The sequence below is a fragment of the Peromyscus eremicus genome, chromosome 3, assembly GCF_949786415.1.
Source record: "Peromyscus eremicus chromosome 3, PerEre_H2_v1, whole genome shotgun sequence".
Classification (NCBI taxonomy): domain Eukaryota; kingdom Metazoa; phylum Chordata; class Mammalia; order Rodentia; family Cricetidae; genus Peromyscus; species Peromyscus eremicus.
Window position 1 is genome coordinate 72,844,574 of NC_081418.1, and position 72,089 is coordinate 72,916,662.

At 42.0% G+C, this 72,089-nt stretch overlaps 1 protein-coding gene across 1 annotated transcript; it reads right to left on the reverse strand.

The window, feature by feature from the left end:
* Positions 1-923: 923 nt before the first annotated feature.
* Nt5c3a (5'-nucleotidase, cytosolic IIIA) lies at positions 924-40,615 on the reverse strand. The gene is made up of 9 exons (XM_059257889.1): positions 40,397-40,615; positions 12,370-12,468; positions 10,507-10,576; positions 8,579-8,625; positions 7,100-7,185; positions 5,619-5,708; positions 3,324-3,486; positions 2,222-2,422; positions 924-1,595 (listed from the first exon to the last, which is right to left on the reverse strand). The coding sequence occupies exons 1-9, from the start codon at positions 40,532-40,534 to the stop codon at positions 1,494-1,496; spliced, it is 996 nt and encodes a 331-aa protein (XP_059113872.1). The 5' UTR covers positions 40,535-40,615; the 3' UTR covers positions 924-1,493.
* Positions 40,616-72,089: the final 31,474 nt, after the last annotated feature.

Sequence of the window (72,089 nt, forward strand, 5' to 3'; positions counted from 1 at the left end):
TGAGGGTCAAATGTTATAGTCAGGATCCAATGTATCACAGTGGGAACTAAACCCTCTGGGATGGAGCCTGGAGAAGGCCCTCACTTTGCATTACCTAGTCCCCAAGGGACCCGAGGGATGTCTGATGAGATGTACTGGGCATCTGAATACTTGGTCCCCAGATGGTACTGCTGTTTGGGGAGGCTTAGGAGGTGTGGCCTTGGAGGTAGTATGGCACTTGGGGAGACTTTCAGCATTGCTGGTCTGTTCCCTCTGCTTTCCGCCTGCCTCTGCTTCACCATCTGAGGCCTCTCTCCCAGAACTGTAAAGGCCAAACCCGCCCTCTCTTCTCTAAGTGGACTTGGCTGCGGTGTTTCATCACAGCGATAGAAAAGTAACTAATATATTCGGGTACACTTGGTTTCTGAAACTCTGACAAGGAACTCTTCTCTTGTGTTCAATAAGAGAAAAGAATTTTCGCTGGGCAGTGGTGGTGCACGCCTTTAATCCCAGCACTCGGGAGGCAGAGGCAGGTGGATCTCTGTGAGTTGAGGCCAGACTGGAAAGCTATACAGAGAAAGGAAAGCTATACAGAGAAACTCTGTCTTGAAAAACAAAACAAAACAAAACAAAAAGAATTTTTATGGTCCTCAGTATTTTTGAAGGACAAATTAAATTTTTCCAGCAATATTTTTTTATGCTTAGGCTTGCTTACATATTTTGAAGTAGGAGTAATGTAAATATCCACAATGACAGAGATTAGGAATGAAGAAAGGAACTGAGAAGAAAAAAACACGACAGTGCTCAACAGACACAAATATTTGCCGAATAGATGTTTTTGTTTTTGTTCCTCTGTCTCACGGAGCCGAGGCTGGTCTATTTTCCATGTGCTAGGGTTACAGGCATAGGCCACCATGACGCGCTGAATATGGTCAACATCAGAATTTAAAAAAGCTTTCCATCTCAGGTTTATTTTCAGTGTTTCACACAGAATATCTGTAATGTCAGTGATGCAGACACCAACAGGTTTCACATACTAAGTGCCGGACTTCCCTGGCAAATATTTTTCCAGACAAAAGAACCAAAGAAAACACAATTTCAGGAGATGGTCTCATCACACTCCACCCGAAGTACAAAGCCGGCAGTGGTTAAAATGAGAGACACCATCAACCGAGACAGTGGCCTCTGAGCCTCCACACTCACCTGGTAAAGTGCCCAGAAACTGCAGAACACCAAACTACAAAATCCACTTTGGAAAAGGAAGTTAATTTTCTAATTTTTGCCTTAAGATCATTTTTAATTGCCTTAAAAAATCTGGTGAGTATCATGATGGAGGCGGGAAGAAGGGGCTGCAGTTTATAGGTTCAACCCGTCTGCAGAGAAGAAGGCTCCCATCGGGAGGGAAGGGAGAAGGCCAAGAGCAGGGATGTGTTATAAATAAGAGTCTTTCCTCAAGCTGGCCAGTGCTGGTTTCAGCTGCACCCATGGGAGACGTCCTCTCACAAATGGTTTGTTTATAGTGTCTTTTGTAAAATCGAGTTGACGACCTCCAGTGATTCTTCTTTTACTAAAACAATATCGTAAGAGTCCATGTATTTTTCTAAAAGCTCATCTACCTAATCAACAGAAGAACAGAAATAAAATTAACATGCAGAGAAAGGCAAATAATTTCAGTTTTAACCCCATAGTGTTACATCTGTAGAATACAAATCTAATTTCAAGAAAGTTTTGAAATACAAACATTCTCAAATTCTGTATAAAGGAAATCATTTTGTTTCTGATGAAGATTTGAATTTTTTGAGGCAGGGTTTTGCTGTATAGGCTCACCCTGGCCTTTAGCTTTGAGTCGTCCTGCCTCAGCCCCCTGATCGCTGGGACGACAGGCCTGCACCACCGTGGCTAGCTTACTCTCAGACTTGACTCTGGGCAGCAAGTTTTCAACAGGTACTTTTCTCCCTAAATAGTTCCTTTCCACTCCAGTGGTTCCGACTTTGGGAACTTTGTACTCGCACATTTGGCAACGCACAGAGACATTTTTGATACTCATGTCTAGGGAGTGCTGCCCACTGCCACTCTGAGAATGTGACCTTCACGTATCACACAAGGCTGTGCTTCATATCTCCTCTACTCACTGCCCAAGGAGGGCAGTAAAATAACTTCCTCACGTGCCTTTGGCAACTAACGGCAATGTTTCATCTTAAGTTTTTAAAAAGAAAATTCAACTGCAGCACTGCACACTCACCCTGTCATTCAGATATCCAATTTTCAGAATGTGTTCAACGTTAGCTACGCCATCTGCCATCCTCAAGTCCCCCTGGGAGTCCCCCAGCAGAATGATGTTGCTGTTGTCTTTCAGCTGGCTGAAATAGTCTGTATTCTTCAAGGCACCGTCGTGTTTGTTGAACACATGAATCAGTTCTCCTTTGAATCCTTTCAGCACTCCCTACGAAAATATTTAAAATAGCTGAAGAAAAACTTCATTATACTTATTTATGGTATGTGTATGTATGGAGGTACACATGGCAGTGAGTACTTGGAGGGTAAGGGACGACTTGTTGGAGCTGGCCCCTCCTACCCTGTGCAGCTGGGGATTGAAATCGGTTGTCAGGCTTGGTGGGAAGCACCTTTTGAGTACTGAGCCATCTCTCTGGCTTGAAATAATGGGTTTTACATATTCTACTTGTTAGAACTTTTACATTTTATGATTCTAAATAGATGCATCTTTAAATTGGTCTTTGACTTGATTTCAAAACACAGAAATCCGTCACATGACAGGTAGGACAGGCTCCAAACAACAGCACATTTTCTACATTCTCTACTTTAAATGGCAACTCAGCTAATCACAAATTCAGCTTTTACTTTGCATTTTGTTCCTAGCCAAAGGATTCTATTTTATGTTTTTTTACTGTTTTGGGTTTTTATTTTATTTTGCTTGAGGCTATGTAGCCCAGGCTTTGCGCTCATGACCCGACCCTCAGCCTTCTGAATGCTGGGATTGCATCATTCTCCAACATGCCCACAACATTTTATAGTAAACTCATTCAGAAAATGCCAGTATGATTCACTTTTTCCCACTTAAGATGTAGTCTTCAGGGTTGCACAGTTAAACTACTGTCATGCAAGTTTTGTGAATTTTAATATTAACTTATGAATGAGACTTTAAGGAGGGCATAAAACACACACACACACACTGAGGGAGCAAACGGATGAATCCCATTAATAGCCTGTCAGCATCATCTAATTCAACGACCGTCTACCTGATATTAATAAAGAACATGTGAATTTACATGACTAAAACACTTCAGATTGGAGAGCAGCCTTAAGGAAGGAGTTCATATTCTTACATTTTCATCAAAATCCATGAAGTTGGATACTACTTTGACATTTGAATGATAAACTCCAGCTTGACGTATAACTTCTTCAAGCACGTCACCGATACCAGCCGAAAATATGAACACAGGGATGCCGTGCTGTTGAAGTTTACCAAAGAAATTCTCATATCCTTCCCTGTGAGAGGAGGCAGAGTGTTAATGAGCAAGATCTCTCTCTCTCTCCCTCTTCCTTTCTCTCTCTCTCAGAAGGTATAAAGCAAAACATTTCTACCTATTTCTACAAATCATATTCTCATCTGAAAACAATGACCAAGTCAACAGTTAACTCTTTACCTGCTATTAGTTCTAACCGTACAAGTTAGATGGTTTTAGACTCACAGTAAGCATGGATAAAAGCCTACAATTTACACCATTTAAAGGCAAGGGGTCAAATCATACCCTGAAAAGGTCCCTAGGGTGAGCTCGAAGGCCACCTGCCTGAGGCCCTGCTGCTCTTCCTACCTCCACAAGAGCAGAGCAGCAAGCCTAGCTGTGCTCTTTCTCCTGTCATGGCTCCTTTCCAAGACTGTTTAGCCCCACCATCCCTCCTTCTCTGGATGACCCGCTTCCCTTCACCAAATAGTTCATCCACTCATGTCACACATACAGTTAAATTCAGATGAAAGCAAGTCTACAGTGTTCTTCCCCTTCCCTCCTTTTATACCTCTTCTTCCCCATACCTCTATGTTCATATCAAATGTAGGTTTCAATGTAAATACATATTTATACTTAAGGCCACACCCTGAATATGAGAGAAAAGGTGTGGTATTTGTCTGTCTGAGCCTGGCTTACTTCTCTTAACATGGTTACTTCAATTCTATCCATTTTCCCCAAAAATGAAATAATCTCATTCTTGTTTGTAAAACCTTAAAATCTACTCTTTCCTTTTCACTCTCTACCAGCTACAGGTTCAATTAAAATCTTGGTACTTATGAGTGAACCATTCAATTGTTCTTACATTTCAATCTTTTCTTCTTGAAACATAATCACTTTATCATCCCAGAGGAAAAGGGATTGGGGGTAGTTTAGTGAGAGAGTGATTGCCCAATGTGGGAGGCCCCAGGTTCAATCCCAGCACAGAGGGAAGGAAAACAACATCACCGTATTTGCCAAACAAGTAGAAAAAACTTAAGGTTGGTTAAAAAGTACTGAAAGTAAGTGTGATGATTTTCACAGTTATACCCTACACATTACAAATACTGTGTGTGTTGTGCAGTACTTGCTGAGCAGACCAAGTTGGCCTTCAGCTGGTTGTGATCCCTTCACCTCTGCCTCTTAAATATTATAATCGCAGATTTTGACACCATGCCAAGCCTCGCAAGTACTTTACCTATAAACTAAAAAAGTTTCCTTCCCTGTAAAGTTTTCAAAGCATGAGAACTCCGAAGGTAGATTCATGTAATCTTAGAAACAATTCTTAGTTGAAACCTTTCTAGCTTATAAATATTTCCTTTAAATTTCAGATCTTTCCTAAAGAACTTGAAAACGATAATAGTTACATAAGTCTCTACATTATTCTTAATTTTTTTTTTTTAATTTTGGAGAAAGGGAATACGGAAATACAAATCATTACTTAAATCTTCCAATGCTCTTTCCAGTTCCAAATCTAAATGAAAAACTTTTTTTTTTTTTTTTTTTTAAAAGATAGGGTTTCATGTATCCCAAGCTGGCCTCAGACTTGCTATTTCATTCAGGATCTTCCTGCCTCTGTTTCCTAAGTGCTGGGACTATAGGCATGAGCCGCCATGCCCAGGTTTTAAAAAAAATGATTTCAAATCTTATTTTATGTGTATAGGTGTTTTGCCTGCATGTATCTCTGTATATCAAGTGCATTCCTGGTGTCCATGGAGGGCAGAAAAGGGTGTTGGGTCCCCTGGAACTGGGGTTATAGATGGCTGTGAGCTGCCATGTGGGTGCTGGAATCGAACCCGGGTCCTCTGGAAGAGCAGCCAGTGCTCTAATCAGCTGAGCCATCTCTCCAGCCCCTTACTATGCCAGTTTTATTCAGTGCTTGGACCAAACAAAGAGCTGTGGGCACGCAAGACAAGCACTCTGCTAACTGAGCTACACCCCAATCCTAACAGCCCTAACCTACAATGTTTTTCTTATCTCACCACTATTCATTTGCTTACACTGATAAAAGAAATAATGTGTTTTAATTATTTTATGGAATAAAGCGATTGCTTATCTTAATTAAAAACACATAATTGAATATATGCAATAGTAGTTAATTCTGGAGACAATAAAAACAAAACCCAGGAGACTTACTTGAGCATGACATCAGAGTCTGCCACAATCTCTTTAAGTTTGGCTTTTGGTATGCCTTGTTCAACAAGCAAACCATGTGATTTAGTATACCTGGAGTTAATGACCAAAGGAGGGAGAGAGACCAGTTAAAATATTGAAACAATTATCTTTACTGCAAAGCATTCCTGAGTGTGAGATCACGGCTGCTGGTCCTCACTGTGTGGACTTAACTCTGAGACTAAGGAGCTTAAAATGGGTGATGGTGTTTTCCCCGGATGTCACAGATCTCACAAACCCAGGCTCCTCTTAACTATGTCAGTAAGGCAAACCTGGAGACAGCTGCAAGCTTTCCTCAGTCCACAGGTAAGGGTCAATCTAACCTGGGCTGGCAAGCCCCTTTCTCCTTTCATCTGCTTGCAGTTTACATTTCCCTGAAATCTCTAAGTACTGGAACGCTGCCTAGTGTAAGAGAGAATTCCTTGGTAGGAAAGTGTTCCACATAGGCTGACCTGCTTCACTCATACACAGATCGCCACAGCAGCACAGGATAATGTGCCGTTAGAACTCAATTCCTTACGATGGAACTCCCTTCTCCCATGAAGAACGGGAACCTTCACCTAATAACTGAGCATCCCCGGAATATTAAAGTAACTCCTTCCTTTCGCCAGCTTCCCCCTCTTTCCTCTTGTGAGACAGCTTAATTCTGGAAAGCCCTCACGGGCCTATATTCCCTATGCAACCTGGAAACAATCCCTCTGCCTCAGCTTTAAGTTCTGGGATTACAGGTGCGCACACCATGTTGTCTCAGGAACCGGAGCTTATTCCATCCCCAGATAAACCTAACTGCAAACAGTCCTTTCTCCACATAGAAATCAATCTCTTTAATTTTTCCAAAACCAGCTCCAGTTTTGACCCTGCAGGTAGGCAGAGAAAGTCTCTCCCCAGCATTTACTACCACACACAGGTGAACTGTCCATGCTCCCCGTCAGCTACTGGGAATATTCCTGGCCTCTTAAAATTTCAAAGCAGATGTTGCCGCTCAAATCAAAGCACTTTCCACTTCTGGGAATGCTTCTCAGAGGAACGGGTGGACTCCTCTGCACCTCTATATTTGCCGAGGTTTATCTTGTCCGGGAGCTCCACACAAAGCTCTCTCTGAGGTCTACTCGGATGCTGCAGCGTGATGAACACAGTCAACACCAGAGGCCAGGGCTCCAGGTTGGGGCGGCGTGAACCCTACTTCTCTTTCTTTGTTCTCAGATCATGTCTTATCTAAGAAGCTTTAAAGTAAAGACGTGGCTTTAAGACTTATGTGCCAGGCCTTTTATTTACTCTCACTGCATGCCGTCTTGAGACCAATCGCAAGCTGTTAATTCACCGTGGTGACTCTAGGTTTTCTGTATTCATTGTCTGTGTATCTAGCTGTACACATTAAAGAGGAGGCTGCATTCCCAGCACTGCAGTGCGGGCCCCACCCCCACCCCCACCCCAGAGGCACTCACCACTCTACCATGTAAGGGAACTTCTCTTCCACAGTGAGCTCAGGATCAACTTCAATAGCGTAATACCGCTCCTTCAGCTGCAGTAACTAGGAGGAAACAGTAACTTAGTTGTGAGGATTAGAGTTCTGTCACTTACCTGACTATTACAGAAAACAATGTAAACAATAAAAGACAATGGGGGCCTTTAAGCTACTTTTCAGTAAAGACTAAAATGAGATGGTTTGCTCTTCGGTTACATATAATTAGATACAGCCGCAGGAACCACTTCACTTCCAAGTCAGCAATTCTGAATGGCATTAGAAAAAAGTGGGAGGTTTATTTTCAGGCTCGGCTCTGCTGGTGCTGTGGACTGAATGTAAGGCATCCAACATGCTCGGCGGGTGATCTCACCGACCTGCCACTGAGCCATGGCCCAGGCCTAGCTTTACTTTCTATTTTGGGCCAGGTTCTGTGCTAAGTTACCCAGGCGGCTTTGAACCTTCAAATCCTTCTGCCTCAGCCTAAGTAGCAGAATTACAGGCCTGAGCCACCAGACCTGACAACAAGTTTAGTCCTGAAATCAAAGTAATTAACTTTGATAGGCACCCTGAGTTGCTCTGTTAAGATGGAGGCAGGCACCCCAGGAACACCCTGATCAGTTTAAGGGGGCAAATTAGCAAGAGACTAAAGCACCTTTGCCTTCCCAGCTAATGTAAGGACCCTGAGTGTTCTAATAACAACTTCTAACGCGGGTTGTGCTGGTGATGGTTGCGCACCCTGTAATCCTAGCACTTGGGAGGTCAAGCCAGTGAGTTCAAAGCTAAATGAGACATCCTGTCTTGAAGAAAAAAAAAAAGCCAGGATAGAATTCATACAATAAATTTCATATTTATTGAATGCTTACTATGTGCCAGATACGACTATAAGCACTTAGCATTCATTTCAGTTCTTTCGGGGGATGAGGGTGGGTGGAGGATCTGGGGTTAGAGAACAGAACAGCCACTAGATAGACATAGAGGCCAGAAAATGGTGGCACACACACCTTTAATCCTATCACTTGGGAGGCAGAGATCCATCCAGATCTCTGTGAGTTCAAAGCCACACTAGAAATAGCCAGGCATGGTGACTCACGCCTTTAATCCCAGGAAGTGATGGCAGGAAGCAGAAAGGTATATAAGGCATGAAAACCAGCAACTAGCCTGGTTAAGCTTTTAGGCTTTTGAGCAGCAGTTCAGCTGAGATGTATGAGGCTTCCAGTCTGAGGAAACAGGATCAGCTGAGGAACTGGCGAGGTGAGGAAGCTGTGGCTTGCTCTGTTTCTCTGATCTTCCAGCTTCACCCCAATACCCGACTCCAGGTTTGTTTTTATTAAGAAGACTCTTTAAGATTTATGCTACATGCCATCATGCCTAGCTTTTGACATTTATTCCTGTCTGAGTAAAACTAATCAGCTGAGACAATGAAGGATTAACTATGCATTTGAAATGACTCGATACTTACCTTTCTACGACATTCGTCTGTAACAAGCTTACAGTTGTCAATGATATCTGGAGAGGGGGGAGAAAGAAAGGGGGAGAGAGAGAGAATGACATAGGCATTAAAGAAAATATTCTGGTTGATACTAACACTAATAAAGATACCTTGCTTCTTTTATTTTTAAAACCCAAGTCGATTACTGTGGTTACTGCAATTTTTGGCCTCGATGTGTAATTCAAATGGCATTGCTACAGGAGGTAATAGTTTCAAAATTTGAGATTTAGTAATTCTTCACATATAGCACTGAGCTAGACAGTTCAAGATCTTCAAACAATCTATTATAAGTTTCCATTTTCATCTTCCTTTTTAATACACAGAAGCAACAAATACATCTTGGCGTATATCATTTTCCTTTTCTTTCTATTTTGAGACAGGGTGTACTGGTTAGATTTTAACATGACACAAACTAAAGTCATCTGGGAAGAGGGAACATCAATTGAGGAATTGCATCCAACGGACTGGCCTTTTGCTTGACTAATAATTGATGTGAAAAGACCCAGTTCACTGTGGGTGATTCTACCCGTGACAAGGGGGTCTTGGGTAGTATAAGAAAAGCAAGTTGAGCAAGCCAGCAAGCCTCCATGGTTTCTACTTCAGTTCCTGGTGTGATTTCCCTCAGTGATGGGCTGTAACCTGAAAGCCAAATATACCTGTTCTTTCCCAAGTTGGTTCTGGTCTGTTTTATTGAAACAGTAGGAACCAAACTAGGACATAAGGTCTCATGGAGCCCAGGCTGGTTTTGAATTTAGGATCCTTTTGCATCCACTGCCCCATTGCTGGGATTATAGGCATAAACCAGCTATTCCCAGTTTATGCCATCTTAAAGAGACCGAACCTCTAGGCCTCATGCACGTAAGGCCACCACTCTACTGAGCTACACCCCCAGCCACGAAAGATACCATTTTTAAAAGGATAATACTTCATGTAAAATATTTCCTCTCAAAGTTTTATTTACTATTAATAAATTAGGTAAGATAAGATCAAGTCAAATCTACCGTTTTGAGTTCTTTTCATTTAATGTTATGCTCTGTATTTTTCATATAATTAAAGCTCCATAAATACCACTCACAACGGTTGTACAATTTTTCCAGTGTTAAATTATTTTCAGTTGCCTTCCAAGCTGTTGTCATTATAAATCATTTCATTTTGTGTTGTCAGAAATCAATGTCAAAGCTTTATACATGCCTGGCCAGTGACCTACTACCGAGCTACATCCTTAACCCAGAGTGTGCCTGCTGGTTTTCTGTCAACTCCAACACAAGCTAGGGTCACCTGGGAAGAAGGAACCACAGTTGAGAAAATGCCTCCATCAGACTGGCCTGTGGGCAAGCCTGTAGCATTTCTTGATTGAAGGTTGATGTGGAAAGGGCCAGCTCACCATGGGTGGTTCCACCCCTGGCTGTGTAGGCTGAGCAAGCATCAGGAGAGCAAGCTGGTAAACAACACTCCTCCAGAGTCTCTGCCTGAGCCCGTCTTAGTGTCCCTCTACACTGGACTGCAACTGCAAGCAAAATAACCCTTTTCCTCCCCAAGTTGCTTTTGGTCACAGTGTTTACAATATCAATAGAAATCTAACTAATAAACAACATTTGATAAATGTTACTTTTTAGGTTATCCCAAAATTTAAACCTTTTCAGTTATTTCTTGGGTAATAAATAGACTATATAGTGAGAAATATTTTGAAGTCTTCATCCATTCACTTTACTTCCAAAAGCATATATAAAAATAGCCATTCACCTAATGAATGAGAACCATTCCCCAAAACCTAACATGAAAAAGCAAGTTTCTTCACTTTTAACATCCAAAAGAGAAAAGGAAAAACAAAAAACCCCAGTCATCTCATTGATAAGTATTTACCATTACATTCATTTACTCAAGAGTACCACACTTACTATGACATGTTGGGCATCTTTTTCCATTGTAGGAAAACCTACTTAGTGTCATATCAAAGTCTGTTATTATCTGTGAGAAAAAGAAGGCAAAATGTAAGTAAGTTCACCACAATCCTAAACTCACTATGCCAAGCAAATACACATCCTGGAGCCTTTCCACTGAGGTCCCTGGGAAGTTCTTCATCTAACCCTGCAACACACTGAGTTAAATGATTATATTTTTCAATTAAAAATTATGTGTGTGTGTGCACACCATGCTCTGGTGTGTGTGTGTGTGTGTGTGTGTGTGTGTGTGTACATCATGCTCTGGGGTGTGTGTATGTGTAGTGTGTGTGTGCACATCATGCTCTGGGGTGTGTGTGTATGTGTAGTGTGTGTGTGTGCACACCATGATCTGGGGTGTGTGTGTGAGTGTATGTGTGTGCACACCATGCTCTAGGGTGTATGTGTGTGTATAGAGGACATCTTCCAAGAGTCGGTTCTCGAGTTCCCCCTTGCTGAGGTGGGGTCTCCTTTGTTTCTGCTGCCCTGCTCTGGATATCACTCAAAGAGATAATAAATTAGCTGTTGGGCAGTTCAAATAGCAAAGGAATTCTTATAATGAAGTTGGACTAAATAACTTCTTCATTTATTTATTTATTTATTTATTTATTTATTTATTTATTTATTTATTTATTTATATTTTGTGTATACCAGTGTTTTGCCTGCATGTATGATGGTGTCCAATCCCCTGCAACTGGAGTTACTGACAGTTGTGAGCTGCCATATGGGTGCTGGGAATTGAACCTGGGTCCTTTGGAAGAGCAGTCAGTGCTCTTAGCCACTGAGCTATCTCTCTCTCCAGCCCCCTCTTTCACATTTAGTCTGTAATTCTCTGCTTTCTGGGATGATACATGCTCATGATCTTGGGAGTTGGAAGCAAACAAAAATGCAGCAAACAATATCAAACCATAAAACTCCCAGACCAACACTGAGAGAGAAACATGTTAAATTCAACTATGCCCTCATAAAGTTACATTTTAATTTGACAATGACTCAGTTAATTAAAATATAGAATAACTTGAAACTAATACTCTTTTACATATGATTCCTGAAATGGTTTAACATCTGTGTATAGTATTAGTTACCTTAGAACTTAATACTAAAAAAAGGCCCAAGTGAGAGGTCTGGCCAAACTCAATGGGAGAATTAGTGCTTAGCTCCACAGGTCTTGGGTTTAATCTCAACCACGTTTGATCATGGCTCATGTGCTGTCTCTGTCTCAAGGCATTCTTTTTTTTTTGTTTTCAAATAGAATATTCCATGTATTTAGACCAACTATAGATAACAGTTTTTAGATTTTACACTCCCAAAGTATAGGCAAAAACAACAACAACAACAACAACAACAATCCCATTACTAAGGTTTTGTCAAAACAGGAGATAAATAAATTTGCTTTTCCCCCTGCAGTTGCTAGGGACCGGACCTATGGCTTTATCCAGGCCCTGCTACACTCCATCACTAACCCCAGACAGATGAGTCTGCTTCAATTTCTCAATGTGGCTTAAAATTTTTATACAATATATTTTGATCTTAATCTTCCACTTCCTCAACTCTTCCTAGATCTTTCCCACCTCCATGCTTTTGTGCTCTCTTTCTCAACAAACAAAAATAAAAATAAAAATAAAAACGAAGAAACTAAAATATCCAACCCAACCTGAATATGGAGTGTGTTCTATGTTGCCAACTACTTCTGGGTGGGGGCTGCCCTGGAGTGTGGCGGACAGACCCAGAACCTTCCACTGGAGAGCACTGACTCCCCCCCTCCCCCCCCAGCAGCTGTCATTGCAAATCCGCTTCAATGGTTTCAAAAGCGTAAGTCACCTGGAGTTTGGCAGCTCCTCCTTTAATGAGACCACAGATAATTTCTTCTACTCTTGTAGGGTTCTTGATGCGAACTGAGCTTTTCTGGAATTCTGGCATCTAAAAAGTGAATAGAAATGAACTACTTTCACTCACTTTTCCCAATTCATTTGCTATCAAGAAGCTTGCATTAAAAAGTATAAAAATGCTGAGACATTATTTTAAAAAAGTCACCATATAAAACTACCATTATTATACACACACACAAAAATTAAAACACATAACTAGTTTCCATGTAGAAAATTAAGATAAACTTATGAGCCAGGTGGTGGTGGCGCACACCTTTAATCCCAGCAGAGCCAGGTGGATCTCTGTGAGCTCAAGGCCAGCCTGGTCTACAGAGTGAGTTTCAGGGCAGCCAGGGCTACACAGAGAAACCCTGTCTTGAAAACAACAACAACAAAAAGCAACAATAAACCCCTCTTCCCCAAAGGCCAGAACATTTCCCAAAGACTGGAAGACACCAACAGAGGTATACATGAGAGGAAAAGGGAATTACATTCAAATACTGTTCATGAAATACCTACATTTAATTTGGCTCCTCCCCCTCCCTTTTTTGTAGGGGAAGGAAAGATACTGGGAATCAAGTCCAGGGATTCTCAAATGCATGAGTTCTACTATATCTAGAGCCGTTACACACTTTAAAAGCCATATCTTAAAACACTGATAGGATCACCTGCAATGTACCAGATCTTGGCACTTTTAACTAACGAGACCTCATTCGTCTTAAGGAGGGGGAGATGGCTCAGTCCATAACGTACTTGCTGCACTTTATGAGCTGGGATCCTTGGGCGTGTTCATTAGCAAGTCCAGTAGCTTCAGATTCAGTGAGGAGCAATAGAGGATGGTATCCAATGGTGATCTCTGGCCTCCACATGTACAAGAACACAAAGACCACACCCTCAAGCCCCAATTCACCCTGACATTTACATAATAAATACTGTGTGTCTACTTTTCGAAACACACTCCTGCTAGAGACTAGATGTGATGTGGACCGATATACTTTCCTGCTGAGTATGAACGACCACTGCTGCTTTGGAGGACCCCTTCTGCAGCTCCCTTACAAAAACCTTAGCTGAGAAGAGAAAATACTTGATTCAATAACTAAACCCATTGGAGCTGGTGAAACGGCTCAGTGGTTAAGAATGCTTGCTGCTTTTGCAGAGGATCTGTGTTCTCAGCAGCCATGCTGGATGGCTCACAACTGTTTGTAACTCCTCCTTCAGGGGATTTAAACCCTCTTCTGGCCTCTGTACCTGTACTTACATGCAAGTACTCCTCCTACATACACATAATTAATTTTTAGAAAAATTTTAAAAACACCGTAACTCATTATAGTGAGAGTAAACAAAGGATTATGTTGCCACAATATTTTCACCAAGAAAATGGAGCATTTTATTTTATACTCAATATAAATCAAGCAAGTCATACTCTCAAGGTTCAGCTAACAAGAATAGCAGTGTTGCATATCTTTAATCCCACAGCACTTGGGAGGCAGAGGCAGCTGGATCTCTGACTTTAAGGCTAACCTGGTCTACAGACCAAGTTCCAGGGCAGTCAGGGCTACACAGAGAAACTCTTGTTTCAAAACCAACCAAACAAAAAAATATTAACTAAGACCACTTGGTGGCGCCCATCAACCACCCTGATTCTAATCAGGTCTTCACCTACATTTTACATTTGGTATATTATAAAACGTTTTTCTTTTTTTTTAAATCATCAATTATTATAATTGCTAGCCTCTTATTTATTTTCAGTAACAAGCAAATTGAAAACTCAAATTGCTTTAGAACTTTTTTTTTCTTAACCATTACACATCAAAGAGAAGCAATGGCTGGGGCACCATCCTTGCTGGTGACGGAGAATAAACAACCATTCACTTCAAGAAGGCAATCAGGGAGCACTCAAGTGACTCTGGAGGAATGGACTGGTTACAACAAAAAACACTGGCAGCTCCGCCCTTTCGAGAACACAGAAGGGTGGACGATGCACGGTGGGAGAAATACAGAGGCTGTGGCTCATGGGTGGAGTCCTAACCTAACATCTACAAAACCCTGGGTTCAATCCCAGCAAAAGAAGAAAGGCAGAAACACAAGCAGACAAAGTCATCTATAGATACACCCCACTCCGGCTGAAACACACAGTTTAAGCTGATGTCTATTGAATCAAACGTTTCAGGGTTCATTAAAATGTACATTTTGTGGTATTATGTACTAGTTAAAGAATAAAAGTATTTACTCATTTATTTACTTATTTATTTTCTTTTGATTATTCTTTTAAAGACAAGGTTTTCCTGTCTAGCCCTGGCTGGCCTGGCACACCCTGTGTAGCGTAAGCTGGCGTTGAATTTGTGGCAACCCTCTTGGGTCAGCCTCCAGGAAACTGGGATTACCAACAGGCACATGCTACCACAACTGGCTCCAAGGAGTTTTATCATGGGGACTGTGGAAGGCTGATGGTACTTTTTCCGCACTGTACTGACATATGTTCCTTCCATGGCCTCAGTACCACTATATACAGACAACAGCTGCTTCCTGGGGAATTTTCAGGAACTTCACACATCTTTTGTTATGCATAAAGTTGGTAGTTTCATACCATTTATTTACACAATCATTTTTACATAACAGTCTCACTAGCCCAGTTGGCTTCAAACTAATTATGTAGCCAAGATGACGTTGAATTCCTGATCTACCTGTTTCTACCTGGCCAGCAATGGGACTACAAGTGTAGACCACGTTTGGGTTTTATGTGGTGTTGGGGACTGAACTGAGAGCTTCCAACTGACCTACATCCCCAGCCATTTTGGCCCCTTTCTTTTTCTTAAATTCTTTTTTATGTCTGCTTGGCTGCCCTGCCTTACTCCCCATCCATCCATCCATCCATTTCTCCATATAGTCGTGTGTGTGTGTGTGTGTGTGTGTGTGTGTGTGTGTGTGTGTGTGTGTTAGAGGACAACTTTTAGGAGTCAGTTCTTTCCTTACACTGTCACACTTGGTGGCAAAAGCCCTTACCCACTGAGCCTTTTCACTGGTCCTGAATGTCTGTCACTTTAAACTACACTTAGAATATTTCATTCTGCATTGCTTACACAGGAGAGTGCCAAGGAATACAGAAAAGAATGGGAATCCAGCTGAGGTAGGGCATGCCTGTAATCTCTGCCTCAGGAGCCGGAAGCAGAACCAGGGGTTCAAGGTCATCACTAGCTACAAAGTGACTTCAACTAGCCTGAGTCACAGAGACCCAGTCTCAAAGAACAAAATCCAAACCACACATGCAAAAACACAGGAAGGGAATAAGGCATATGTAATGCATTGTAATGTAATCTCAACATTACCCCTTGCAGGGCTGAGACAGGAGGATCTCACATCCCTGACATACAAGCACAACGAGACTTCATGTTCAAAAAAAGTAAAAACAAAACAACAGCCACAGCAAACTCCTCAGAACCTAGCCATCATTTTACACTAAGAACTATAAAATGTATTATATTTCAAGCATAATAATTTCAAAGATATTTGAGAATCAATTCAGTAGGTACTTGAGATTTTTATCATTTGTGTCAAGCATCATGAAGAAAGCCCCGTATAAAACTCCAGTCCCACAACTGTATAGTTAAGAAGGAAAAATTGGAGAAGATTCACTGTTTACAAGTGGAGCTGCAAGTACTCACATACCCACCATTTTCAAATGGACAGCAGACTCCTGATTAGTCATTTCTTGGTTATCCAGTCTTCTGGATTTCCCCAGGTGATGTCACAGCAAGAGAGGGGAGAAAAGGTACATGTGACACACTTACATTTGAGGCTCTTAATGTATGCTAATGACATACGAAGATGGTATTTTAGTATGATTTAAATACCAAGGAATTGCAGGCTGCTCGCTCAGCAAAGGATTTCCTCTATTAAGTAAAGTTTCTTCTAAGAACTAAAGTAGTACTAATAAGTTTGAATAAAGAGGTAAAATGGACTACACATTTTGCCTTAAGACTTTACTACAAGACTTGTTCAAAAACAAAAACAAAAACAAGACAGGGTCTCCCTCTGTAGTCTAGGCTTGCCTTGAACTCCTGGGTAACCTCCTGCCTCAACCTCCTTCTGTTGTGGAATTATTGGTGTGAACCACCATGTTTGGCTTTGCAAGTATATATTATCAACACTTATTGTACACAAAGGGTAAGAAAAGTGTGTTGATAGTGCCAAATCTACATAGGAATTAAAAGAAGAAACATAATATACAAAAGTATTTTTCCTTCAATTTTTTCAAGAACTATTTATTTATGTATTTATTCACCCACTGCGTCTATTTAGTGTTGCCCAAATGTGCATGTGCACGAGGTTACCCACTGGAGTGTGGGAGCCACCAGTGGTCAAGTGTGTATGTGCACGAGGTTACCCACTGGAGTGTGGGAGCCACCAGTGGTCAAGTGTGCATGTGCACGAGGTCACCCACTGGAGTGTGGGAGCCACCAGTGGTCAAGTGTGTATGCGCACAAGGTCACCTACTGGAGTGTGGGAGCCACCAGTGGTCAAATGTCTGGAGAAAAGTGACCTCCTCCAGCAGCCATCAACTGTAAACGGTTCCTCAGCGAGGTGAGTTTGAGGGGGCCCTTCCCCCTCCCTCCACACTAAATTAGTTAAGTTAAAAGTTTTCTGTGTGTCTAAGTCTGTGTTGTGTTTGCACTGAGCACAGCGTCTGGGACAAAGTCAGAACGGGTCTGTCAAACGAAACGGGCATTTTTTTAGGAGGCTGCTGGGTAAATTTTATATCCACTAAATCAAAAGAAAACATCTCTTATAATTATTCTGGTTTTGTCCTATGGTACAAATCTTAGAGAAGATTACTAATTTTCCCCACAATGACTTTAATTTTACTTTACTCCAGGTAAGCAAAAATTTAATGGTCAAAACCCTGTTTTAAAAGAGCTACTGAAGAGCTGGAGATGTAGCTCAGTGGTAGAGGACTTGCCTAGAATGTAGTCCTGGACTTCATCTTCAGCATGACACAAAAATAGAAATAAATAAAGATTAAGAAAAAAGCCATTAAGAATGTGCACTACTCCTGCAAAGGACCGAGTTCTGTGTCCAGCACCCACATCAGACCCTTCCCAACTGACTGACAGACAGTGCTGGTTGCCCAGTGGCAATCCTCCTGCCTTCAAATGCTGGGATTATAGGCAAACAACCATCACACTCAGCAGCTGCTGGCTTTTAGTACGTCACATATGCTCCGCTAAGGTCAACCCAGGAGCTTTCCTTCTTCCGAGTGCTCACCAATGTGACCAGATTTAACCTCCACTCACTGAAGCAAACCCCTGTGAATGGGGTACTGCAGTGACCACACCTCGCCTTGAGACTTGTATTGTTATAGAAGTGTGAACACACACAGAAAGACATAGTGTCAGCATTCTGGGACTCTCTGAAAGAAGAGACCGAACATGGGGCAGAGTATTTTTAACCGGCAGTGTTGTAAGCCTATACCTGGTACATATAAAGTTCCAGCTTGTTCTGCCAACAGTCATCTGTGGCAGATGCTTCAAGAGAAGAGCTGCTGGAAAACACAGCCGGTACAGAAGACACATTCAAAAATAGAAAGCTCTACCCTTGAACTATGAACTCTCTTCGAAGGAAGTTATAAAGTCTTTAAATTTGGAACCTTGAAATATGAACTTCTAGAAAAACTTGCAAACTAGAAAACAATCACTTTGTGTACTTTAGTATGAACTCAGGGTTTCTAAGGTTGTTAACACAAGAATGTGTAGAACAAGGCTAAAGAATGAAGAAGCAAGAGGTAAGAACTTCACTTAAATTTGTTATGTAAGAATTTTAGTTACCGTATGTCATTCTGAGGCTATAGTTTTTAAAAATCAATAAGATGGGCAATCTGTCTACATTAGCAATTTACTTGCTTTAAAAGAGACTTTAAAGTATCTTAGTGTAAAATGAATATCTTTAAAGGTTTGTTTCACTCTGGCTCATAGGAAAGTAGAAAAAATAAATTGATTAACATGACTTTTAAATAGTGACTCTTTAGTTTTGATGCTTGCGGAAACATGAAAATTACACTGATAAGGTAATGAAATTTTACATGGTACACCATGTTGTGTCTCTTACACGAGAAAATGTACATCTCATTATAATAAGGAAACGGCTCCTGCAACAGTATTAACTGTCCCTGGTAAATTCATTGTTTTTTATTGCACCTCTCTCAACTAACCAATATTATTTGTCTTAAGTTCAGTATATTAAGACGTCAAATTTTGAGGGTGATTACCATGGAAATATAAACTATAAATTCACTTTTAATGGAGGATTGTAGGAATTTCCTTGTTGCATTTAAATAATTCTCCCTCGATAGAAATAAACATACACAGACTGGAAAGTGAAACACTCTCGATACAGACAATAAACAAAACTGAAACTGAGCAGCTGAAGGTGTAGGAGGAAACAGGAAAAATAAATAAATTCAGAGACTGTCTGTCTATTTCAGGATGGGCAATTTATGCCAATTTCCTTAAGTGAGAAAACGCAGTCCAGATTTTATGGATAATTGTGAAAACAAATAGTTTGTAAGCTCAGAATGTAGTCCTCCAGCTCACCACCCACATTGGTTCTAATACCCAACAGTATTTTTCAAGAGAGTAAACTATGGCCCATGGAAATCATGCGGCTGACCCCAAACATACTTTGACTTCTTCCTGTCCTGTTCTTTCTCCTAGAACAGCAGAGGTAACGACAGTACCCAGTAAGACTAAGCAAGCTGCTCACACAACAGTCTGTTGTATGGTCGACTTTTAAGAAGCTATACAAAACTTGGAAAACTTCATTATTTCAATGTAATGCACAGCCAGGTATGGTGGCACCTCCTTGCAGGAAGCACTTAGGAGGTTAGAGGCCAGCACAGACTATATCATAAGACCTTATCTCAAAAGAAATCTGACACAGTCACAAGTATTCCAGAGCTTACTGTAGTACGCATGTTCTGTTTTAAGGATATGTGTTTGGAGGTTCTGAGTTTTCAACCTAAGACTTATACATGTTAGGCAAAATGTCTACCACTGAGCTACATCCCCAGTCCTACCATGTCTGAATCTTAATTTTCAATATGCAAGTTGTTACATTAGAAATCGAGCCTTTATCAATTCATAAAATATACCAGTATAACTCCAGTCTATAATGTCCTGGGTAAGGCTCATAGGCATAAAAATTAATCTTTATTACCAGCCATTACAAACTCACGTGACTCTGTGCAAAATTAAGTCACACAGCAACTGAACATGTTACCCTTGACTTCCAAGAGTACTTTGCTTTTGCCTAACATCCACATGTCTAAATATGAAATGTTTAGAATCAGAGTGTAAAATTTAGTTATTGAGCCTAAGACATCTGAAAGTTTTACACACTTAGACCTCTGCGAACTACAAAGAATTTTACATTTCGCTGCATTTAAGTCTACTTTTACTTCCTACTCTGAATATTTACATGGCCAAAGTTTCAGTAAGAGACAGAATCAGATTAGAACCACGACAAGTTAAATACCAGAACTCATGTCTGCAGGAGCAGTGAGCACTTACTCTGAAGGTAACCGGACACGCTACGGCAGCACCAGCAAAAGAAAATTCTTCCTGTCTGAGAAGCACTAATATAGCACAAGGTGCATCGGAGGGCGGCTCCCAGAGCCTTGACTAAGCCTTATGCAAACAGTCTTGTGACGCAAGCGGAACCCTGCCTCACTCTGCTATGGGTGACAGGCTTGCTGGCTCGCAGCTCCATACCATCAGTTTACAGAACATAACTAGCTGGGCAAACACGATGGCTAAGAGCTGCTAGCTCTCTGACCTAAGAAGGAACGGTTACCGTGGAACTCTTCAGCCTCTCCCTTCCGGTTTCTGACTGCACTGCACTGGGATGTGTGCACTCATCTGGTGGATGCTCTACTTCAAGACAAAGTGGAAAGATGGAGTCTGGCTGCTGGAGCCAGGGGAGGGGGATAAGAGGCCAGGGGAGGGGGATAAGAGGCCAGGGAAGGGGGATAAGAGGCCGTTGCTCAGTTTGGCAGAGTTCCAGCTTTTAAGTGAAAACAGTTCTGAGGGCGGTGTGCTGTGGTGATGGGGCACAGCAACGGACATGTACTCGGTGTCACCAAACTGTACCCTTAAGTTTGACTAAAATGGTACCTTTTACATTATACATATTTTACTTCAGTGGGATTTAAGGTGGCTTTTATATTTTCTTTATATCTTCCAGAAATTTTTGGTCAATTTTAATAAAACCAGGCCGAAACTATGAAACTGTTATAAAACTGGAAAATACAGGTATAACAGCATGTACTTGTAGTCTCAGCTACTAAGGATCTGAGGCAGGAAAATCACCGAGTCTATGTGGGTCAGCCTGGGTAACACAGTATGAGAGTTTCTGTCGTTGTTATTAAAAAGGGAGCTAAAGAGATAAAATGTTTTTACTTTAAAACCAAAACCAGTCTAGTTTTTTAAGTGAGCAGCAGGATGGCAACATGCTAATGCTGTGCCAGGGCCTGCTAGATAAGGTAGAACATGGGCTGTGGGAAGCTTTATCATCAGGAACATGGTTAAGCTGTATACATGTAAATAATTTTTTTCTATCAGCTCGCTCTACTGTACTCAGAGACATTGAATGCCAGGCTGTATTTTAGTAATTAAACTTCAGGAAATAGCAAGTTCTTTTTTTTTAGAGAAAGGATCTCAATAAGTTGTTGCTCAGGCTGGGCTCAAGCTCCTGGGACCAGGTGATCTTCACGCCTCCTCTGCCTCCAGAGTGGCGGGAACTGTCCACTACAAGTCCACAGTACCACAAGAGCCCTTGGACTGCCTTGTGGGAGAGGGAAGGGGGGAAAGGTGGGGAATTACAGGGTCCCACTACATACCACTGGCTGCCCTGATAATTGCTATGTAGAAACTTGCTATGTTTGGCCTTGGACTCAGAGACATCCCACCTGGCTGCTGTGTGCATATTCACATGTGGTGGTGGTGGTGGGGCTTGTGTAGCCCAGAGGTCATCTTCAGATGTCCTCAATTGCTCTCCTCCTTACTATTGAGACAGACTCTCTCACTTAAACCCAGAGCCTGACTATTCAGCGAGGTGAGCTAGCCAGCTTGACCTGGGCATCCCTGTTATCTGCCTCCTTGGTACTGGGATTATAGGTAGGTCACCAAACCTGCTTGGCATTTCCATGGGTGCTAGGAATCCTAATTTCAACCTTATGTGGCAAGGGCTTCACCCAATGAGCCATTTCTCCAGCCCCAGGCACTGCTATCTCACTGTAATAAGATTTAATAAGGTTCATTAACAAAACATTTCTCCAAGAGGAAGATCTATTATATCTAATTAGTGATGGGAATTCAAGGACAGCAAACAAAAAAAACCCGCTAACTACTCTACCCTAATGATTACCTCCTTTAACAGAGGACTTGGGGAGTTATACCTCCACACCTTCTCAGACAAACATTTAGAAATATTCCTGAAAGCTGTAGATAGAAACATTCCTTCCACATACCACTTGGTGTCTAGTAACTGATCTCAAAAAAATATGGTTGTGCACAAAGATACAGTTGAAAAAATAGAGACTAACACCTAGTTGATTCTTAACACAGGAGAGAGGCGGGCACAGTGACACACGCCTGTAATCCAGCACTTGGGAGGGAGAGGCAAGAGGATTAGTAATTCAAGGTCATCTTCCTCTGAAGAGCTGGAGGCCAGTCTAGGCTCCATGAGATACAGTCTCAAAAACAAAACAAAACACGGAACAGTAACAAAACATGAAAGTCCAAAACACAGGACAGGTAAGGGATAGGGCTGTGGCTGGGAAGCAGAGTCTGTTTAGCATGTACAGAGCCCTGGGCTCTAGTCCCAGTACCACAAACACATCAAAACAGCACCAGCAGTGAACACACGCTGACACACACATGAAACACAGATGTATAAAGCTCTTAGAAATGATCATCCTGGATGTGGTGCTTCAAGCCTATAATCCCAGTACTTGGGAGGAAGGAGCAGGAGGGTCACTGTCCTAGGCCATTCGGTGCTACACAGTAAGACCCTGTCTTAGAAACAATAAGACAAAATACTATAAGTAGCTATAATTTACCAGCTTCTGCGTGAGTGTAGCTGAGTACACAGGGTGATCACACAGAATACTTGAGGCCCTGGTCTGATTCCAAGAAGTGAAAAAAATAAGTAACTAAATGACATGAATAAATAAATAATTTTACTAAATTCTAAGTGTGTGGACATCCTTCATTCAATATCCCTACCACCCTGCATATCATATGCCACTATCCTTCATTTCCTAAGTGAGTTAAGGCATGCAGCTGCTAAGGAGCAGCAACAGATTCAGTATGGGAAGCACAGGAAGTCAAAAATAGGACCCACGATAGCATCCACGGCAACACTAACAGCCCACTTTTATAGCCCGAGTTTTAGAAAAGAAATGATTTCCTTGAGAAATAAATGGTGTGTTTAAAAGTGAGAGTCAGCAGCAAATAGCATCAATCTTGTCCATAATCAGAAAAGTTGAAAAGCATCCCAACAAATAACAAAGCAAGACCTGTATTGGGAGCCAGGTGCCCACAACACACCCAGGAGCAGCAGAATTGTCACAAGCTCCAGCCACAAAGGCTACATAGCAAAATCTTGTCTAAAACATAGGAATAAAAACCCCTCCATGGGACTGGGGAGATGGCTCAGAGGTTAAGAGCACTGGCTGCTCTTACAGAGGTCCTGAGTTCAATTCCCGGCACCCACATGGTGGCTTACAGCCATCTATAATGAGATCTGATGGCCTCTTCTGGCCTGCAGGCATCCATGCAAGCAGAACACCGTGCATAATAAATAAAACAAAACAAAACAAAACAAAACCCTCCTTGAGGGGCTTAGACCTAACAAAGACTGAGGAGTATCTGTTGAGGTCTTTTGCACTGCCAGTCCCGAAGCATGCAAATGACCTTGACAAGCACTCTAATCCAGTCAGGTTAGCCTGAGAGAACTCCATACACCTCCCCTTCTTCACAGTGATGCAATACGGAATCCAGAGAAACTAAGGTATTTGTTACCTTTATGTCATTTTAGCCTTTTTTGGTCTTTTTCTCGTTTGTTTTGTTTTTTGTGGGTTTTTTTTTGGGGGGGGTTGTTTTGTTTTTTGTTTAGAGATAAAGAGAAGGAGAGAGAGGGACAGAGGGAGAGAGAGCATGGATGTGAATGATAAGAATCAAGTTGAGTGGGTAGGAAGTACGGAGGGTCTGAGAGGAGTTGGTGGAGAGCAGTGATCGAAATGTATTCTATGGAAAATTTTAATTGAAAACAAACAAACAATTTTGGGGACTGGGGATGTAATTCATCAGCCTAGCACCCATGAAGCCCTGAGTTTGAACCTCAGAACCACAAAACAAGCAACACAAACCCGGTTTCGTCTACATAGCTTTTGCAGTGTTTTAAGGCTAGAAAGAAGCTGGAAGCCACAGAGGTGGCTCTTCAGCAGTGGAGTGGACTTTCATCTCTGCACCGTTACTGGCCTGGCCGAAACCACCCCTACCCCTCCTAATGGCAAGTACTACCTCAGGAATTCAGATGCCAAAGGGCAGAGGTTTCTACACAGGACAGGACTTAACTGTCTGCCAGGTTGTTTTTTTTGTTTTTTTCTCCCACTCTGAACCTGTAACAGGATGTTTATCTTACTAGCAAGTATGGTTATCTTTATCAACGGAGAAAGTGAAATCTATTTGTGAGTTTGAGTAACTACTCAGAGCCTTTTAGCCTGTCAAATTATTTAACTGAATCAAAACAAAAACCATTACTTCATAGTTTGCCACTAAAAAGTTTCTTAGGACTTGGTCAGCAAATACAAGGACCCAAGTTCAGTCCCTAGAACTTCCATTTCAAAAAGTTGGGTATGGTGACGCATACTTGTAATCTCAAGAGCTTAGTGACCAGCCAGCCTAGCCTACTTGGTAAACTGGTTGGTGGATTATGGTATGCACGCTGAGGAGAGTCTACAGACTCCATCTTAAGAGATTATAACCTTCCCCCAAATCTCAACAAAGTGGCTTCAGATTTCAATCTTCCTTTGATAAGCTCAAACATAGTCTTGAACATTTTACATCTTTTCTCTTAAAAAGCTTTCTATGCTTCCTGCTAAATGCATCATGTCCTGGTCTTTCAAGATTTTGCATCTCTCAAAATGTTGTCTCCATTTTAGTGCAGCTGAATTTCTGTGCCTGACACAGAACAAGATGAAAACGTTTTTTATATCTTGGACTTTCCACAACACAGTTCGTACTCTACTGAAAAAAAAACACTACTGCTACAGATTGCTATTTTGTACAGGGCATATTAAGTAAAAATGGTGAGGTAAGCTGTTCCTATTGGTGCATTATTGTGGGATATTTGTACGCTGTGAAGAAGTATTGCTGTGATTGGTGTAATAAAAAGCTGAATGGCCAATAGCTAGGCAGGAGAGATAGGCAGAACTTCCGGGCAGAGAGAGGATGGGAATAATAGAGGCGAAGAACAAGTCAGACACACAGAGTGGGAGAGAGGTAAAAGCCACGTGATAGAACATAGATTAATAAAAATATGGGTTAATTTAAGTTATAAGAGCCAGTGGGACAAGCCGAAGCTAAGGCCGAGCTTTCATAATTAATATATTAATATTTTATATTAATCATAAGTCTCCCTGTCGTTATTTTCGGGCTGGCGGTCCCCAAGAGAAAGCATACTTCAGTGCATCCTATCTGACACACCTGAATGGAGAACACAAAGACAATTCACCACACAGCAAGATTTTCACATCTCACAACGGCAACAACACAGAACAAGCACGGCTAACTGGTTCTGGGTGCCGCTCAGTGGAAACACATGTGTTTCAATTAGTATGCAGGAGGCCCTGGGAAGATTCCTCACACACAAAAAAGACAATTTAAGCCTGCAATGGAGGCTGAGACAGAAGGATCACTGAATTTAGTACAGGTTAGCTTGGGCTACACAGTGAGATTGTCACAAGAAAAACAAAATAAAAATTAAAAAAGCACAAGAAGATGGAACACGACTAACTCCACTTACAGATTCTAAAGTCTTAGATGCTCTAGCTAGAAACTAAACTGAACGCTATAATAGCCAATACAAGCAAAATCAAATATCAATAAGTGATCAGAGATGAAGGGTAAGATCACAGGTGATTTTCTCCCATTATTTTCTGCGGTGACTATGTCACTAACATTACCTGGAAACAGTAATTACCTGAGTTTCGGGCAGCCGGACTCAGCTTAAGTTAAAGACAGTCATGCTAATAATTAGAGCTAAATGTTATGAGTTAGGCAGATAATGCAGTATGTACTTGGTCCTAAGTCCATGCTGTCAACCCAAAGAGACTGAGCTTCTCCTTCTAGGGCTTTCCAGTCCAGTGCACTGTAGTGTCCCTTTTCTTTCTGTCTTCTATTCACTCCCTTCCTTTGTTCTTTCATTTTTTTCTTTTCTTTTTTCTTTTTACAGACAAGGTTTTGATATGCAGGCCCAGGCCCTGAATTTACCACCCACCTTTTTTAGCCTCCCAAGTGCAGGGATTATGGTGTGCCCTATACCATACCTGACTCGTCTTTTTTTTTTTTCCTTTCCCCTAATGCTAACTAATGTCAGGAAGTTTAAGTTTTACATTTCAGCATGCTACAAGGCTTAGAAGTTCTTAACTGGTTCCTCTCTGGTTCTGTAAGAATCCGTCTAGTGACTCATTTGTTCTTTTAGAATTTAACAGTTGACAAGACCTTGGAGGATGTACTAACTGATTGCTGCTCCCGAGGAAGCTGCATGTAAGAACACGGTGATTTGAAGGCTGGAGCAATGGCTCAGTGGTTGAGAGCACTGGCTGCCGTTGCACAGGACCTGGCTTCTGTTTCCAGCACCCACACAGCAGTTCATAACCATCTGGAACTCCAGTTCCAAGGGATCTGATACCCTCTTCTGACCTCCCTGGGAACCAGGCACACACATGCAGGCAAAACGCTCATATGCATAAATAATACTCATACACATTAATAAATCTTAAAAAATATGGTGTTTGTATTATTATTATGACATTTATTGTTTTCTCAAATGCATTGACTCAAGAGATCCTGTATCTTAGACTCCCCAGTAGCTTGAACTACAGGTGGGCAATACCACAACTGGCTTTGACTACGGGGTTCTTAACGCTGTCTCCAATGGAACTTCCCAAACAGAAGGGCACATGGGGCCATACACGGGAGGCACTGTGATAGGACAAGGCAGAGGAGACAGTGGAGAACAGAGGACTTTTCAGGTCACACTATCTGCTTCCACCTACGTACAAGAAGGAACTTACCAAACCGATTAAGCAACCCCTCATCAACTGCAAGACAATTTTGTATCTTTCTTATTCTAGTAGATTAAAAAAAAAAATAATAAGAGGGAGAGAAGGTAAAGAGCATGTAAAACAAAATGAGGAAAAGACAATTGAGTCTGCCATAATTGTTGTCACACTTGTTAAAAATGGATAGCTTACTCGTTAAAGTAACTCTGATGGCTTACATAAGAGCACTAGCCTGCCAGGCATGGTGGCTCACCCCTTCAGCCCCAGCACTCAGGAGGCAGAAGCAGGCAGATCTCCGTGAGGACAAGGCTACATATTGAAATCCTGTCTTTGAAACAGAGCACATGCCCTTCAGACAATGAATATATACTAAGGAAACAGTTAACGCACCTAACACCAGGGCCAGAGAGGTAGCTCAGCAGACAGCTTTTGCCTCGCTAGCAAGCCTCGGCTTCTGGCTCAAACTCCAGCAACACACATAAAAAGTGCATCAACACTGCGTCTACTGCAGGAGAAGCCTGCCACCTGCTGACAAAAACCTGCACCGTGTACATCTTCCTGCCTGCTGGGATGTTTCGGGTTGTCTGTTGTTTTTAATGACTTTTGCTTGTTTAATTAACAATTAACTTATTTATTTAGAGACAGAGAGTCTCACTATGTAACCCTGAATGGCCTGGAAGTCAACAGAGTTCCATTTGTTTCTGCCTCCCGAGTGCCACCTGCCCAGTCATGACTGACACTTTAATGGGAGCAAAACAATCTCTCAGGTATGGTTTTCATTTAAATAACAATGAAAATGCCAATGCTGTGGCACATGTCTATCAGCCCGAGGCACAATATGCAGTTAGATTAGAAGACACAAGACAAGAGAAAGGGCTGCCTCATTCTCTTGGTTCTGGCTTGAACATTTTGCTGGCTGACACCCATTATTTTCAACATAATGGACCATGCCACCTGCTAAAGGACTGTAGTCCTCCCTCTGAGAGGCACCACAGACCCTCTGAGAGGCACCACAGACCGTCGTTAAATGGTTAATGAACCACAGTCCAACTCCCTGTCACCCATGCACAGGTAAGGTCCCTTTCATTAACTACAGTTAACTCCTGATAGGGAAATGTCTTTTTGTATCCTGTGAAAATATGTTGCTCTGATTGGTTGATAAATAAAGCTGTTTGGTCAACAGTGAGGCAGAATAGGGTTAGGCGGGACATTCTAACTAAAGAGGAGGAAGTTGAAAGGCAGAACAGAGAGGATGATGCCAGCCTCCGCCATGAGAAGCAAGATGTAAAGATACCGGTAAGCCACGAGCCACATAACAAAGTATAGATTTATAGAAATGGGTTAATTTAAGATGTAAGATCTAGCTAGCGAGAAGCCTGAGCCAACAGGCCATACAGTTCGTAATTAATATAAGCCTCTGTGTGTTCACTTGGGTCTGAGCAGCTGCTGGAGGCGAGGACGCAGGAGCCAGGTGGGCACAGGAAAACTTTCAGCTACAAACTCTGGTCACCCATGCACAGGTAAGGGTCCCTTTCATCAATTACAGTTAACTCTCATCACCCATGCACAGGGAAGAGTCTTCCTGCTGTTTTGGTTTTATGGCTCTGGTTCTGCTTCCTCCTCCTCTTCCTTGTTTTACATTAGGACAGGAGTTCATGCAGTAGCTGAGGCTAGCCTGGAGTAGCCCACAGTAGTCTAGAATTTGTAGAAATCATCCTGCTTCAGCCTCCCAAGTACTAGGATTATAAGCATGAGCCACCAACTAGCCTTGATAAATGTCCCTTATCCATCTGAAAGCTTGCACAACGTACCTAGTAAGTCTCCTCTTCAAAGACAGAATTCTTTGGATAAGGAAAATGACTAGAAACAAAGAAAGAAAAAGAACTAGAACAACACAAACACAAACACACACACACACACACACACACACACACACACACACTCTAAATTTAGTTGCAGACTAACTAGCTCTAACGGCCCCAGATCAGTCCCAGTACCTCAGAGTCTACCAGGATTGCAAGTTTGAGGCCAGCCCTGTCTACAGTTTTCTACACCACTTGAGGGTACATAGCAAGAACCTGTCTTTTAAAATAAGTTTCCCCACCCCCAAATCACAATGTACAGATACTGCTGAGGTACCTGTGGCCCGAGCAGAGCCCTCCAGGCTCTGAGGGGGTTCCTCAAAGCTGCACAGCTGGCAACAAAACCAGTCCTCAGGAGGCTAAGGCAGGGCGATTATGGATTTGAGGTCCTATGTGGCTATACAGCAAGACCTTGTTTCAAAATAATACAATCAATCAACAAATAAGGATTAAAATTAGATAATTATGGGGACAAATTCCCAATGGGAGAGTATTTGTTTAGCATATGCCAGGCCCTGATTTCCATTTTGGTCCCAGCAGAATCAAAATTTAAAAATACATGTTCTTTTATATATCCCATTTATCTCTAAATGATTTCAATGCTTAAATTAACTTTAAAGCAAGAAAAGGTAAATAAAGGATTTTACACAAAACCATATAGGAAAGATTTCAACTACTATGAAAATTAAGGCTAAGCCAAAAACCTTTGTGAAAATTTCCTGCAGTTCTACAAGTTGAAGCTCTGTTCATTCTCTCTCTCTCTCTCTCTCTCTCTCTCTCTCTCTCTCTCTCCCTCCCTCCCTCCCTCCCTCCCTCTGCCCCTCGTTATCTGAGACACAGTTCCATATAGCTGGTGATGGTGCTGAACCTCGGATCCTACTGCCTGGAACTCTGAGTGCTGATGGGGTGACAACTGTGTGCCACAGCACCTGGTTTATGGAATGACGAGGACTGAACCCAGGGCTCCCTGCATGCCAGGCAAAAGCTCTCCAACTGAGCTACAATGCCAGATCCCAAGTTTATTTTAAATTCTGCTCCCTAGTTCTAGATTTTAGTAATGCCAATTTATTGTGTGTTCAGAGAAAAACATCAGTTTAATCATACAAAATTCATTCTGGATTTTATTAGCTATCTATTTTTTAAAACCACACAAAGCCCCTTCAGCAAATTAACCACCACACTTACCATCTGAGAAATGCAAAATTAAAACTACACGCCAGGTGGTGGTGACACGCCCCTTTAATCCCAGCACTGGGGAGGCAGAGCCGTGCGGATCTCTGTGAGTTCCCGAGGCCAGCCTGGTCTACAGAGTGAGTTCCAGGACAGGCTCCAAAGCTACACAGAGAAACTCTGCCTCGAGAAAGCAACTACATTGAGATTCCATCTTACCCCAGTCAGAACGGCAGTCATGATAAAACAACAAATGCTAGAGAAGATGTGTCCCTCTGCTGGAAATGCAACCTAGCCCAGCCCTTTAGAAGCAAGTATTAAGAGTTAAAAAAAAGGGGGCTGGAGAGATGGCTCAGTAGTTAAGAGCACTGGCTGCTCTTCCAGAGGTCCTGAGTTCAATTCCCAGCAACCACATGGTGGCTCACAACCATCTGTAATGAGATCTGGTGCCCTCTTCTGGCCTGCAGGTGTACATGCAGGCAGAACATGGTATGCATAATAAATAAATAAATCTTTAAAAAAAAAAAAGAGTTAAAAAAAAACAAAAACAAAACTACAACCCAATTACAGCCTAGTCCCTTTTGGACACTGCAAATACTTCCAATGAAGAATACAGGTGATTAAAAAGAGAAAATCCAACTAATGCCTGAACTCCAGATGTATAAGTCCCAATACAAAAACATAAGCAGCATGAGAAATCAAGGTAGCATTAGTCTTAAAAATTACTAATCACATAGTAACCTCTTCCACCAAGAATAAATGAGACAAAACCCTGGAGAAGGAATTCAAAATAAACATTTATCACTCCATTCCATTGAAGAGACTAGGAACAGAAGAAACATCTCAACATAGCAGAGGCTAAATACAACATGGCTATAGTCAACTTATACAAAAGGGAGGGAAAGTCAAAGCACTTCCACTAAAATCAGGACTAAGGCAAGGGTGCACTTTCTCCACTCACTAAATATAGCACTTTAATCCTTAGCTTGAACAAAAGAAGGAAATAAATGGGAAAGGAAGAAAGGAAGAAGTCAAAGTATCTTTATTTGCAGATATATGATTCTATGAATAAAGATCACAATGGCCCCATCAGAAAACTCTTAACACTGATAAACACTTTCAGTAAAATAGAGGTATACAAAATTAAGACACACACACACACACAAAAAATCAATAGGCTTTCTATCTATATACCAATAACAAACATTCTAAGAAAGAAATCAGGGAAACTATCCCATTCACAGTTGTATCAAAAAGTAAAATACTGGTGGCTGAAGAGATGGTCCAGCAGTTAAGAACAATGGCTGCTCCTCCAGAGGACCTAAGTTCAGTTCCCAGCACCTACATCAGGCAGTTCATAACTGCCTGCAACTCCAGTTCCAGGGGATCTAATGCCTTCTTCTGGCCTCTGAAAGCATCTGCACTTATGTGTCACACACACACACACACACACACACACACACACACACACAATCAATAAATACAAATAAAATATTTTTAAGTAAATATAATAAATCTAGAAAATGAACTGAAAGTCCTGTACAACTTTAAAACACATTGTTTAAGCAGAGGGCTGTCTAGACCTGAGAGTGCATATCTGTGGGGACCCTAGAGAGACAAGGCAGGAGGATGAGTTGATCCCAACTTAAGACTACAATCATGAGATTCCTTTCAAAAAACAACACCCAAACAGAAACTTCAGATTGCTAGTCCTGATCTGCAGACTCCTGGTTCAGTCTGTGTATATGAGACAGGGCTGCATAAATTACATTCCTTAAATCACTAGCAAGTGGGAGAACTGCACTTCAAAAATAACGTTCCATATTTTCTGGTTGCCATGATTTCTGTAAGCAGCTTTTGTGAGCCTTAGCCAGGTGGTAAACACTGCTCTACTGAGGAAAAACATGCCTACCTTTCAACCCTCAATCAATGGTTATGCTGTTAGTACAAATACAGAAAGTAAAAGGAGGAGAGTTTTTGGACAAACTAAAAATGTTAGGAACTTGCTCGAAACTGGTCTCATCTGTCACACAGATGAATACACAATTAAAAAAAAAAACAAGAAAAAACAGTAATTGTTTCAGGAAGTAACTCTAAGCTCACTAGATAGGATATCAATCTCATTAGGGTTGAAACTGTGGTTAACTGTGGCATGAAGATAATGCAAAGGAAGCATGACCCATGTGATTTAGAAGAACAAAGTCATATAGCCTGCTACAAACATTTCTGGAACATTTGCTAATTTGGGGATTCAGGATAATCTCAGAGGCTGGGGATGTGGCTCAGTGGTAGAGCACTTGCCTAGTATGCTCAGACAATTCCACAGAAAGAGAGTTAGCTATAAAGATAAGGTCAATGTCATGAGTTTAGCGTACTTACATCTCTTGTCTTAAAACACATTTTCTCCAAACCTGACTGACTGATTGTTGTTCCTCAAATTCTGCCATCAGGGTCATCTCTTACTTCCTTGAAGACAGGATTTCTCACAAATTAGATTTGTTTATTCTTTTTAAAGTCTGTGACCTTTGGGTTTAATCTTATCAGCACTTCCCTCTTCCTTGAACAATGTACCTCATAAACCACCTTCAGTTTCAAAAGGAAACAAGTTCATAGTTCTTACTTAATTTTCAAACTTTGCTTCATCTTCTAACTTGGTTCTAAGTTATATTCTCTGAAAAATGTAATTACAAATACACACACACACACACACACACACTACTGTTAAAACACTTAAACCTCTCTCAGTCTCTCCTCTCCTCCCTCCACTCTAACTTAAGTCTAAAGCATGGACTATCTTTTTCTTAACAAATACAGCTCTTAGTTCTGGCTGAATCATGCTGAAGTTGTTTTCCTTGGTGTAAGATCCCGCCTTCACATGAATCTCAGCTGAGTCGCTCTACCTAATCTGAAATGAATCATCACATTAAAAACACTCACAATGTAAAATCCTGGTATTGAGGAGTAAACTGTCTTAGTTACTTTTTCTATTGGTGTGACAAAACAACATGACCAAGGCAACTTACAGAAGGAAAGCGTTTAATTTAGAGCTCATGGTTCTGGAGGGTTAGAGTCCATGACTATCACTAGGAACACAAGACAAGAGCAGGCAGGCAGACATGGCTTGCTGGAGCAGTAGTTGAGAGCTTACATCTGATCCATAGGCACAAGAAAGAGCTAACAGGGAGTGGCATGGGTTTTTGAAACCTCAAAGCCCATCCCTAGTGACATACCTCCTCCAACAAGGCCACTCATCCTAATCCTTCCCAAATAGTTCCACCAACTGGGGACCAAGCATTCAAACATATGAGCCTATGGAGCAATGCTCATTCAAACCACCACATAAGTTGGCATGGATTTGTTTGTGGGGTACCCCTTCTTCCATTCAGTCCCCCTACTGGGCCTTTACCCTACTGTAGTGTTAACCACCTATCTAGTGGTCCCTCAGGCTTCCCTGGAGTCCTGGTGGTCACTCGTGGCTCTTATTCTACTGACAGAGTTTTCTGGTAGCCCATCTGGGCTCTTGCCTTACTACTGGGTTCTTGCCCTTCCTTTCTTAGTTCTTGCCTCATAAGTAGCTTAGAAAACTAAGGACCTGAAAGCAAAGGAGATCATGGTGACATCTTTTGGTATATCCAGTTACAAATGACCTCCTTAATCTTCATCAAATGTCAATCTACCTGGAAGGCACAATCTATTTAAAAGTGCTAATCTCTAAATCCTCTGTTACTAGGACAACACGTGTTCCTTCTCACTACACCTACTTCTGCTAAACTATCAGCTCTCAGTTCATTTTCCAGGATAAAACTAAATCACAGCCTGTAAGGATACCACAAGGGACTAGAAGTTAGACATATCTCTGAAAATGCCATGTTGTCAGAAATGCCTGTCAGAAAATGCCATGCTTTATACAGCTTAAACTTTCATTACAGAAAAACAAAGGTAACTTCCTAAACTCGGAGGAACGATGAGGTGAGTGAGGGTTTTGTTCAAGGTTGGTCAACACTAGGGCTAGGGGTGCAGCTCAGAAACAGAATGCTTTCCTCGAATATTGAATCCCCAGTGCTGAGAACAGCAACAATAACACACACACACACACACACACACACACACACACACACACACACACACCCATTTTTAAAATACAAAAAAAGCATAAAACAAAACACTAAAAAACTAATCTAGAAAAACACATTGTCTTTATCATTCAATTTAAAAAAAAAAAAAGATATATTGAGGGAAGGTTAAAAGGGTACAGAGAGAGTAGGTGGGGCTTCCTAAGAGGCTACTTCCTTTCTCAAGGGAAACACTGTGAGGGAAGACTGACTGCTCAAGGACAAACATTTGGGCAAGATGATAAGAAAATGGGAGCACCCAGGGGCCTCTCCCTGCCTCACTGCTGGCGGGCTCCCAACCTGAAGGGAGCTGTACTCTGCCTGAAAAAAGCCTTTTTTCCTTGGCTCTCTGGCATGCACATCAGTCTTCGCCTGCATTTTAGTTGGTTGTCTTTCCCAACAATAAAACACTGGCTAGCAGGTTCCATCCAAGGACCATGACAATGACAAGTCTGACCTAGAACCGTCCATGGGGGACTGCAGAGGAGGCCAGAACACAAGCACAGGCACATCTTGAGCCAAGTGTATGGACAGTGGTGCAGGTGAAGTTGAAGGCATGGCTATTCATATTCTCCCTGAAGGAGGGTTGGATATACCTACATTGGGCCTTCTCTGCCTTGCTTTTGGTTCAGACATAGAACTTCAGTCTGTTTGGATTTCCATCCTAAAGCCACAAAGGGCCCACTGAGCCTGTAACAGTACCCTTCTTCACTGAAGTGGAAAACAATCCCCAGCTTAGAGAGAACTTCCCAAGTTACAGTTTGCTCAGGTGTAGTGAAGGCAGGCAACCTGGGCAAGGCCACACCACTGAGAAGTTGAAAAGCAAGGGTCTGAGTCCTGAGCTGTTTGACCCAGTGTTCTCATTCTTACTGGGCACTACAAGGGTATCCAGTGGTAATGCCAAAGCAAGGGAAAAGATACTGTATACCTACTTAGAAAGCCACTTTGCGGCCGGGTGGTGGTGGTGGTGTACAACTTTAATCCCAGCACTTGGGAGACAGAGGTAGGCGGGTCTCTGTGAGTTCGAGGCCAGCCTGGGCTACAGAGTGAGTTCCAGGAAAGGCTCCAAAGCTACACAGAGAAACCCTGTCTCAAAAAACAAAACAAAAACAAACCACCAACAACAACAAAAAACCCACCCCACTTTGCTCCTAATATTTCTTTCTTTTTTTTTTAAGTCTTAAAAACTATAAAGACAAATATAATTTGACAACTCTGAGCAAATAGTAGAGCTAAAGCAGGAGCCAAGTAAACGTGTATGTGGTAGCAGGACGCTTTCGGCCAACCACTCAGTCGTCTCTGCTGCCGGAGCAGTCTCTCTGTGGGCTGACTCTGAGTGGCACTTGTCCAAGAAACGGCCATCCAGAACTAGAGACACAGGCCCCTGCTTCAGGAAGGTGTCCGAATTTAAAAGAAAGATTTACTCTTGGGGACTGACGAGATTGCTAGTGTTTTAAAAGTGGGTGTCATGAAGCCTGGCTGCCTGAGTTCCACCCCCAGGTCCCATGTAAAGCTGGGAAAGAACTGATTCCGCAGACATGTCCTCTGACCTCCACGATGGGCTGGGCATGTGTGCGCAGACATACATACAATAACAAATAAATAAATAAAAGATTTACTCTTGTTAAGCACAGTCTGTTAGATAATGCTTTAACCAACATATCAAGCAGAAAGATGCTGAATCTCAAGTACACATATTGTCACTACTGAATTTCTGCAGTTCCATGGCCCCAGGACAACACAACTCCATCACCAGCAAGCAGACTTTTTGTTTTGAGTCTTCTTGGTTTCTTGATCTTATTAGAGAGTGTTTAGGATATGGCAATGACGAGCATTCTCAGTTTAAAAAGTGGCTTTCTGTCCCATAATTGGAAGGCTGAGGCAGGGCTATTCTGTGTTCCATGCATGTCTGGGCCTCATAGCAAGACGCTGCCTTAAAAGATAACACAAGGGCTGACAAGATGGCTCTGGAGTAAAGGCACTTGCAGCACACACCGAGTGACCAGAGTCCAGGCCAAGGTGAAGGACGTCACAGACCCTCAAGCTGCCCTCTGAGCTCCATAAGCATGTGTGTGCCCCTCCCATATCATGCACACACATACAATAATAATTGTAAAAATTAAAAAAGCACAACCCCAACGTCTATGGGCTTGTTGAAATCCAAGCATCATAAGTACGAATTTTTAGATGCAGATTCTACTGATGAGAAGCATCAAACCTTGTTTTGGAGATTTTTGTTGCTGTTGTTCCATTTGTTTTCTTTTCTTTTTTTTTTTTTCTTTTTTTGGTATTTTTGGCTAACATTTCACTTGGTTGTAATGCAAAATCATTTCTTTTAAAAAAATTGGATTTATTTATTTTATATGTATGAGTGTTTTGCTTGAACATACACATGTGCACATCCATGTGTATGTCTGTTGCCTGAAGAGGTCAGAAGGCATTGGATACTCTGCAACTGAAGTCAGAGATGGTGTTGAGCCATCCTGTGGCTGCTGGGAACCAAACCCAGGTCCTCTGTAAAAGCCACAAGTGTTCTTAACCACTGAACTCTCTCTCTAGTCCCAGAGTCAACATTTCTTATCATCAAAATCTACTGTCACAGGCTTAATGGTATACACATCTGTAATCCCTGCTGATCTGGAGACAAGGAAAGAGAATTGCAGATTCAAGGTCAGCCAGGGCAATTTATTGAAACTCAGTCTCCAAATAAAAATGTAAATGGGCTTTTGTAAAGGGCTTGCTTAGCATGCAACAGGTTCAATCCCCAGAACAAAAAATTAAAAAATCTAATTGTAAATGCTCACTTGTAATGCTAACATATATTTACATTTCTACATACTTAGTTGAAAAAAATTTTTTTTTCTTTTCTTCACAGAGATACAGGACACGGTGGCACCTGACTGTTGTCAAGTTGTTTGTGTGTCAAGCAGCAGGAAATAATTCACCTTGTCTCAATGACCCAATGCTGCTGCTGCTGCTGCAGGAGACAACCCTGATAATAGAGAAATTAACAACGACGATGACCATGTTGTCCTGATAGCGTAGAGAATCTGGAAATCTGGCATGATAGAGCAATCCTGTAATCCCAGCATTCTGGAGCCTGAGGCTGGAGGACTCTCAAGTTCCTGGTCAACCTAAGCTACACAAGGAGAAAGACCCTGTTTCAACACACCAGCAAATCTAAGGACCACTGAAACTGGTAAAATTTCAAATGCCTCAAAATTCTGTCATTAGAAAATTTTAATTACGTCTATTATTTTATTTTGTTTGGGGGAAGGGGGTGCAGGGCTGAGCATGTGGCCATCACAGGATAACCTGTAAGCTGGTGCTATCCCCACGCCATCCCACGTGTTCTGAGCATCAAATCTAGGTTATCAGGCCTGGCACCAAGTGCCTCTACTCACTGAGCTATCTTGCTGACATTTCCTTTAATTTTTAAAAACCAAGTAAACCACCACCACCAAAAAACCCCAAACCCTTTTAGATCACTAGAATTACATTACTAAAAGAGGCTCTGGGTAGGGTGTGGCATATGGGCTGTAGTCTGTAAAACCTGCCCTAAAGGCCAGGTAATAACACACATCTACAGTCCTAGCTAAGGAAGGTAGGGTTGGAGGTCAGCTCAGTGCTGGGGTCTGAGACAGGACAGGCAATACAGCAAGACTGTCTCAAAACAAAACCACCCGAACACCTAGCCTAGCCTTGGTCACTTTTGCCACACCATTTACTGGGCAGCCACCATGTCATTTTCAGCTGGAAAACATTTATGGACTTGCTGGGAGTGTGACAAAGACAGAAGACCCAACTGACAAGAGTTCTCAGGGGTCAAGCAGGGACAATATTAGCAACAAATAAAGCAGTACTGAATTTTAACTCCAAATAGAAGACAAATACCTATGAGCCTGTATGATGCATAAATCAATGAGGACAGAGGACTTTCCAGTACAGAATAATCCCAGGTAGTTAATGCAGATACTTTACCCCAAGGACCTGAACTGTAACTCTGTTGGGAAACCCAAACTTACTTCTCCACGAGGAGGAGATGGAAAACAACTGACTGTGGAGAATGCTGACAGATGTACCTCACCCGGAGATAGCTACAAGCTAGCAGTTAGGCCAGCAGGCGGCCTGAACCCTTGCTATGTGCTGAAAGTCACACTTCGCTAGTCACCCTCTGGGAAACTCACAGCCCTAAGTTAATCATGAGAAAACCTCCTGATGAAATCCAGCCAAGGACACTCTACAGACTACCTAACGATAACCACTGGAGACTGTGAGGGCCAAAAACAAGTCAAGTCGGAGAAAGTGCCCCAGTCAGGAAGAGATAAGGAGGCTGGGGGTGTAGGTGAGGGGTAGAGCGCATGTCCAGAGGCCCTGGGTTTAACTCTGGACCAGAGTGGGTTAAGATAAGCAGCCACGATGACTAAGTGAGCTGTGGTACCCAAGAGAGACTCCCGGAACAGAGAAGGACAAGAGTAAAAGTGAGGGAAATCCGAGAAAACAAAACAAAAACCAACCACGGCCATTTAATGTGTCAATACTTGTTCATGAACTGTATCAAATGAGTCATACAAGGCGTTAACGAAGGAAACTAGCATGTGATATAGGCGGACACTTGTTCATAGGACTGTAAATCTACATTGTGTTAAAATAAAATGCACAGAGAAAGTGTTTGATGATGACAAGTTAATTAGTAATCTTAAGAGATTGTAGGTGTGAAAAAGAGAAATCTGGAGCTGGTCATGGTGGTGCACACCTGTAAACCCAACTGAGGCAGGAATGCAAATTCAAGGGTGGGGCACTAATGAAGTAGGTATGCTTGCCTAGCAGGTGTAAAGCCCTGGGGTCTACACCCAGTAGAGAGGGTGTGCGTATGCTGAAAACTCCATGTGTAAGTAGAGGGAGATGTTAATATAGACTCGGGGAGCACACACAGGGATAATTAAATTGCAAAGTCCTAGCCAACTCTGCTAAACGGGTTGTCCTATCTCTCTGAATACTTCTAATGTGCCTGCTAATTGGTTTTCTCTGGATATCTAGGTTGCTATGGTATTGGACATTTCCACTATGGCATGCATAGCTCACCAGCAATTCCCTAATGTCTTTCAATTAAAAATGCCCTGCTTGGCAGGGTGGCTCATGCACTCAGGAGGCTGAGGCAAAAGGATCGCCATGGGTACAGAAGATCACAACTGGTGTCATTTTTTTTCTCCCTAGCCTACCTTGGTTAGGTAGTTATATATTATTTGTGACCAGAATATGGCTATCCCAAGGTTTCTACAAATTCTATAAAGGAAGAGCATAGAGGTAGGCACAGCAGACCCCTAAGCCGTGACTATTATAAAGAGAAAGACCCAGAGCTGGAATCCATATTTCAGGTCATTCTAATATTTCTACTATCTAAAGGAACAAGCAACTAAAATTACAAAAGTAAAAAAAAAAAAAAAAACTAACTCTTTTCACGTTTTCTATTGAAAAGCTACCAGCAGGTCAGACACAAATTACAGCTAATTTAAAACAACGCACTATATGTACACACAAAGATGGACTGATGTGTACGGTACCAACAAGTGAAGTTGGCAGTCTTGATGGGCCTTCATTATGTTTCACAATGAAAGCAAACCCTTTCTTGAGATTTTGTGAAAAACCAGTCCATAGCTTAAGTACATACAGAAAGATACAGAAAAAGATACAGAAATCCACTTTCTTCTTTTTTCCCCCACTGATGGATTATAAATTTTGAATACAGAGCCATTTAAGTTCTTGACGCAGGCAGCAAAACTTCTGACACAAAATGTTTGCAACCAGAAGTATACAAAGAAAATAAGCTCCAATAACCCACAAATAACCTAAAATAGTGTTTAGAATAGTAATAAATCGTCAACTTTATGTTTTGGTTCCGAAATGACACTCATGCTCAACAAGTACCATCAAAACAAAAACCCCAAATGAAACACAATCAGCCTGAGGACAACAAGTCACTTTAAAATGTACCTCACATGGAATTCTTGAGACAAACAATTTTAACAAAGCTGTAAATAATTCTTCAAAGAACATTTTAAGGATTCACGCTGGAGCTTTGGGGGACACAAGAATACTTCTTAGAGCACTAGACAAGGAAGACCACTCAAATATTCGAGCTTGCCCAATATCCCACCGGTTGGCTGGCATTTCTAAAAACACTGAGGATGCTCTTTTCACAACATAACTCAAGGCAGCCGGGATGCAAACAAACAAACAAACAAAAAAAACCCGACTCCCGAACAGGAGTCTGAATCGGATTAGCTGCACCTCTTGGAGGCGGGTGCGAATCTGAGATTAGCTCTGGAGAAACAGGTTTTGCAGCAAGAGGTCGTTATCTCGGAGCATCGGTTCGTCCTATTCTTTCAGACACCGCCAAGCATCAGCACGCGTGCAGCCTGCCCTCGCTGGGCCGCGCTCGGCCCACGCCGCTCCGGCAACCCGCGGGCGAGCCCCTGCGCCGGCAGCACTCACCATCTCGATGATCTTGGTCTTGCGGCCCGTCTTTCTCTTCAAGGTGAATATGTACTGGGCCAGCACCACGCCCGCCACCACCGCGCACACGCTGGCGCTCGCCACCGCGCCCACCCGCGCCACGGCCGCGCGGTCCATGGACAAGCCCGCGTGCCGAGCGAAAGCCCCAAGACCCGCGGCCACGAGCCCAGGGGCGCGGCAGCACGCCGCACACCAGTCCGGAGCCCCGCCCCGCGCGGCGGAGACCGAGGAGGCCCCGCCCAGAAGAGGTGAGGGGCGGGGACAGCGGGGCGGGGACAACGTGGCCCGTGCCCGGAACCCCGCCCCTACCGCGGAGGCGGAACTTCCTCTGACTCTGACGCCAGAGCTACCCCGCAAAGACCCGGAAGGAAACCTCCGCAAGTCGCGCTAAAAACAAGTAGCGCGTATGTAATCCAGAATCCCAGCGTTCCGGACGCTAGGCTGTGCCTATAGTACATAGTAAGACCGTCCCAGAAGTACACGAGGCAACAACCAGAGCCCTGCCCTAGTGAAAGGGACTTCAACTGCCACTCAGAAACTGTCCGGACTCTGCCAACATTGGACTACAACGCCCAGCAGCCTCAGCGGCGCCGTGTCTGACTTGCGCAGTAGCATCTTGGGTTGGAAGGCTAGGGTTTGGGCTCCTGGGGAGCTCTGTGTGCTACAGGTCTTCCGTTCACAGCCTCGTCCTACTAACTAGTTTAGCATACTTTCCTCAACAGTGTGAGCAGCCAGACTTGCAGTTGTTCTCACTTCCCAGTGTTTTTCAAGGGATTTGATATCGTTTCCTCTGCTTCTCTCAGAATGGGTGTGACTGGGGGTGCAAGAGAGATTTTTAGGATAGCCACAATTCTGTGAGATTGACGCTGAGGCTTGACCAGGCTCTCCCGGCCTGATACATGCAGCCGAAGGAAGTCAAGAACTAATGACTGTGGAGGAGAAAGAATTCTTTTTTTTCTAGGTTTTGTTAGCTGGTCTAAAAGCAAATTGGTATAAGACATATTAACCAGGGTAAAACAATTAATGTATTGTGCAAATGGCAATTCCACAAAATTATGAGACTCAAGCTGGTCATGGTGCAGCATGCTTCTAATGTCTGCACCCAGGACCCTAAGGCAGATGATTGCTGCGGGTACAATGGCCAGCTAACTAGGGCCAGGGACCATGATTCTGGCTCAAACAAAACACCTCGAGGAATTAGCCAAGAGAATGAGGCTAACGTGTACCATCCTGAAAGAAATATATATTACATTTGACAATTCTAGAGTGAGGTGGAAACATAGGAGTGGAAATGTACAGTGACTAAAAGTTGCCTTGTGCAGATGGAAATCTTTCCAGGGGCTATGGCTGTGAGCTCAGTGATAGGGTGCATATCAAGCCCTGAGTTCAAAAGTTGTGTTTGGGGGTAGCTCTTGCCCTGATATATGTACAAATGAAAAGTTCCACATATATTTCTTCTGCACAAAGGATGCTTAAAATTTTAAAGGATTTGTATTAATTGCTTTTCTGTTACTGTGATTAAAAAAAAAATGACTTTCTTAAAGAAGAAAGAGTTTACTTTGGCATATGGTTCCAGAGGACTAGAATCCGTAATAGCTCGGGTAGCATGGCAGCAGGTGGCAGCAGGTTGCTGGCATAGCAACAGGAAGAGAAAGCTGACAGCACACATCTCAACTACAAGCACAAAGCAGAGGGAGCAAACAGGAAGTGGTGCAGAGTCTCCAAACTCAGAAAGCAAGCTTCCGGAGACATGCTTTCTCTAATGAGGATGCACCTCCTAAACCTCCCCAAACAGCACCACCAACTGGGGATCACGTGTTCAAACATCTGAGCCTAGAGGGAACATTCTCATTCAAGCCACTACAGAATTTAAGGGAAACTAAAGGGCATTTCCTGCTTTGACCAGTTTTCAGTATCTTTCATGTCAAAATAACTATTGCACCGAAGTTGCATGTTTTCTTATGCATAGTCTGATCTCCTTTAATCATATCTTGAGGGGATGTGGCTTGAATCTCATCATAGTTAAATCTAAGGATTGCTTTTTCTTTGTGTCATATGTTCTTCTCTGCCCCATCCCTGGGGCCCTTGCATCCTTAAAGGGAAATATATAGAAAGATAATTACCAGAAGGTGGTTCAGAACCTGACATCTAAAGAAAACTCATGTCTATAATTAAACTACACAGATGCCTGTCTTACTTACTTTTCTATTGCTATGATAAAGTACCACAACCAAGACAACTCATAAGCATTTAATCTGGCTTGTGTTTTCAGAGTGTTTGTGTTCATGACGGCAGAGTGAAGGAACAGCTGAGAGCTCACATCTTGATCTACAACCAGAAGCAGATTGAGAGAGCACAGGGAATCACATGAGTCTTTTGATACCTCAAAGCCCACCCCTAGTGACACAGCTCCTCTAACAAGCCCCCTGTCCTAATCCCTTGCAAGCAATTCTACCAACCAGGAACCAAGTATTCACATATATGCACCTATGGGGGCCACCTCTTTCAATTCACCATAATGCCCTTTCCACATTTGTTTTGTGAACATTTCTCTGATGTCATGTAATGCTTGTTGAGGAAATACAAGAATACTTTATGTGAAATTCTATGAGCCTCTTTGAGAAAAGGGTACAAGAAATTCCAAATTACCTTGAGGAATGCCATGTGGATCTTAGGCACCCTCTGTCAGTGACCTCTACTACAATTGACAGAATTTGTTCAAGCAGATTTCAGACTGTGACTGAAGTAGGATGAAACTACTAACAGTTCTTGCAGTAGGAGTATTGCTCTCTATTCCTTCTTTATAGACCACAGCAGTTTTGATTAATTGTGCTTGCTGTAAGACCAAAATTCAGTTAAGTATTGTACTTTGAATGAAAATGGGCCCCATAGGCTCAAAGGGAGTGGCATTATTTGAAAGGAGTGGGTGTGGTCTTGTTGAAGGAAGTGTGTCACTGTGAGTGGGCTTTGAGAACTCCAAAGCTCAAACCAGGTCTAGTGTCTGACTGTCTCTTCCAGCTGCCTGTGGATCTGGATGTAGAACACTCAGCTACTCTTTAGCATGATGTCTGCCTGTGTGCCACCATGCTTCCCACCATGACAGTAATGGATTATACCTCTGAAGCTATGAGCTATCTCTAGTTAAGTGCTTTCCTTTATAAGAATTGCTGTGGTCATGGTGACTCTTCACAGTAATAGAAACCCTAACTAAGACAAATATATATATATATATATGTATGTGTGTGTGTGTGTGTGTATGTATGTATGTATATGTATACATACACATATGCATACACAATGCTTATATTGACTAGTATGTAGAAACTGCTGTATAAAGCCAATAGTGGTAGCACCTGCCTGTGATTACTTGGTAGTCCAAAACAAGTGATCCATGAGTTTGAGGCTAGTATGAGCACATACTAATGACTTGTCTTTAAATAAAAGAAGGTAGACAGCTTATTGCTCTAAGGCTTTGAGCACTATACTGAGTGAATAGAGAGACTAGTAATCCTTGTCTCATTTCAGGTTTTAGAGTAAATGGTCTGGGATTTCCCACATAGTGTAATGTTAGCAATAGGTTTGTTGTATATAACCTTCATGATGTTGAGATAAGTTTCTCCTGTTATGTTTCCTCAATACTTTTTTTTTTAATGAGGAAATGTTGATCTTTGTTGAAGTCCTATTTTCATCTCCTGAGATGATCATGTGATTTCTGACCGTCAGTCTGTTTATGCATTGAATTACACTTAATGATTTACAAATCTGTATTCCTTGTATTCTTGAGAAAAGATTAACTTGGCTACAGTGCATGATCTTCTGTATGTATTCTTGAATTTGCTTTGCAAGAATTTTATTGAGAATTTTTGCATCCGTGTTCATCATGGAAGTTGGTCTATCGTTTTCTTTTCTTGCCATTTTGGTGGCATGATGATACTGGCTTTGTAGAATGTGTTTGGCAGTGTTCCTTCTTTTTCTGTGTTGTGCAACAGTTGTGGAGGATTGCTGTTAGCTCCTTTTTAAAAGGTTGGGAGAATTCAGCAGTCAATTCACCTAGTCTTGGGCTTTTCTTGTAGATACATCTTTTTATTACTGTTTGATTCTTGCTAATTGTTACAGATCTGTTAAAATTGTTTATATTTTCTGGATTTGATTTTGGTGATTCATATGTGTCCAGGAATTTATACATTTCTCCTTGATTTTTCCAGTTATTCAGAATATGTTTTCAATGTATTTACTGATGATTCTCTGTGTTTCGTTGGAATCTGTAGTAACCTCCCATTTTCATCACTAATTGTATTAATCTGGGTATTTTCTTTCCTTGTTTTGATTAGTATGGATAGGGGATTGTCAAACTTGTTTATGTTTTCAAAGAATTCTTTTGTATTGTTCATTCATTTACTTTTCATTAATTTCTGCCCTAATCTTTGTTATTTTTTTTCTCTCTAATATTTTGGGGTTTGGTTTGTTCTTATTTTTCAAGGACTTTAAGGTGTATGATTACATTATTTACTTGAGTTTTTTTCTGATTTACTGAAAAATCTATCAGTAAAAAAGTTTTACTGGTAAACTTTCCTTGTAGAACTACTTTCATGTCCCAAGTATTCTGGTAGGTTGCTTTCATTTTTATATGAACCAAGAAACTTGAAAATGTCCTCTCCAAAGACCCACTGGACATCCAAGAATGCAGTTCTTACTCCATACATTTGTTTAGTTTCTGTAGTTGTTTTTTTCTAGAGATTTCTGGTTTTATCACACAATCATGTAATCAAATACAAGAGATTATTTTGATTCTTTTGCATTTGGTTAAGACTTACAATGTGGTCTATTTTAGATATGGTTCTACTAGCTACTGACAAGAATGTGTATTCTGTATTTGTTGGATGTAATATTCCGTGTATACCCATCATGTCCATTTGATCCATGGTATAATTTAACCCTGGTTTCTTCATTAATTTTTGTTTTTTGGATGACCCATATAGTGATTAGCATATAGTATTGAAATGACCCACTCTTATGATATCAGGATCTATCAGAACCTTCAAACCTGTTACTTTAAAAATGAAATCAGGAGTCCTGATGTTGGGGGGTATATATTTATAATTGTTATATATTCTTGATAGATTGTTTACTTTATTAATATGTAGTGGCCTACCAGTGTTGTTTGAGTGAAAAATGTCCCGCATAGGCACATGTATTTGAGCATTTGGTCCCTGTTTGCGGGGAGCTCCACCTCAACCCCTGGCACCCTGGCATCCCTATACCCAAAGAGTCTGGAATGTTCTGGTGGAAGATTCACCTCAACTCCCCTCCCCATCTCTTTCCCCAAACCTGCCCCTTCAAAGCCTGCCAAACACAGCTTCTCCCCCAGAGAGGCTCAAGACCACTCCCACAGAGTATATAAACTGCATCCCTGAAAACAGACACATGGTTTTCCAGTCTCTCTTCCTCATCTCCTCTCTGGGAGGCTGGAGAACCACCCAGGAACACTTTATCCACTAAACCAGGGCTTTTCTAATTCGGTCTGATTTGGTTTGATTTGGATTACTGCATCAGCAGAGAGGCATATTGGGGTCCCAAAATCTTATCAGTCCCCAGTTGGTGACATTGTTTGTGGAAAGTTGTGGAGCCTTTTGGAAGTTCAGCTTTACTGGAGGAAGTATGTAACTAGGGGCAGGCTCAGAGTGCTTATAGCCTGATCTCAATTCCATTCACTCTCTCTGCTTTGTGTTTGTAGTTGAGAGTATGATTTCTCAGCTTCCTGTTCTTGCTATCAGTTCTGCTGATTGCTGCCATGACTCCTTGCCAGGACGAGCTCTTATCCTGCTGGAACCATGATCCATTATAAGCTCTTCCTTCTTTAAGTTGCTTTGGTCATGGTATTTTGTCACAACAATGGAAAAGTAACTGAATACATTCTATAGTGTTTGAATGAATGAGAATGGCTCCCATAGGCTTTTAATTTTAATACTTAGTCCCCAGTTGGTTGAACTGTTTGGGAAAGATTCAGGGGTGTGGCCTTGTTGGAGGAGGTATGTCACTAGGAACAGGCTTTGAGGTTTCAAAGGACTTGCTCCAGCCCCAGTTATTTCTGTCTCCTACTTATGGATCAGGATGTAAGCTCCCAGCTACTGCTCTATTGTCACACCTGCCTGTCTGTTGCCAAGTTCCCTGCCATGATGTCGTGGACTCACCCTCTGAAACTATAAGGCCAATAAACTCTTTCTTCTCAATTGCTGTGGTCATAGTGTCTTATCTCTGTGACGGCACTCCCACTGGGCTACACCTGGCCTGGCTCCAGAGAGTCGCACCTAGCTCTAATCTATCTTCTGTTTAGCAGACACCTTTTGTTTCTCTTGTTGCCCTATGTGAATCTTGTCTGGGAGTATCCCAAGAATACAAAGCCCTATGCAAAACTTGGTTCAGAAAATCTGTAAAACTGTGGTTTCTGATGAATCGAGGAACTGGCACTTAGCATTGTATTTTTGGGAACTTCTTTCAGGTTGTTTTGAACAGAGAAATCACCTGGCTAAACTGTAAACATAGAGAAAAATAAAAATGCCCTGGGTGAAGGGAAAGTGTTTCAGTCTTTAGAGACTGGATTCCCCTGCAGCCGCAAAAGGCTAAGTTCATTCTTAAGGTACCTCTGAGTTTTCTTTCCCCAGATCCGAGTGAACCCACACACCCGTGCTGTGTCACTTCGAGACATATCATGGTGATTAAAACAAAGCAGTAAGACCGCTTTATCTCTTCTCACTAATTTTGCTTTGACGCATACTTTATCAGATATCTAAAGGGACACACCAGTTGTTTTTTGGTTTCTATTTGCTTAAAAGACTGTTGTCAGTCCTTTTGACTCTCAGTTTGTCCTGTCTTTACCAGGGAGGTGTTTTTCTTCGAAACCATATATAGTTGGATCTTAAAACAATTTTCTTTTACTGTTTGAGAATTTCATGCATGTATATAATATGTTTTGATCAAATTTAACTCCCGTCCTCTCCCATCTAATTTCTCCTCTATTCCTTTCCCTCCAACTTCCTGTGCTCTTACTTTAAAAACCGTGAGTCCACTTAGTGCTGCCTATATGTGTGTGGTTGTAGGACCATCCACTGGCACATGCGTAGACTCTTAGAGCCATACCCCTGAGGAAAACTGACTCTCTTTCCCCCAACAGCAATCAGTTTTCAGTAGCCCATTAAATATTGGTGGAACTTCATGAGCCCTGTGATGGCTATTCTTGGTTGTCAACTTGATTATATCCTGAATGAACTATAATCCAGAAATGGAGGATGCACTTGTGATCCAGACCTTGAGGAGAGAAGACAACATGCCTTTTATCCAGACCTTGAGGCTGGATGACACACACCTTTAATCCAGACCTTGAGACTGGAAGGCACACCTGTAATCTGGACCATACCTTCTGCTGGAAGGACAGTGGAATAGGGAAGGGGGTGTGTTCCTCACCTGCTTGCCTTGCCTTGTCAGCACATCCATTCCTTCACTGGCATTGGGAGTCTACTGCTTTGGGATTCCAGCATATACAGAAGACCAGCTGAGACACCCAGCCTCATGGGACTGAGCAACTCCTGGATTCTTGGATTTTTTTATTCACAGCTAGCCATTGTTGGACTGCAGCCTGTAAGTCATTTCAATAAATACACACACACACACACACACACATCAATTCTATAAGTTCTGTGACTCTAGAGAACCCTGACTAATACAGATTTTTGTGGTAGTTTGAATGTAATTGGCCCCCATAATCTCATAGGGACTGGCACTGTTAGGAGGTGTGGCTTTGTTGGATTAGGTATAGCTTTGCTGGAAGTCTGTCACTGTGTTTTGGTTTTATGTGGTGCTTTTACCCTGTGAGGAAAAGTCATGAGGCACAACAAAACCCACTATGAGAGTTTTATTAGGAGGAGGGAGGGGCAGGACAGAATGTGGTCAGGCCTGTTTGAAAGACATGTGTGGAGAGAGGGGAGGGTATGTGGGACCTGCCTTTTATGGACTACCCTGCACGTGCACATATGGGCCCACTTGGCTACTCCATGCATGCGCCCCGGAAATGACGAGGTAGAAATTACCAGGTGTTTTGTCGAGGCATGCACAGTCATGGGGGCGTGGTTAGAATTTCTATCATCCTGTACTCTTTATTCTTGTAAAAGATGGTGGATGAGCAGGTATGGGGGCATTGTGTCTCTCAAAACCTGCTTCCAGCTAATTTGGTGGGCGCTAGTTAACTCTTAGGGGGTAGGGAAGGGCACTTCTGAGGTAGCCAGACATCCTGGGACAGTGGCTTGTCATCTGCTGCTTTGGAGTCATCCATCATCTTTCTTACCTTGGGACTTTGTTGGCTGTTTGTGTCTGGGAGGGTGCTGGCAAGACTGAGAAAGGTTAGGAACAAAGAAAAAAAATTTACCTTGGGGGGGGGGTCTCAGGGTGAGGGAAGGGGTCCTGGTCCTGGTACTTATCTGAAGCAGATCAGAACTGTCCAGATGGATTCAAGCTGGTTCTGGAGCTCAGAAGAATTTTTAAACATATTAAGAAGCAGCCATGGGAAATTTAAAATCTTGAGTCGTGGCCATGATATTGTAATGTTTAGTACTCTGCTATATTGGTTAGTGTTAGTGTGTGTGTGGGGGGGTATTTGGAACATGCTTTTAATTTTTATCTGAGATAAGCCTTATCTGAGACAGATTATTTTAAGGCACCTGTTTCCTTTATTAGTTTAGCATCCAGGAGACACAGGTGATCAATTACTGAGAGTATTTAACAGTAATGGATTGTTATATTAAAGTCTGTTTTATTTTTATTTTATTTTTTCAAAGTCTGGAGTTTTGGTTGGGTCAGGGGGTATAAATACCTCTGGACTGTTACTATTCCTTACCACCTGGATATATTTGATGGTCCTCGTCCTCTGGCTGTATGGTGGCCCTGTAACAATTAGCTGAGTAGTTAATTAGGAGTGGGAACCAGGAAGGTGAGACCTTATTCTTCTGGAATTGGTGACAAGGCTGTGGATCCAGGTTCTGGAACTTGAGAAAGCAGGGTCCTGTCTGTGTCATTGTGTCTGAAGAAAGATTTTTCTGGGATGGAGGTGAGATGAAAGGCTTCAGATGGGACAGGTGAATCAGTGAGGAAAGTCCTCAAGCTTAGCAGCTGTGATGGTTACAAGAATTACCTTGAAGGGTCCCTGCTATTTAGGGGGAAGGGGTGAGGGGTGCTGGCCTAGAGGAGAAAAAGAACCTGATCCCCAATGCGGATTGGGGGTGGTCATGAATCATCACATGGCTGAGGTAAGGAATGATCTGCGGAATTCCACAGGATAGACCAGAAGTGACAGAGTAAGGGAGTTAACAGATTGTCTGGGAGGGGTGAAGGTTTGGATAGAAGACCCGGTGTTAGAGTCAGTCTCCCATACTTGAGTTCAAATGGAGAAATTGGGAAGGGCCTGGAGCCTGAAAAGAGATAGAGGCAATAATTTTACCCAGTCAAGGTAAAGTTCCTGTGACATCTTAGTAAGAATAATTTTAAAGACCAGTTGGTGCACTTCACCTTTCCTGAGAACTGAGGACAGTATGGGATATGAATTCTCATATTCCAGAACTGGATACCTCCCAGGTGGTCAATACCAGGACCTACTGGAACTATAGACAAGATGACCATATAGTGTGGGGGAACTTCACAATCCAGTGGAGAAGGTCAGTATTTTCACACTTATATGAAAAGAACCAACCACTTACATTTAACAGAGTCTTAGCAATGATCTGCTCACAAGTTGGGCAACCTTCAGAGCAGGTCCTGGATCCTGGCCTGCAGTGATGAAGGGCAGCAGCTGGGGATGGAAGGGAAGTGAGGTGTGGACGCAGGCTTCCTGGACACTGGGGCCTCAGCTGGACTAACTGTAGTCCATCCAGCTGTTTACCACAACATGGCCAGTGTGGTAAGTTAGACCTATTGTGGCCATAGTGGCATGAGTGTCCTGGGAGTGACTGTCTTAGTTACCTTGGTATTGCTGTGAAGAGACACCATGACCAAGGAGACTTATAGAAGAAAGAGTTATTAGGAGATTAGAGTTTCGGAAGGCGAGTCCATAGCCTCTCATGGCAACAGACTGGCAGGCACGGTGTTGGGGTAGTAGTAGAGAGCTCACAACTTGAGACGACAACCATGAGGCAGAGAGACAGACACCTCAAAGTCCACCTCTAGTGACACACCTCTCCCTCCCTATAATGTCACACCTCCTAGTACTTCCCAAACAGTTGTCCCAACTGGGGCCAAGTATTCAAGCTTTGTCAGCCTCAGAACATTCTCACTGAAGCTACCACAGGGACCAAACAATTTGTTTGGAATTAAGGTGCAGCCCACAGGAGGAAAAGTATGCTTCATACTGTAAATCTGGAGAACAACAGTGGCTGGCAAACTCACAGACCCCCGGGGTGACCCTGCCACAATTACTATGGTAAATGGTCGTATCAAACTGCCCTCTGAACTCACATCTCTATATTCGTAGGTTAGTGAACTCTCAGCCCTTATCAGAGAAGTTATTTAGTGCAGGGAGCTGTACAAAACCCTGGGAATGGTAAAAATGCAGAGCATGGAGTTCCCAGTCACATATGTCATATTTGTATACACCTTCCTCTGAGTTTCAGAGATCATTCTGAAGAGGGTGTGTAAAGATTTTAAGAGCCAGAGGTCAAGGAGGATTGGCATAAAGTGGCATCTTTTGGACATGATAGTCCTGCTACACTTAGGAACTCTGAGGTGGAGTCAGTCAGTCTTCTAGCATGGAAGGGAAAGGAGTTCACTGGCCCCTCCCCCAACTGAGAAGCTGTTGACTGTTGATAGTTTCTGGAGGAGGAAGAGTCAGTTTTCTTTTGGCTCCTGATGCAAGAGTAGGTTGAACAAAACTCAGTGGAGAGCCCCCCACCCATGAGAATACGGACCTGTAAGTTGACCTTGGTAGGTTACCAAAAAAAAGACACCAACTTTGGTGACTGTGAGATCAGGGAGGATTCAGGAAAAATGAAGGGGAATATGATACAAATACAATGTATTCACATATGAAATTCTCAGAGATTTAATTAAAATGTATTATTTAATAGTTCATTGTTTAATGCTAAAATTCTTATGAAGTCTTTTATCTTTTAAAGGAAAAGCGTATGACACTCTCACTGAGTTCTGCTCTGTGACATTGTAAGTCACTAGCACTGCAGTTCAGCTCTGTGCACACTGGACTAGAAGATTTGGCTGTGAAGCCAGATGATGGGCGGGGCTCAGGGATGCTTTTCAACCATTTTCTTCAATCTTCAGAAATGTGAAATGCTGCCTGGTGATCCTTAATGAGGCCTCTGACAAATGTTTCATCACCTTTAGGAAAAAGGGAATGTAAATTACCATTTAATTTTCTTTCTATTTTGGGGAGTACATACCTTGACTGTGAAGTACCCTGGAATCTGAATGAAACATGAAAAAATGGAAAGTCATGGGACTTGGTTGCTTAATTTTGAGAAGATTCATTATTGCTTCTCTCTATCCTGAGGGCCTTGCAAGAAAGAGCACTGGGGCATGGCTATTGATTGACACCTGTAATTGTTCAGGTGAACTGGGCATAGTGGGAGCAGAAAGCCTTTGCCACACTGTTCTGGAAGCTAACCATAGGTACTGGCTGATTTATGAACTCAAATATAGAGGTCACCCTCCTTGTCGAATAGGTACAGTTGCTAAACATAGAGGTCCATAGAAGATCATTTAACAGAATGCTTTTAAGAGCTATTTCACATATAAGGTATAACCATATAAGCTATCAATTTTCATCAACTTGTATATGAAATTTGAGTGAATAGCCTTGCTGTTTGACCCCTCTTCTTCAGTGTACAACATGCATAACCTTTAGGTAGATAGGCAGAGGAACTTGGTTCCAGATGTCTTGATGTGTATCCCACTTGTTCTTGACCTCCTCGTCACTGCAGAACCTTTTACATCCTCCACGTTGAGATCAGGTGTGAAGATTGCAAGCCTTGTGTGCTAATGTGTTTCCATCTGTAGCCGTGGCTCTAATGGAAGATGTTAGGAACAGAGCTAGCAGCAGGTGGCCCCTGAGTCTCATCACTTGAGGGACAGAGAAAGGAGGAGTGATGTAAGCTCAAGGCTAGGACTGCCTATGTTGCAACACCTGGTCTCAGAAATCCAATCAAATATTAGAAATGAACAAATAATGATTGACTGAACAGTTAAAAATGTTGGATATTGAAAATCACATGTTAAGAAGTCTCCTATGGTTTGGGCACTCAAGATCCTAGCTGGCACATGACATGCAATGATACAGGCATTCTTTGATGTAGCCAGAGCCTCTCATTTCTTTGGTTTTCTCACAGTGAATTATGCACATTGCAAAAGTTTTATTCCTGACATGGACCAACTAACCACTTGATTTGCATAAAAAGAGAAAAATAATTTAATATGTGTGTGGATTGCACAAAAGCATTGTTAAGTATATTTGAAGTATGGGGAAAATAGTTGAATATATCTAAATATTCTTTCCTTTGGTCATTGAGACACAAAATTTAAGAAGATATGCATAGGATAATTCCTGACTTTTTGCAGTCTGAAAGATGTAGGTACTTGTATAAATCTGAAACAAAAGGCCGACCAGGGTTCTGCTGCTCCAATGAGGAGTAATGGAGCTTGCAGGGCTCTCTTCTGTGTTGTTTTCCTTCCAGATGAGGGCAGCACAGTGGAGATTGGTTTAACATGAGAGACGGGGCTTGGGGAAATGTGTGGGTGGCATGGGGTTGTAGGAGAGGATAAAGCAATATACCCTGGAATGTCTGCTGAATTAAAGGCTCAAGGTATTGCTCCATATCACCATGGAAACTACATGTCCAACATGATGCTGTAATGTCTGTGATTGTGACTCCTGGTGAGAAGTGAGATATAAGGGTACAGGCAGAAGTGCCCAACTAAAATAGGCAAACATGAAATATATGTCACTGCATACATATTATAATATTGAGTATTGAACCCAGCAGAAGACTCCCATTAAATAATCCCCAAAATTTATTTTACCATTTTTAAAATGAAAATAAAATCACATCATTTTCACACTCCTTTTTTCTGTCTTACCATTTTAATTCTCCTACCCCTCTCAAATTCATGGCCTTTTTTACTTAAAAATGATACTTACCAAAAATTGCATAAATGCATGGCAGCAATGTGTCAAGTCTGCTCAGTAATGCATGTGTATATTTTCAGGTCTGAACACTAGGTATTGGATAGCCAGTTAGGGGGCTCATCTCTGGGGAAGACCAATAATCCCTATTTTAGAAGTGCTTAGTTGCCTGTACCTCTTTGTCTTGGGATGAGTCCCCATCAGGTTTCCCCAATCCACATTAACATGTCCAATGGAATTGTCATGGTTTCGGTCTCATTTAGGCAGCCATATCTTTATAGATTCGTGGGTGGAGCTTTCACACTATTTCTAGGATACAACTGCCCTGTGGCTATAAGGATAAATATGGAGAATATAGTCAGGAATTACAATGGTTTACTACTATTAAAATGTCATAGTAGTTTATGCCATAAGATCCATGACTGCAGTAGCCATGGGTAATTGGCTAGGATAACAGTAACAGGCAATATTTCCATCCTGTTGAACAAAGCCTTAATTTAAGTCTAATTACATAGACAAGCTACTGCCAGACATGAGTGCCACTCTTACAGCCTTTGGGATACCCTACCGTGCTGGTCATTGTGTGGTTAATGGGCATCACTATTGATTGTGTCCCTCCCTCGGCAGCTTCTATAGCACCTGCCAGGATTGTGAAAGCTAGTCCTCATGGAGGAGGTTTTAGTGTGACATCCAGCCTACATTATCTGAGTCCCATGTCCTAAATGCCTGATGATTTCAGCAATCGGGCCTTGCCTTCAGTTTCTGGGGAGTGAGCAATGGCAGTAGAATTAGCCCATATTGTTTTGGGAGTCTCTTGAACCCCCATGAGCAGCAACACATAAAAGAGATTCCTCATGCCGAGGTCCCTGTGTCTGAGGGTTTGGTTTGGGGACCTTTGGTTTCAGGATATATCCTTGCCTCCTTTGGGGACTTGGTTCATTCTGGGATTATGCAGGGTCAGGGTTTGATCCCTGACTCCTGGGGTTTAGAGTGTGCCCCTGGCTGCTGTGGGTTCATATTTTGACAGGGCTACTTTGCTATCAGGCTTTGTCCTGGGGTTCTCTCACTTAGGTTTCATCCAGGCTCCATTGATTTCAGGACTTAACCAGGTATTCTTTTGTATTAGGTTTGAACCCATGCTCAAAAATCCAAATAATTTGTGGTAGGACCCCCATGCCCACACACCAAGGCTCACTGATGGAGTTCTCACCATTTTTGAATCAAGAAATCAATCCATATATAGGCGAATGAACAAGGGATGTGATAAAAGATTTGGTTAAGATGATCCAGTTATGACTAGGAAAGACGACCCCTTCTCTGGATAGTCTGTTTTATGTATAACTACTGATGTTTGTGAACTGAAAACATCCTTCCCTCTGATGCTGGACCAAGGGCATTGCATCCAGAGTTTGAAACTCCTGTCCAGGAGTGGGGGCAATCAGGTAGCTGCAGCTCAGAACTCCTTAGAATGTCACCCGAAAGTCTATGGGAGAGCCAGGGAAACATTTGGTTGCTGGCCTTTGTTTTCACACTGTCTGATGGGCTCTCGTATCTCTGAAGGGATAGGATGTGTGCAAGGTAAACAGAGTGAATCAGACCTAGATGGAAGGAAAAGACCTGTGTCCGTGGATGTCCATCTGTAAGGAAGGGCTGTTGATTTACCAGACCATTAAAAGCCACAGGAATGTTTTCTACAGGAATCCTGCAAAGTCCGTAGGGTCCTGAGAGGAATGTACATTGACAAAGGCCAGGGGGAGGGGAGGCAGAGATCTATTGTGATTTACAGAGAATTCGCCAACAAATCTGCCACCTAAACTTCGCAAGATCATCAGGGACAAGTCTAGAGTTGCAACATGCCAGCCTCTAGTTCCTCTAATTGAAGGATCACAGCACATTTCACTGTTCCTTTAACATGAATCTGGACCTGACTGTGTTTAGGCTCCATGCGTGGGATTTCACTGGAAGTGCATTCATCCTCATGTGGAGTTTCACTGGAAACACTTTCCAGATTCTTGGTGCCCTGTGACCCACACAGATCCTTTGTTCCTTCTCTGCCTTGCAGCCTGTCATCGGCAACTCTCTAGAAATTGGTGCTCATCTGATTTTGGAGCTGGAAGGTAATTTTATCACAGTGATTTTATCACAGTAATTTTATCACAGTGATTTCTTGACTAGGGAAAAACTCCTGCCTAATTGAACTTTTTCTTTAGTTTTCCTTGGGAGACTCCAGCTTAAAGATATAAAGCATGGACAGAGGTGCAGTGATCTTTAGGATGAGGTCTGAGAATTCAGATATGTGTTGTGTACATGGACACACCAGGTGAGAAAGAGATGTGCTAGCTACCCACACTTGCTGTTCGTCAATGACTGTCACAGCCTGGTCTTTTCATCTTCAATCCAAAGTTTGAAAACCTTTTGTTAGAAGTATAGGGAAAGGGCCAAAATGAGCATTCCAGGATAAACCATGGTCGCAGATGAACCTCATATTTATTGAATACTGTATACACAATACTAGGGCATGAATGCACAATAAATAATATAACACTACACTGCTTCAGAACTGTTTTATACACAGAAGATGAAGGCAGAGATTTATAGAAATCACTGTATAATTCCATCTTCCTTTAGGTAGGCTCTGGTGAAAGTTTAAGGAATCCTCAGTAACTACTTCTAGACAGTGAACATGCCAAAAACATGCCTCCAGAGGAGGGCCTTCAAGATTTCCCATTACTCATTAGCATTGAAGTTATGTCTGTACTCCTGGTCCATCATCTTCTTAACCCAATGGGTTACTTGATGTTTCTAATCAGGTCAGGTTGAGGACCAAGGTCAACAGGGAATAGGAAGGGAACCTGGGATGTCAGGCTAAGAGGGTTTGGACCACAGTCTTGTGAGGCTTGTGAAGTTTATGAGGCTGATGTTACATAGCAGACCACTAATGCTGGTTGTTGTGGTGGTTCTAATTTCCTGTGAGGTCTTGGTGTTGTCTAAGTCACACATGAGATCATCTTGTCCTGGGTCTCTTGTAGACAAGATAGTGCCTGGACAAATAATGACACTTGGGTGCGGCCCACACACCCATCATGGCAAAGTCTGTCCAGGTTGCTTCTCTGGTGTGACCCAGACATCATGAAGGCCACGTTCTGTGGTCCTGGGTCCTCCTAGTTAAGCTTATCTGTTGAGTTTGATGAAGAGGAGTGAGGTCCACAACCCTCAAAGTTAATTTTGACCCAGGCTTCTTGGTGGTTAAGTTAGCCCTCAGTTCACACTGATATTGATTGGTTGGCAGGATCCCATTAATGTCACTTCATCGTCTTTTTCCATGATGTCATTCTGCAGACCACCACCCCATGGTGTTAAAATGTGTCCAACCTTCCTGGAGTAGTGTGTGCTCTAGGTCACACTTGAGATCAAAGTGCTGTCCTTGATCTGTTGTAGTCTTGATAAAACCTTGGCACAGGGATTCCTGGGTGCGGCCCACACACCCTCTGTCCCAATGTGTGCCTATGTTATTTGATATTCAAATGTGACCCAGATGGTCATGAAGGCTGTGAGGTAGTCTTGACTCCCTGATTTGAGCATGGTTGCCTGAGCTGGGTGAAAGGTGTGCATAGTCTCATCTTGAAGGTATTATGTGGAAATTCAATAATTAAACCACTAATGCTTTTGCTAGTACTGTGGGTCCATTCTTGTTGGAGGGTTTCTTGTGGGCTAACTCACACTCACATCACCTTCTCCTGTATTTCTTGGGGTCCAGACGGCATGTGGTCAGACTTGCAATGAGGGTGCGGCCCACACACCCCTAAGTACAAGGTCTGCCCGTATTGATGGTCATTTGTGGCTCAGACACAGTCAAGGATGTCATTTGGTCCTGGCTCCCCTGTATTGTTAATGGAGCCTGGGTTGGAAGAAGAGAGGACGTGGCCCAAACACACTTGGAATTTGACCCAAGGTTCTTGGTGGTCAAACAGCCCCCAGCTTCCATTGATATCCTACAAAATAAACTAACATGAAGGTAATGCCTGGTGGTCAGACCAGGTCAGGACAAAGGAAATGTCTATTTTCTTTGGTCATTAAGGTGAGGTTTGGTTACTTTAAGGCGTCACTCCTTTGTGGTTGGATTTTGTCCTGGATTGCATAGAAAGAGGGTGTGGTCCACACACCCTTGATGATGATATTAGCCCAGGCTCTTGGGGTTCAAGGAGCAGCCAGGTTCCTTTGAGGTCTGTGTAAGTCCTTGCACCTGTGTTAATCATCAGGTCATCATCAAGATCTGGATCTTGGAGGATATGATGTGTCCAAATGTCAGGTAGTCTGAACAAGACCAACTATGATTTGTCCAAGATTCTTGGTTATGGGCTGTGGTCTGAGGTACATTCGAGAAATATTTGTTTCTAAAGAAAAATCAAGCTAAGTCAAAGTAAGTTCTTAGTTCAGACAGCTACAGAATGCAGCATAACACAATTTTTGGTATTGCATGTCTACACTGATAGGTTATTTAGTGAGCCCTTGTCGTATTATGGTCAGGGTATCATTCTTGCTCACGTGTGGAGGATGTTGCCTGGATTAAATGGAGTATGTGTGTGAGAAGCACATATTAGATACTCAAGTTGTCCATTTGTATCAGTCATTAGTAAAGTCATTAGTCCAAGGTTATCGATGTTCAAGCTGGCATATGTCTGCATTAATACCTGGTTGGTTGCAGTGTACCAGTTGAAACTAAGGCCTTGGATCAGAGAGCCTCATGATATATACTTTTAACCACAATGTTTTTCACTTCAGATTTGGTGTGGGCACAGTGCTCTTTGTTTGGGCCCAGATCTCTTTGGTGAGTGGTTAACCCAGAATGATTTTACTTTAGTAATTGTACTGGGAATCAGGGGTTGAATTTGGCTACTTTCACTCCTTTTCTTAGTTTGTCCTGGGCCTCTGTCATTTCAGATCTTGGCCCAGGCCCACAACTCTTCTTGCTTTGGGCCCGGGCTTCTCAAGGGTAAAGGTATTAGCCCAGGCCCATATCTCTTCTTGCTTTGGGCCTGGGCTTCTTTTGGGTTAGGGTTTGGCCCAGGCATATTCCTTTTGTGGTTTAACCTGGGCCTATTTCATTTTTGGAATTTCCCAGGCCCATATATCATCTCTTTTTGAGCCCAGGCATCTTGAGTTTCAACATCTCTTCTTGCTTTGGGCCCAGGCTTCTAAAGTGTTAGGTATTAGCCCAGGCCCATATCTCTTCTTGCTTTGGGCCTGGGCTTCTTCAGGGATAGGGTTTGGTCAGGCATATGCCTTTTGTGGCTTAACCAGGGCCTCTTTATTTTTGGGATTGTCCCAGGCCCATATATCATCTCTTTCTGGGCCCAGGCTTCTTAAGGTTCAGGGACTGGCCCAGGCCCACATCTCTTCTTTCTTTCGGCCTGGGATTCTTCAGGGTAAGGTATTAGCCCAGGCCCGCATCTCTTCTTGATTTGGGCCTGGGCTTCTTTAGGGTTAGGGTGTGGACCAGGTACAGTCCTTTTGTAGTTTAACCTGTGCCTGTTTCATTTGTGAGATAGTCCCAGGGCTATGTATCATCTCTTTCTGGGCTTGGTGGCCTGGGCTTCTACAGGGTCAGAGTTTGGCTCAGGCACACCCCTCTTCTTGGATTGGCCTGGGCCTCTATAATTTGAATCATTTACCCGTGTCAATATATTATGTCTGTAGGTCTGCCCTTTTCATGGTCAGAGGTTGGCCCAGGGCCCAATCTATTCTAGATTTGGGTCTGGGCTTCTTTAGGGTCCACTTTTGGCCCATTCAATACTTTTTTTTTTTTTTTTTTTTTTTTTTTTGGTGCAGGCCTCTTTCACTGCTGGATTTGTCCCAGGCACGCTTCTCTTCTGCATTGGACCTTGGCAGGACAGTGGTCCATGGTAGACCAGGAAACGCCTCTTATTTGAGTTCCTGCATCTTTAGGTTTATGCTTATACCTGGGCTACTTTCACCTCAACCTTTAGCTCAGGATTCTAAGGGTCCATATTTGGCCTTCTCTAATTTCAGTAGGTATATATTGGCTTTTTAGTGTCCAGATTTTAGCTTGGGTACATTGCCTCATTGGATGGTCCTGTACCTGTTTCTCTTCAGGCTCTAGGCAGCAGAGTCCATGTGTGTCCAAAGCTACATTGTCATTAGCCTTTGTCTATGGTCAACTTTTCTGAAAATAAAAATAGACAGATTGATATTGACAGAGGAAAATACTTGGTGTCCTTTTCTGTCAAGTCAAATGTAATCAGAACATTATTGACCTGTCCCTTAGGAACACAGAGACACATAGCACACAGTCCAGATGAAATAAATTACACATTATACAAATACATCAAATATGTAGGAGAGAAGGTGGTTGGGAAGTCTTTCCTGATATATATCTGACTCTGCCTATAGTGGAGAGGCTTGAAGAGCTCATGTGGGAAGATTATTGCTTCTAATAGAGAGAGCTAAGAGAGTCCCAACAAGGGGCCATGCAGTCTTTCATCCCATTCTGTGGTCAGATCCCATGATGGAATATCACAGGGAGTTAATGGAAACAACAAGGGTTTGTCCTTTATGTGTCTAGAGGATGTCTTGCAAAGGCATTGGGGGCTGTGCAGATCTTCACAAGGCCTCTTTCCTGTGTGGGGATGGCCTCTCCCTGCATGTCATGCATAGCCGTGCTCTGTGAGGGTGTCTCTCTGCTCCTTTCTAATGCAACTCTTCTTTTTTTTTTTGGTTTTTTGAGACAGGGTTTCTCTGTGTAGCTTTGAGCCTTTCCTGGAACTCACTTGGTAGCCCAGGCTGGCCTCGAACTCACAGAGATCTGCCTGCCTCTGCCTCCTGAGTGCTGGGATTAAAGGCGTGAGCCACCACCACCTGGCGCAACTCTTCTTAAGATCACATCTTAGTCACCCTTTTTCTATAATGCCCTCTGCATGTACACACACTGGTGTGAGATCACATTTTCACCCAAAGAATTTTCTGCAATCATTTACCTGAAATGGATCCCTACCCATCTTCTCCAGAGTGTAAATCCTAGTCCACTATAATGGACTCTCCTGCTCTCAAAACTAAGTCACAGCCATAACCATGACAGTGACCCTCATTTGAGGTCACAGAGGCCAGGCCTCATTCTGTTTGGGAAAGCACAAAGGCTGTCCAAGCCCATGGGTGTCTTTTGGACTGGTATTAGGGGAAGTACCAAAGGCTTCCCTTATGACCATTTCTGGGCAACAAGCTCACAACTAGTTTTCCTTCTCCTGCGGGGATCACCACCCCTGGGAAGAGCAAGGCCTTGGGGATGTGTCATACTCAAGCCCAGTGTGCAATGTTCAAATATTCATCTATCATTTCTGCTGATTTTTTTTTAATCAGCAAGTTTCTCTAGTCAAGAGACTAGGAGTGTGCCATCTGTAAGATCCTGTGGTAAATTTGGCCTTCAACCTGTCCCTTCACCACCATTCAATCCAGCTTGAAGGAGGAGGGCATTAAAAGCAGAATGTCATGAGATTTCCCAGCCTGGCTCTCCCATAGTAGTCACTGACTGTGGTGATATTTTACTTGTGATGAAATTGATATTTATTTGTATGTTAATAAATAAAGTTTGCCTGGGGATCAGAGGTCATAGCAAGCCAGGAACAGAAGACAGGTGGTACTAGCATGCGCTCTTAATCTGATCACATGGCAGGCAGAGTCTCTGTGTGGTCAAGGACACAGCTAAGTACGGTGACACAAACCTTTAATCCCAGTACCAACCATAGAGACCTGGAGGTCTGTATAGACAGGTAGTGATGAAGAAATAATATGGCTGGGCTTAGAGCCAATGAGAAAGCAGAACAGAAAGGCAATAAAAACACAAGTCAGACAGGAAGTAACTCTCTCTGGGGAAGTTACTGCAGGTGGTAAGATAAGGTAGTCGTGGCTTTCTGATCTCTTTGGCTATTACCTCTGTAAAAAAGATATATAGAAATGATAGAATAGAGGGTAGATAGATTCCATCTTTTTATCTATCGTATCTATATCTTCTCTTTACTTTTCAGAGTAGATTCAATAACCTACCCTCTATTCTAGCCTGCCTAGCTCAGTTGGTAGAGCATGAGACTCTTAATCTCAGAGTCATGGGTTCGAGCCCCATGTTGGGTGCCACCAGCACCTGGCTTCTGCTTAATGGTTATTTGACCTCTGATCTCCAGGCAGCTTTATTTATTAACATACAAATAAAAAATCACATTTTACCACAAATAAAATATCACCACAACTGACCTCTGAGAATGTCACTCACCGGAGAATAGTGTAACAGCAGAGCTCCATCCCATCACAGTTTGGAAACTGGATTCTGACATGGGCACTGGCTCTGCCTCAGCTGCTGTCACCTTTTCTGACAAGTACAGGTGGAGGTTAGAAAAGAGCTGACATGCCTGGACACTATGGGCTGTCATAGAGGACCGCTGTCCCTGGCTTGGGGCACAACAACAGAGCTTTTTCCTGCTCTGGTCTGTAACCTAAAGTCTTTTCACATGGTACAGACTGGGGTCATCCTGTGACCTCATTCTCTGGTGAACAGTGGCTGTGATCTCCTTGAGTCCTTGTTTGGCTAGTCCTTGGAACGTGTCTGCTGATCCTTACTGCAACTTTTCCTAGTGCTGTAGCAGAGGTCCTGTTAAAGGTCCCTTCAAGGACCACATTGTGTCCCACATCCTTTACCAGCCCCTCCTCCCCGAATAGCATAAGGAGTTTAAATTAGGCCTTCATCCCAAGAATCCTATATGGATTCATCCTATCACTTAGCTCCAATTTTCTTCCACACCTGCAGTTCCATCTGAATCCCAGCATACCCAAGGAGATACTCTGTTCCCTACCATGCAGAACACAGCCGTTACCATGGCAGTGAGCTATTATATGAGGTAACAGAGGCCTGACCACACCTCTCTCCAGCTTTTGCCTATGTGCCTGAGTGTAGCATGAAGTGTGACCATGCTTTCCCACACTGTGCTGAGCACACTGTCTTAGCAAGTGGGCTGCTGTACATGTGATGATGTCATCTTATCAACAAAGGCTGAGCGTAACTTTACCCGGTCTCATATATATTGGTAGAGGAAGACATGTGACATTATTCAGTATCATCTACATGCACTTTCACACATGGATGTGAACCTTCAGGCAGGAACACACCAATAACACACATACTAAGTGAAAATATGTATATAAGTACAGAATTAGAGGGGAGAGCGCTACCATGGTATTCCCGTGATAGTGACATTGAGTTTGTTCCCATATTGTGTCAGCTATCTGAGTACAAATGAAAATATTGATACTGCCAGGGAAGCTCAGACGTCAGTACCCCATAGACTTCTTCTACCATCCCTGGACAAACTATGAATGTTGGTCATTTCTTGTCATGCAAACAGGAACACTCCATCCTTCCTTACTTAGGCTGGAGGCTAGAGTCCTAGTCCAGACATATCTGTGTGGCTTCATTCTAAGGCCCCTCTCCCTGGTGAGTCCAGGGGTTTCTCTCCCTAGATACTTGAGTGGCCAGTCCCACTGCTATGGAACCCCTGATCCCTGCTGTTTCTAGCTGTTCTTAGGATAAGCTATTCTAAGTAAGAGACATTTCAAGTACCTCATTATGTTTTAGTCTCTCCCATTTAAAGCCCCAATGTAGAAGTGCCTCCTACTGAGTGAGTCACTCAGATTAATTTTGGGTAGTGTCCATCCTAGAAAACAGCCCATACTTACCTAGACACATGGGCTTGCTTTGACTTCCAGGCTTCCTCTGTAGATGCTGAGTTGCCCCTCAGGCCAAGACTATAGCTGTTAGTAGGGCAGAGATTTACCCTGTGAGGTCATAGAGGCCTCACCTCACCTCATTCTGAGAATCACAAAGGACATTCAGGCCTCAGTCCTCTCCCAGCATGGCCCATCCTTGTTCTCTGCTGTGCAAGCATCCCCAGAAGCACTTAGCTTTGGGGAATTATGTAGAGGCATTTCTCATAGACCCTTTCCTGGGAATCATCTACATGCATCTCCTGTCAGCCCTCCATCTTCCCATAGGTACCATCAGTCTTGAGAGAAGGAACACTGTAGCATTAATTCAATTGGTCTTAATAAGAACCTGGAGTCAGATATCGGGGTAAATGTTGAAAGATCAGAGAAGTTAAGGAACACCCAAAGACATCTCTTACCTCCACAACTACTCAGACCAAAAAGGGGCTCCTCTCTCAGACCAGCCATATCACGTCCTGACTCCTGTCTACACAGACCTCCAGACCTCTATGGTTAACGAACGGCTTGCTCCACCCTCTGATCTACAGGCAAGCTTTATTTGTTAAAGCACAAACAATATCACCACATTTCCCCCTTTTTGTCTAAAATAAAAAAGGTTATAACTAATATAAGCAAAACTATATACAATAAGTACAATAACTATATACAATATATACAGGCATAAATACACCAACAATGTCTAGTCTATAAATATCTGACATATTCAGAGAATATACTCTATTGTCTATTCTATCTTGGTGACTCCAAAATGTTGTCCCTAATTTACTTTCTATTCTAACTTGCATTACCAAAACTATCTTTTAATGTCTCTCAACCCTATTCACTTTATACCTCTTTAGTGAATTTCTTTTCTGAATCTGGTAACAAGGAAAACTATAACTGTAACTATAAAGTCTTCAACTCCATCAGAGCCAGTACCTGGAACTCCAGAGACCACACAGGCTGCCAGAATCCCAGCAGAGACACTCTACTGATCCTGAAGACTCCATGGTCACCAGAGCCATAGATCATTCAGGCCAGAAGCCCAGAGAAGAAATAGAAACCTACAGAAACCCCCCCCCAAAAAAAATCCAACAAAGATAAATTCAGAAATTGATACCTAAACCTATAATAACTGCAAACCCAGATGACCTAGAGGCCAGCATGAGAACACAATCAGCAGTAGTCAGGGCAATATGGCACCACCAGAGCCCAGTCATCCTACTACAGCAAGCCCTGGAAATTCCAATGCAGCTGAAGCACAAGAAAATGACCTTACATCCAATCTTATGAAGATGATAGAGACCCTTTAAGAGGAAATGAATAAATCTCTTAAAGAAATGCAGAAAAATAAAAACAAGTAAAGGAAACAAATAAAAGAGTTCAGTGCCTGAAAATAGAAACAATAAAGAAAACTCAAACTGAGAGAATCCTGGAGATAGAAAAATCTAGGTATGCAAAAGTCTGTGACTTTTGAGGGGAGAATCGAGGCCATTCATGTTTAAATTATTATTGAAATGTGTGTTGTGTGTTAATTCTGGCCATCATGTTGTTGATTTTTGGTATTGTGTTCTCAGTGGGACTTTATGTCTTAATAATTATGGCTCATATTTATTTCCACAGTGTCTCTGTTTTCTTCATTCCTCTCTTTACCCCAAAATAATGCTTCCTGTATTACCTTAGGTTTGGTTTGTTGAATATAAAATTTTTAAGCTGTCTTTGATATGGAAAATTGTTCCTTCTCTTCAACCGCAGCAGCAGTTTACCTAGGTGTATTATTTTAGATTGGCTGTCATTTAGGGTTTGTATTGTTCCAGGCCCTTCTGGGTTTGAAAATTCCCTTTGAGAAATCAGTTGTTCTTTTGATGGGTTTTCTTGAGTCATGACCTGCAGCTTTTCTCTTGCAGCTTTCAATCCACTTTTCTTGTTCTGTATACTTAGTGTTTTAACTATGAAATGCCACTGAAATGTTCTTTCTGGTCTTGTCTTTGATGTGTTCTGTGTGCTTCTTGTATTTGTATGGGTGACTCTTTCCTTAGTTTGGGACAGTTTTCTTCTGTGATTTTATTGCAGGTCTTGTGTCTGCCATTGACTTGGGATTCTTCTCCTTCACCTGTGCATACAATATGAAGGTTTGATTTTTTTCATGGTGTCCCAAACAGTTCTTTCTAAGCATGCACTCTACTAACTGAATTACATCCTCAGCCCCACAGCTCACTATCTGCTGATTACATTGCATCACATCTGTGCCCTCTGTAAGAAAAATTATGTTTCCCAAGTGTGTTTGGAGGAGGTGACATTTTCTTAATTTTAACAAAAGTGTTGTTAATTTCCAGGTGAGACCCTGAAGACACTGTTAAGTATACATGGAGGCTATTGGGAATGTTTTGGAAGCAGGGAGGATGCCTTGGGGAAGTGAAAATGTTTTCCTACTTCTTTTAAATGGGACATTATTATTTTTCCTTTTGTTTTGTCCACAAGGACTGGGATCAGCTCATCCACACAGACACATATGGCCTAGGGAGAAGAACTCACACACAGGAAACCCAGAGCTCAGCTGTTCCTACTCCATTGTTTTCCTGGAATTAGGAAAGTTCACTCTTCCATTTGATGATACCACTGTTTAACAACCTCAAGATCAGAGCTGCTCTGTACAGATGACATGATAATTATGGGTCTAGAGGGAGATGATCTCATTACATTTCTTCCTTATAACTGCTTCTTAGGGCCTCATTCTACATGGATGTTCATCAAAGGCCAGGCCAGGTGAGTGTTTTTCTATTCATTAATAGTGAAAGCTGTGAGTAGGCAGTGAAGCGAATTAGGATTTTCTGTAATAAAATGATTAGAGAATTCTCTGCTTAGAAATTTACTTTTGAGTCATATTGTATCACAAGCAAACACAGCAGATGCTTGTAGACATAAAACATCTGGGCAATGATTTGTAAAAGAACATAGATTTCGCTTTCTATGACAGTAGAAAAGAGGCTACTGGAAAAAGGAGAGGGCCTAGCAGAAGTGTGGCTAGAGAGACAGGAAAGGCCAATCGGGTGATGACGATCAATGGATATTATATATTGAAAGTTAGTGTCATGAAGCCCATCTCTTTTCACAATGAATGTACACTAGTACATATGTAAAAAGTGGCGCCAAATAGAATATTTTAGTGAGCATATCTGATTATGGATTCTCCTGAGTGTGTGCTTTAATAATTCTAAGAACATGGTTCCATCTAGGTGATGCCAACTGTGTTAGTTTTCCACCCCTGTCACAAAACACTGAAATGACTTAGAGGATGAACAACGAAGAACACACATTTACTTCTTTGCAGAAGTACATTTATAATATTGAGATACATTTAAATTGTATTTTGTATTTTCTCATTTTACTACTTTTCTCAAGTTAATGGGCTTTATTTAAAAGCTAGAAATATACAACAAATACTAACTAATTTAATGTTTATCAGTAATTTTCTATTCTGTTCAATTTGTGTATGGTTTTTGTGCCTGTTCTGGATCTTGCTCTGCTGACCAGGCTGGCCTGGAACTCACAGAGATCTGCCTAGCTCTGTCTCCTGAGTGCTGGAATTATAGGTGTGCACCACCACTGCCTGGCCATAAGACAGTCTTAACATTATATAAGCTTTAAAAATTTTACATAGATTCATTTATTCTTGGGCAATGATTTTTAATAAAGAAGACTATTTTTTTCTGGGTACTTCAAAAGTATCTGGAAGCTTCATCTCACTTATTTGTTAAATTCTTGTAAAGTTATCCTTACAAAAATGTAAACTGGGTAATTTTTTCAGTAGCAGTTTGACCATTTTAATTAAAATGAGTTCACTTTTAATATTTCAAGTTTTCTAAATTGAATCACGTAGCATTGATACTAATATAACATCAAATAAACTTTTCATTAGCAGTGAGAAAAATATTTTCAATTCTTGAATAGTATAAAATTATTTAAAGTCAAAATCCCTAACATTTTTTCTAATAATTGCAAAATACAATTGCTCACTAAATACACATTCACAAAAAATACCAAGTAAATATAAGTTTAGCTGCTGAATATCATTAGTCACACATTTTTATGTTGCTAAAATATCATTTATTAATGTATAGAAGAGATTAAAATGGAAAATGAAGGCAGGTACTGTGGCACACTCCTATGATCCCAGCACTGTCATGGCTAAGGCCGGAAGGAGCATTGTAAATTTGATTGAAGTCATTCTGAACTACAGGTTGAGTTCTCTCTCTCTCTCTCTCTCTCTCTCTCTCTCTCTCTCTCTCTCTCTCTCTCTCTCTCACACACACACACACACACACACACACACACACACACACACACAAAACAACAACAACAACAGTAAAATGGAAAACAGGTAATGTAGAATTTTGAGATTACTGTCAGTATCAAACGTAATGATGCCAAGTAACTGCCGTTAATTCGCTGGCCACAGAGTATCAACATCACAAAAAACAACTGTTAGAATCGTGAGTTTATGTGGGCAAGCATTCCAGAATTTTTAGTTTGTTTTGAGTAACTTACTTTAAAATTCTGAACTGATGCACTAGGCAGGAACCTCATAGATCTACCAATTACCCAGAAAATGGAGACACACTCTCTGTTCTTCTTAAAGTTCACTTTATTTCATGAACATATTTGATATAACTCACAGGTTTTCACTCAAGTGATGTACAGATATTCTTGTTAGCCGCTCCAGAACACATTATGCTACTGATCTATTCTTACTCCTGGTAGTCCAATAATTACCCCCCAAAACATACCCATTTCCAGTGAACGTTTTCATGTCTTTCCCAGACTTACACCGTGTGACGTGTCATCCAGCTGTGGTGTGACTGCTTCCCCACAGGTTCTGCAGTGACGTTCTGCTGCTGCTGCTTCATCTCAGGGAAACTGGCTCACAACTGTGAGAATGTAATGTTCTAGTCAGTGTCTGTGGGTTTCCAGTTTCACCTGTGCTAAACTAATTTCCAAAGAATAAGTTATGCATTAAAATTACTTAAGAGTATCAGATAATAGCGATGAACTAATACCTTATTAAAAACAATCACTATTTATTCCTGCTGTCATTATGCATTTCACGGAACTAATTAGAGTGGCTAAGGTCTTCACCTTCCTGAGATTCCTGAAGACTTATTAATGTTGCTGACGGTGGACGGTGACCAGCCAACACCATGTGTCTTGTCATCTGAAAGTCACACAATCACTGTGTTCTCTCTGAGCAGTCCTGCTGCCTTTTGGTCATTACTCCCTAACTATGGTAAAAATGAACATGAAAATGATACTTTTGATCTAATGTATTTGTATGTTCTTTATGTTATTATCTCCACCAAGAAGAATACAAAGATCACTGTAAGTTCATAAAACAAGACTGTTCTAAAATCCAATACTGTGATAATGAAGGGGTAAAGCGATTTTCCTCAGAAGAATGTAGAGCTATGCAGGAAGCAGCTCTTGGTTTCTATTGTTGCACATCTTTCCAGACAGCTGCCTGCAGACTGCTTGGACTTTAGGTCTGAGTCAATTTCATAGTGATGGCTTTCCCATATTATGAATGTTTTTGGATACACTTTGGGTTTTAGTACTTACACTAAATATTACAACTTAAATTATGTGAAAGCCGCCAGCAGTGAAATTTCTTTTCAAATAAAAGTGATTTTTCTCAGTTCATGCATATATTAACAACTCAGTTTGTGTCCACGGGAGCTATGCTCTTTTTTGGTCAAGTCTCTGCTATAGTGAGCTCCAGAGAAAGATGCCACTTGGTGACTCAAAGATGTGTCATTTCCTGTAAGTGATAAACATTTCCAAAGCAATGGATATGAAGTAGAGCGGCTAAAGTGCATACCTTTGAGATAAGAGCAAAGCATTTTAGATTACTCTCTTCTACCTTCTGTTATCATCTTTTTGTAAGGCTTATAATACATGTGATTTAATAATTATGAATGTATAATTAATATATATATATATATATGTCTGTTTTGCCTACATGTATTATCCTCCATGCCTGGACAGGAGGGCAATGGATCCCCTTGAACTAGAGTTACAGATGGTCAGATGGGGCCATGGGGAGTGTACAGCAGTGACAAACTGTGTTTGACAAGTCGACCCCCAGACATGTAACCCCCGATGGGGAGCCCCACCTGGCAAAGCCGTGGAGTCACTGGCTGTGGAAATGGTTGTTTTCTGTCTGTAACTTTCTCATGTTTCACCACTATACTTCCCTAAAAGAACAGCTGTGGGATTCCTTCCACAGCCCATTGGTAGTGTGTATTACATCTTTTGGCCCACACTTAGCTGTGGATTTCTGTTTAAGCTGAATAATTCTGATGAACAAAATAATACCAAAATATTCTTCTTTATCCATGAAAGTGGTGAGGGCTTAGGAAAAATTCTTATATATCTGAGAGCTAGACTTTTTCTATCTGAGGGGTAAATAATAAGGAAACACACACGCTTTCTGATGATAACTTTCTCTTTTATTTCAACTTAAGAAATCCTCTCTTTAAATTTCTCTCTGAAAACATCAGTCTCCACACAGTTACATCTCTTTACATACAGCTACATTTCCCACAAACTCTTATATAGCCTCCTTCTCTCTCTGAAAATCTCTCTTGCTCTCTCTCCTCTCTAGCTATTTGTTTTCTCTTCAACTTTTCCTGCACACACACACTCACACTCTAACACACACACACACACACACACACACACACACACACACACACACACTCACCGCCCAGCTCTTTCCGCAGTTTCTTCATGTGGCTCTTCTTTCGTGGCAGCAGCTCTTCCACCCAGCTCTATACAGATGTTTCTCTCCACACCACCACAGCAGCTCCACAGCCAATTTCTGGACAATTACGTGACATTTTCAGGGCCCTACCCATATTCATAACACACGATAAGTCACGTAGTTTCTCTTAGGCTATTAACGTCACATTGACCCACACACATAGCTCTGTTGGTGAGAGTTCCCACACAGTAAACAACTGACTGAACCTGGAGTGGTCAGGATACGTGCAGAAAGAGAGCTACTGCAAGGAGCTATGTCTTGATATGAACAGCCTGTCCTTGATTTAGCAATAAACAACACCTGGGAATTAGTCTTTGTGTATTTTCTGTGGTGGCAGTTTAGTCTGTTTTTGAATTTATTCTGAAGTCTAAAATTAGCTATCTTTGAGACTGAGAATACTGTTACTTTCATGTGTCAATAAATGAGAATATTCTGGTATTATTTCATTCATCAGAATTATACAGCTTAAACAGAAACCCACAGCTAAAGGTGTGCCCAAAGATGTAATACACACTACCAGTGGGCTGTGGAAGGAACCCCACAGCTGTTGTTTTAGGGAAGTATAATGGTGGAACATGAGAAAGCTACAGGCATAAAGCAACTGGTTTCCACAGCCAGTGACCCCATGTCTTTGCCAAGTGGGGCTCCCCATCAGTAAGTTATATGTCTGGTGGGTTGACTTGTCAAACATGACTTGTCATTGCTGTATATTCCAATGGCCCCCTGCAATGAACCACCATGTAGTTGTTAGGAATCAAACCTAAGCCTTTGCAAGGGCAATAAGTGATCTTTAACAGTGAGCAATATCTCCACCTTGTATCCTGGAGCTTAAAAAAAAAAAAAAACAACGGAAAATCATGGTGCAGCTACTGTAGATTAGTGAGAGAATCAGGCTCTGGCAATTGGGATGATTATATTTCTTTACTCGATCAAGCTATTTAAGAGCAAAAATCGTGTGAACATAAAATGTGGTTTATGGTCTCATATTCATAGTGAAGTTTTAGAGAGGTCTCAGCCACTAACTTCTGCATTATTTCTATACATACATGCATCTGTGCATTTGTATATGTGGACTATATGAGTGAACTTGAAAATGTAAAAAAACCCTTTTTCAGAGTCAGTGTAGTTGTTTTCTATTTCTCTATCACAAAGCTGATTTTAAAGCACTGAATTAAGTTAACTTGATAAAATAACGACACTGGTAACCACACCAAATAACTAACAAAAGCACCAAAGGTAAGACTGTTGAGTGAAACTGTAAAAAGTGTGTGGGTGCTGATGACATATGATAACACTGAGGTCCTTGATCTTCACTGCATGGGAAGAAATCTCTTTTAAAACAAATTACAAAACAGGATCACTATATGGTCATCTTCAGCAAGTTCATGTTTGTCACAGTGTGTTGAAAATAGTGTTTGTCTTAACGTCACATGATCTCTCTTGGAGGCTATACATCTAGCTCCACATCTTCAGTTGTGATTACAGAAAAGAGGAAAGTAAAATGGGGCCATTGCCAGGATAGCGATAGTGGAGAGCAATAGAGACCAGGGTACAAGTGGTTGTATCGGGGAAGTGGGAAAGTGGAGCTCCTTAGTGGATAGGAGAGAGGTAAATACAGAAGAAATAGGTTGGTAGGGGAAATAGCAATATGGGTGACTGAAAAGTCATAAGTAATCATAGTTTTAACTATTTACATTTTCCTTCCAAATAGGAAAGAAAAATAGTGTTTGTCTTCATAGCTGGGAGTTGGTTCTTTAAACCTGAAATGCAGGCTCACAAAAGTGATGGGAAAGGAACTAAACAGGAAGACATTTAGGACCATTTATTACCTTAATTAATGATTATACAGTTAATAGGGTGTGGAAAGTGCAGTAAAGACCTCTAACTGTATTGATGTCTTTAATTCTGGATCCTGGGGA

Excerpts from the sequence above, each read along its gene's own strand:
- Nt5c3a (XM_059257889.1), bottom strand. The coding sequence starts at position 40,534 with ATGGACCGCGCGGCCGTGGCGCGGGTGGGCGCGGTGGCGAGCGCCAGC. Across the intron at positions 12,469-40,396 it reads AGACCAAGATCATCGAGATG|ATGCCAGAATTCCAGAAAAG; the intron begins GTGAGTGCTGCC and ends TTCACTTTTTAG. Across the intron at positions 5,709-7,099 it reads TTCCCTTACATGGTAGAGTG|GTATACTAAATCACATGGTT; the intron begins GTGAGTGCCTCT and ends CATTAACTCCAG.